Source organism: Henckelia pumila, chromosome 4 (assembly GCF_033568475.1).
Source record: "Henckelia pumila isolate YLH828 chromosome 4, ASM3356847v2, whole genome shotgun sequence".
Classification (NCBI taxonomy): domain Eukaryota; kingdom Viridiplantae; phylum Streptophyta; class Magnoliopsida; order Lamiales; family Gesneriaceae; genus Henckelia; species Henckelia pumila.
In genome coordinates this window covers 78,320,528-78,392,616 of record NC_133123.1, presented here as the reverse complement: position 1 = coordinate 78,392,616, position 72,089 = coordinate 78,320,528, and the positions used below count along the sequence as shown (strand labels likewise).

Sequence of the window (72,089 nt, the reverse complement as noted above, 5' to 3'; positions counted from 1 at the left end):
ATTATGAAATATATAATTAAATCGGTTCAAGTCCTATATAATCTCATTATATATAAATGCCACCATCAAGATGTCTCCACATCGACAGTCCGGATAAGACGGTCACATTCTTAATGTTTATAGGTCACATTAATGATGCTTTAATTAAAGATCCCAACTTTAATTAATTTCATCACATACTTTATTTTTTAAGTTTATTATCCATAATTTTAATCCTATTGTATATATAACTCTTATATATACTAAAATTATGGTTACATCCAATAAACTAGGGATTTTGCTATGATATTCTAGACAACAATTGCAAGCAAAATTGTTTGATAATAAATGTCACTATTAATAATAAAAACATGTACGATTACAATGCTTTAAGGACACAATCCCAACATTGTCACCCTGCAACGGGGATAGAGATTTAAGCCCTGTGTGTTTGGGATTCCTCGATTAGATAGAACGTGTTATAGGGTAGGGTATAACTCTGAGACGGGGATGGTCGACATACTTGTCACCACCTACCATAATGTAATGTATAAATGTCAAAGTAACAACCGACAAAGATTTATCATCCATTGGATGATCGACCAATTATCAGATGGACGATCAATAAAAATTTCCATTGTTACGATGTCATATTAAAGTTTGGTTAGACTTCGACATTGGAGAGAAAACTGATGGTGGCCATTTTCGGCAAGGATCGCATGAAAAGAATCAACAGTGGATCTTTTCAATTGTCTAGCAGAAAAGTGATCGGGTGAAGGTGAATGATTACGGTTTTTTTGTGTTGGGATTTTTTTATTTATTTTGATAATTTGATTGGCCCATTAGATTGTTGGTTTTGGGTTAGTTTTTTTTTTATTTTAATTTGATTGGCTAATTATATTGTTGGGTTTTTTGGGTTGAGATTTTTTATTATATTTTATTGGTCCATTAGATACTTTGAAACTATTTCTTAACAAAATTACATTTATTTTTAATTTTTTCACAAACTATTGGTTGAAAATTTTGATCCAAAGAAATAGACCAATACGCTCGCCTATAGATTGATACAGTTTTTTTTATGAAACCAATGGACTCATTATACGCTTATAATATTTTTTTTATTTTTTTTACGCATGTCCCGTCTGTTACATCCCCTTTTTGCGTGTTCCAAGGAATGAAGTTACGGAATCCCAAAATTCTATAGGTCAATCTTTTCATACTCTATCTTGGTAGATCACCATGAATGGGAGCGGTCAAGCGCCAAATGTCCAGCTTTGCACTAGTAGAATTTCTGCCTATTACTTCGGATATTATCTGAAGTAATAGGCAAATAAGTACCAAAGTAGACGCCCGTGAAGTAAAAGATTATTCTTTACTTCGTATTAAAACCGAAGTAATAAGTCGATAATTACCGAAGTCTTTGTCCGGTCCAAGAAACTCAAACCGGTTCGAAATTGGACCACTACCGAATTAAAAAAATCATGTATTACTTCACCAATTTCGTAAAATAACGAAGTAATAGATCCTCTATTACTTCACACATTATACAATTATCGAAGTAAAATAGATATACGACTTCGCAATTTTTGAATTGTGGTAAAATAAAAGATGTCATTTTACTTCCTCAGTTTTTCGAATATTGAAGTAATTTATCATATAAGACTGCGGCGAAGTTTCAATTATCGAAGTAACTGCTACGAACGACTTCACTAAGTTTGAAATATGATGAAATAAATGTTTTCTTCTACTTCACCACAAATTAAATTTTCCAAAGTATTTTTGTTATATTACTTCACTATTTTATTTATAGTGTAAAAGTAATAGAAAACAACATTACCACAATATATAAATATAAAACTAAAAATGATTAATTAGATTCATAAAATCATCCATACAAAAAATGACGAATATTCACAAATCCAAAAATTCATGAGTAGAACCCAAAAATATATGAGCAAATCCAAAAATGTGTCCACAAATATATTCTATAAATCCATAATGAAAACAAGTTTATCCAAACGTACACGACCCATTTAGGCACCACATAGGAGTAGAAGAATTCACTCCATTTACTTCTGACTTGATCATATTGAGATTGATTGTAATATCGGTTGTTGATTAATCCTGCAAATCCCAATAATAATAGTTTAGAACAATCATAAACCAAAGCATATCATAATTCATAAAGAAGAAACTCATCATAAGAAGAAACATGTCAAATCTTATCAAAAGGTCGGAATAATCTGCCAACTCGATCAAAAAGTCCAGATTTAGAGACTGTTTTGACTCATGCAAATGAAATAGGACTGAACCAAGAACCAACCTAATTGGGACAAATTAGTTATTAATCCCCGAAATGCAAACATAACTTAATAAAAAATATTGGAAAGAATATATTAGCACAGGTAAGATACATTCATGGTGTATATATTTCATTAGTTCAATTAAAAGTTCATTCGAAGAAGAAAGAAAAGGTTTGTACCACAAGGAGGTGTGATTACAGAACATATGATGATAATGCCCAGGGCTTCCACTTGCTAGAATTCAAGTACTTTTAATAAAAATTAAGAAAATTTGCTAAGTAGACACTTTTATCAAGAAAATTAGTACAGAAAAATAAAAAAAATAAGCAGAAAAAATAAGGATAAAAGAAACGTGACGATTAATATCATGATTAACATTTGATTAAATATAATTCTTTATGAATTTATTTTTAAACTTTAATTATATATGATATATAGCTTACAAAATCATGCATATAACAAAAATGAAACCACTACTCCTCCAATCAAACAAATAAATAAAACATATGATTATCAAGAGAAGAGTTATTTAACAAAGAGAATACTACATTATAAGCCGCAAGAAATTTCAACACACATATTAACCATAATTTATCAATCACTAAATAATGCGAAAAATTGGGGCGGAGCAAGAGCAGGGGCAGGAGCATTTAAAACTAGATAACTACATACCAGACCACCATATAAGAGCTCCTAAAATCCTTGTTACTTTACAAATAATAGATTGTGTGTATGCATAATTCCTAGATGTGACAACACCTAGACACTCACTCAAAACTGGTTTAAAGGAAAAAATTTCAGTTTTTCCCAAACAAAATATCTCCAGAGGGTAGTATAACTTCTTTACATAGATCATTTTTAATTAAAACGCACTATTACAAAGAAAAATCTACAAAGAAATACACCAGATTGACAATAATGACAACTATTCCATAAGAATCTCTTGCACATAAAATGGATGCATTATAATAATACGCTGCAATTACATGGAGAAATACTGAAATCATTCAAAAAAAAAAGCCAACTTATTGCATACAAACTCTTGAAATGATATCGTCGTCAAACAAGATCAAAACTATACCTAATTATAGAACCAATTTTGCTATTTCCCATGTTTTAATTTGTTCTTGGGCAGTAACTTTTCCAAATTTGAAAATTCAACCTACTCAGGACTCGGCCATATTAGAAACCTTGTTCTACTCTGTCGTTGGGTATGGAGGTAGAACAATTGGATTACAAGGAAGAAACTAAGAATAAAAAATAACTAGATATTACAAATTTTCAAATTTTGAGTGGATATGATTAAAAACCTTATTCATTAACTAGACTAATACAGAGAATGGAAGCACAATCTTTGTAGTGAAAATATAAGTAGGTAAACCGTATTGGACATGCAAAACTATGCTATAAACTCGCTCAAGAAATTGATTGTTAATTATTATGTTACATTATTAATAATATAGATTAGTATTCATATGCACAACAAATATATTCTTGATTATTTGATTTATACATGACCTTAATTATGTTGTAAATATCTAAACATCGGTGTCTATAAAAAAATTTAAGAATTGAAAAAATAAAATTAACTTGAAAACAAATATTGAAAGCTAGCAGATAGATTTCTTGAACAATATAAAAGACAAACTAATGTATTAGGCAGGGAATAAAATTTTAATCCTCAACTCATGTGTTTATCTATACACGACAATTGATAATATTGTGTTTTTTCCTTAATAATAAATTTATTTTATATATTTAACTTAAATTTTTCAGATTCTTTGGTACCATTTAACTGATAATAAGGAAGGTAACAGTTCTTCCTCGATTGCATATGCCATAGGATTTTGAAGCACTACAGATCATAACACTCTCGAGATAGGCAATACGAATTGAGAATTAAAATTAACACCAGAAAATGCTTGTGTCAAAGAACTTTGTGCTCGGTATAGAAATCGGCATCGACGGAATCATGGGTGTGAATTTCAGAATAAAAAACTTTGATGCCTTCGAAAATTTCAATATCTACAAAGAATCTTGTGCAGAAATACATACATTAATGAAAATTATCCGCGACAAACAAGAACAAACCTTTCTCAGATTAAATTTGTCTTTAGAACATAAATCTTTTGTCAAAGCACTTTGAAATCGGGATAGAGAATGACATTGACAGGATCATGAGTGTGAACCACGAAATCTAGAGCATATTTTTAACTTAAGATATAGACAATTTTACGTATATTTGTGACTCAATCTGCCTATTTCAAGTTACAAGCTAATGCATCCCCTCCACCAAATTTATTAAAGCTTGAACCATAGTGCCATTATTTACAGAAGCAAGACCAATATCTTTCACAATATTAAACCAAAAACAAGCTACAATATAAGGGAAAATCACACGTACAAAAGGGGCCTTTAACAAGCTACCAGACGCATTCAAAGCACACAAAAGAATCAACACAAGCATACTGTACCTGAGATCCGCTGCAAGGATGAACGATGTGCACGACCGAGAGGCGGGATTGAGTTTAAACATCGAATAGATACCATAATAGAAGGCTTCAGATCTTGGGCTTTCGAATCCAAGTGTTAGCGAGCAGTCTTCGGCGGCGGTGGAAGGCCGAAGACTAGACTTCAACGGCCTAGGGTTTTAGAGAAAATGGGGATGGCGGTTGTTTCTTCTTCACTGATGAACCACCGTAAGAATGATAAAGTGATGAGCAATTTTTTTATCCGGCTCTTTTTTTTTTACTTCAGTACATATAAATTTTCAATTTTTATTTATTTATTACTTCATCAAATTAACTATTGCGAAGTAAAGTGTTACCAAAATTTATTAGTGAAGCCCGTGTTTTTTAAAATCTAAAGTAGAAAATTATTTTTTACTTCGCTAGTGTTATTATCGAAGTCTATTGTTATATTTTACTTCGCAATTAATAATCGCCGAAGTAACCAGTGGCGAAGTAAAAACCCAAAATTCTATTAGTGTGTACATTGAAAGAGAATGAAAGATAAAAATCATGGGACAATGTCCTGACAATTTTTGCACCAGAAATAACTATTATTGCGTGGAGGGATAATGGAAGGATATCACATTGTTGGATCTGGAATACGAGGTACTCCTTGTCGAACCAACATAGTTGCAGAAGTGCCGGACTATCACTGCCCTCATTCGTTTTAGCGACAACGGCAATGGGACATCCATCTCTCACATAACTCTTGATCCACATATCGAATTGTAGATGATCGTGGGTTACCGTTGCTCTAACTCTCTTTTCTTCAAATCAGATGAGGTAAATATTGGTTAGACTTCGACAGTGGAGAGCAAATTGATCGTGGCCATTTTCGGCAAGGATCGCGTGAAAAAAGTCAACGGTGGATCTTTTCAATTGTCTAGCAGAAAATTGATCGGGTGAAGGAGAATGCATACGATTTTTCTGGGTTGGGATTTTTTTTATTTATTTTGATAATTTGATTGGTCCATTAGATTGTTGGTTTTTGGGTTAGGATTTTTTTATTTTAATTTGGTTGACTAATTATATTGTTGGGTTTTTTGGGTTGATATTTTTTATTATATTTTATTGGTCCATTAGATATTGAAATTATTTATCAACAAAATTACATTCATTTTTAATTTTTTCCCAAACTATTGGTTGAAAATTTTGATCCAAAGAAATAGACCAATACGCTCGCCTCTAAATTGATACAGTTTTTTTTAATGAAACCAATGGACTCATTATGTGCTTATAATTTTTTTTTTTATTTTTCCGACACATGTCCCGTATGTTACATCCCATTTTTTGTGTGTTCAAAGGAATGGAGTTATGGAATCCCAAAATTCTAGAGGCCAATCTTTTCATTCTCCATCCTGATATATCACCATGAATGGGAACGACCAAGCGCCGAAGGTCCACTTTTGGTACATTGACAGAGAAGGAAAGATGAAAATCATGGGACAATGTCCTGAAAATTTTTGCAACAGAAATAACTATTATGGCGTGGAGGGAAAATGGAAGGATATCACGTTGTTGGATCTGGAATACGAGTCACTCTATGTCAGAGCAACATAGTTCCAAGAGCGCCGGACGATCACTGATCTTGTTCGTTTTAGCGTCATCGACAATGGGACATCCATCTCTCACATAACTCTCGATCTACCTATCGAATTGTAGATGATCGGAGATTACTTTTCCTCTGACCCTTTTTTCTTGAAATCGGATGAGGTAAAATTTGGTTAGATATTGAGAATGGAGAGCGAACTGATGGTGGCCATTTTCGGCACGGATCGGGTGAATGGAGTCGATGGTTGAACTTTTCAATTGTGTGACAGAAAAATGATCGGGTGAAGGTGAATGCTTTCGATTTTCTGGGTTCATCCTTTTCTATTTATTTTAATTATTTGATTGATACATTAGATTGTTGGTTTTTGGGTTAGTTTTTTATTATTATAATTTGATTGGTCAATTAGATTGTTGGGCTTTTTTAGGTTGATGTCTTTTTATTACATTTGATTGGCCCATTAGGGGTTGTGTTACTCCATCCCCGGTCTGCACTGAGAGGATTGAACATAAAGTGCTTGGAGGAAACTTGGGTTCTCTACTTCTCGTTGATCTATCTAAGATAAATTAAAATTATACATATTCACTACTAATATGGTCTCATAAAGTCACGAGTGTTACACCGTCTCATACCCGATTCTACCTTATTGGGGAATCCCCAACCCATGGGATCAAATCATCATCCCCGTCTCCGTCCTCATTGGATTGTACCTTATTGGGGAATTCCAACCCTTGGTGTTACAAAATTTCTTGTTCGAGAATTTATAGCTAACATTGATCCAGTCTTTTTATGAAGCACATCCAAAAAATCCTAACCCCAATAAACACAACCTGAAAAATCGTCCCCTTCATCTTCACCGATCTGTTTTCTTTTGCCCTCAAACCCTTTCATCATATCCATTCTCTGTGCCGAAAATGCAAAACATTCATTTCCTCTCCAGTGTTGATGCGAAGACCGAACCTCATCCGATTTGAAGAAAATCGGATCAGAGCAACTCTAACTTCAAATCACCGAGAATTTGAGAGATGGATTGAACTTAATGTTAGGGATGCATGACCAATTGTTGCAGTGACAAAAATCAACCAAGGCAGTGATAGTCCCAGCCTTCTGCAACTTTGTTGCTTTGCCAAAAATGCTTAGTGTTCCGGATACAACACTCTCAAATCATTCCTTTCTTGTTGCTTTATTTATTCGACGAACACACCATAGTCATTGTTTCTATGGATAGATATTTGATCCTTATGTGTTTGAGATTCTACGATTATGTAGAACTGGTTATAGGGTGGGGGTATAACTTTGAGACGGGTATGAGGTCGACATATTTGTCCCCACCTGCCCTACTGTCAATGTATAAATGTCAAAATAACAACCGAAGAAGAATTATCAACCATTGGATGATCGAACAAATATCAGATGAATACCCAAGAAAAATATCCTTGGCTAAGATGTCATATCATATGAGTATTTTTTCTATTTGAATTAACTAAAAAAACTATTCCACAAACATGCACAATCAACATTTTTATCAGCATTATGGTAAAGCTATCAGGAAATCAAAATTCTCAGTACCAAAAGTAATAATTAATTCCAAATACGCATCAATAACACTAAAACATTGGACATAAAAAACGATATTTCTATTTTACTGTAAACATGATGAAAACTGTACACAAATATGAAATATCGTTGTTAACTAAGTATGTAAATAATTCAATGATTTTAAAAATATTAATAAAATACCTGAATTTATGTTTACAATAGATATTATTGTATTTGTAACCATGGAACCTTTGAAACAAAAATATGTTGTCACAATTTCATCTCTGACTACAATGGTTGTGTAACCAACAGTAGAAAAACCAGATTCAAAATTCATACCTCATCTCATAGAGTTGGAGTGTGGTTTGAAATCCGAGTCTGGCACAAGGGCGGTGTAAAGACGGAAAGTGATGTACTCATGAATACTAGCACAGAAAATCTAACTTTGAAACAAGTTCTGTTCTTTATATCGACTCATATATGTGGACAAATGAATGGAGTAACGGAGTTTGTAGGTGAATTTTTTTTATGCTTCATCTCCTTGAAACAACAAAATGTATGAGAACGGTCAAGTCCCGAATATATATTTTTTGTATTTCGGGTGCGAAGATAAGACCAAAATCATAAAACAATCTCGTGATTATTTTGGTAACAAAAATAGCGATGATCAGGTGTTTTTTAAAATAAATCAAATAGTGAAAATGAAATGATGTCACATTGTTGTATATGGAATACCAGACACTCCTTATCAGAGCAACATAGTTGGAGAAGGGTCAAACGATCATTGCCCTCGTTTGTTTTTACATAAGGTTTTGATGTTCAAATCACACTCAATGTTTATGGTATTTTGATATAAATAAATGTCCAACTTTGTTTCTGTCTCTAGCTCCGATTATGTATGGACATTTCAAGTGGGGATGGAGATGAGGACAGGAATCACTGCAGAATCGAGACTCTTCTATAACCGCCCCATTGTCACTACTACAACGGGGATAGAGATTTGATCCCTATGTGTTTGGGATTCCTCAATTAGGTAGAACTAATTATAGGGTGGGGTATAACTCGGGGATGGGGATGAGGTCGACATCAAAGGCCTCAACCGCCCTATTGTCAATGTATAAATGTTTAAGTAATAGCCAACGAAGAATGATCAGCGATTAGATGATCGATAATTATTAGATGAATGCTCAATCAAAAATTTCATGGCTACGATGTCATGTCATACGTGTAATTTTATTGTAGTCATTCAAATTTGTTGTTTCGATCATTCGTGTTTAGTCTACCAGATCAGTGTTGCTGATTTATTTCGAATTTCCAACCGATTTTTGAAAACCATATCCCGACACCATCATAGTTGGAAGAGAATTTGGGAGAATTGTAGAAGGTATTTCTTATATGTATGGTATTGCCTTGAATCCAAATGATGTAGATATACACCCACTAGCAATTATTTTTTATGGTGACTCGTTAACTGGTGGCCAATAAACGGATTTATTTCAGGAATTCTGGGATTAAATATAGTGATATTCGCTCGTGGAGGTGGAGGTAGAGGTGGTAGCCTGTTTCGACCGGACGTGACTGTTAGTAGTAGGTCTTGATGTCCATGCACGCTAAGTGTTATTGCATTTTGATAAAAAAAAAATTGTCAAATTGAGCTTTGAATATAACTCCGGGTGAGGTATGGAAATTTCAAGATGAGATAGAGATAGGGATGATGATGACCTCGGGTTAATGGCTACTCTATCTCTGCCTCATTGTCACCCTTGCAACGAAGATAGAGATTTGATCGCCATGGGTTGGGGATTTCAAGATTAGGTAGAACTGAGGATGTGGTAGGGTATAACTCGGGGGCGTGGATGAGGACTGCATCCACGTCCCCACCCTACTCTATTGTCAATGTATCAATGTCATAGTAACAGTCGACAAAGAATTATCAACCATTAGATTATCGACAGATTATCAAATGAATGAGAAATCAAAATTTATGTGGTTATGATGACATATCATACGAGTAATGATATTGTAGTCACTAAAAATTTTTGTCCGATCATTCGTGTTTAGTTTTCAGATCTTTTGAGTCGATTCATTTCCAGAATATTTCATACCGGTTTTTCAAAATTCATCCCGACACCATCATAGTTGGGGTGAGAATTTGAAAAAATTGTAGAAGGTCTCTCTTCTATGCTTGGTATCGCTTTGAATCCAAATGATGCGGATACACGCCACTGACGATTGTTTTCTGTGGTGACTTAATAAATTTTTGGAAAATACAATTTAGTTCAAGAATTATTTTCTTTAAATATAGTGATTGTCGCTATCATAGGGGGAGGTAGAGATGGTATGCAGCCTATTTCAATCAGGTGTTGGTGTCACCAGCAGGTATTTATGTCCATGCCACACTCAGCGTTTATGACATTTTTATGGAAATGTCCAACCTTGACCCCGACTCTAGCTATAAATCTAGCTCCAAATGAGGTATGAAAATTTCAAGTACGGATGGAGATGGGGACAAGGATCACCGCGGGTTCGGAACTCCTTCATCTCCACCCCATTGTCACCCTTGCAACAGGGATGAGAATTTGATCCATGTGGATTGAGGATTCTCCGATTAGGTGGATCAGGTGTTGTGATTGGTTGTAACTCGGGGGTAAAAATTCATAAATCAGATTTATTCATCTCCAAAAGTTGAAGCTTCTTCAACTTTGATAGTGGTTTGACCCAAATACTAAAATGAGAAAATTAACTAAAAATCGTTATTATTTTTTGCATATGACTTTTTTAGTTGGAAGCTAAGGATACAACATTTGGTTACTTAGATTTACTTAAATATGTCACTTCAAAATTTCATTTTCTGAGGATAATCTTAAGGGGTCAGTTGCAGCATCTCTGTTGAGTATGTTTCCTACCCATGAACAATGAATTTCTTCTATCAACTCTAACCTTTATATAAAACATTAATTTTCTTTAAAAAAATATACCGCAAGCCTCTAGTAATCAGTAAATAAAATAAGTTACTTCCGAGGACTTGATTTAATATAGGTTTACTAAATTCGATTAACGACATCAGGTTCCGTTTTCATAAAAATATATATATTACTAATGAAAGTGACCCCACTGACTGATTCAGTCTGCGCAAAGCCTTCACTCAATATATTTTTTAACAAAGACTACACATTGCAGGTCAATAACCAGACAAAAAATATTTAACTCAAAAAATAATTTAGTTTCCAACATAAAAATCAGATATCAAACTAAATAAAGCTCACATATGAAACTAATTCTTAGAGAATGAGGAATCCAAACATTATGAAAATTTTAAATGAAGTCAATAGCGAAACCACTAAGTATATTTGTCAATCCCAAATATGTCCTCGAGCAATACCAAATCAAAAATAAAAAAAACATTCACTATAAAAATCAGTAGAATATTCTTACTCATCATTTTAGCAAAACATAACTGAAGCTCAATGCTCATGTAGTAGAAATCATGAATTCTTTAAATCACTTGTTGTTTTCTTCAAAAGGTCAAATCATTTAGCATTAGAGGATAAAATTAAAAAAATAAAATTACAACTGCCAATAAAAAATCTAATGATAAAGCAAACATGACTTGCCAAAAGTGAATGTCTCATCAATTTTGATGACAAATGAAAAAAAAAATTTTACTAATCGCACATCAGTACGCACTCACAGATTGTTAATAACACAAAACTTATCTTCACAAACCCCCCCAATACCCACTAAACATTTGACCACAACTTTAGGAAAAATAATTTGAAAGTTTAAATAATAGAATCAAAAGATATATGATACATGTCCAATACACAGTAAAGATAGGAAAACTAATCTACGAACATGCACAATCAACATTTTACCAAAATTATGGTAAAATCTATCAGGAAATCATAATACACATAACCAAAGTAATAAACAATGTCAAATACACATTAATAACACTAAAATATTGAACATAACCAAACAATATTTTTACTTTACCGTAAAAAAAGATGAAAAATGAACAAAAATATGAACTCTTGCAGTCAACTAATGATGTAAATAATCATATGATATTGAAAATACTAACAAAATATCTAAATTTGTGTTTACAACAGATATTATTATTTGTGTAACCATGGAATCCTTGCAACATAAACATGTTGTCGCAATTTCATCTCTGACTACGATGGTGGTGTAACTAACAGTAGAAAAAACGGATTTAAAAGTCATAACTCAGCTTAAGGAGTCCGATTGTGTTTCGGAGTTTGAGTTTGACGCAAGGCGGTGTAAAGGAAGAAAGCGATATATGTATCAAGACTGAAATAGAAAACCTAACTTTGATGCAAGTTATTTCTATTCCATCGGCTCCTCTGTGTAGACCATGGAATGTAGTAACGGAGTCTAGAGACGAATTTTTTTATGCTCCATTTTCTCGAAGTTACACCATGTATGGGAATGACCAATTTCCGAATACCCAATCAAAATCATCAGAAAATCATGTGATGATTTTTGCAACAAAAATAACAATGATTGGATGCTCCTCAAATAAATCAAGCAGCGAAAAATGGAATGATATCACATTGTTGAATATGGAATACCAGACATTCCTCGTCGGAGCAACATAGTTGGAGAAGCGTCGGATGATCACTATGCTCGTTGGTTTTTGCAGAAGGTCTTGATGTTCATGAAGCCACACTCAGTGTTTATGGTTTTTTTTTATAGAAATGTCTAACTTTGACCCTGTCCCTAGCTCTAAATCTAGCTCTAAATTAGGTATGAAAATTTAAATTAGGGATAAAGATAATGACGAAAATCAGCGTGGGTTTGGGACTCTTCCATCCCCATTGTCACCCCTACAACGGGGATGAGGATTTGATCCCCGTATGTTTGTGATTCCCAATTCGATAGAAATAGTGATGGGGTGGGGTATACCTCGGGGACAGGGATGAGTTAAAAATCCACATCCCCACCCGCCCTATTGTTAATGTATCAATGTCAAAGTAATAACCAACCAAAAATTAACCATTGGATGATTGACCAATTATCAGATGAATTCCCTATCAAAATTTTTGTGGTGGAGATGGCATATCTTACGTGTAATGTTATTGCATCCATTCAAAAATTTTGTTCCAATAATTCGAGTTTAGTGTACTAGATCATTATTGCTGATTCATTTCCAGAATCTTTCCAACCGATTTTTGAAAACTTCATCCCAAAACCATCATAGATGGGTGAGAATTTGAGAAAATTGATGAAGGTATTTCTCATATGTATGGTATCGCCTTGAATCCAAATGATATGGATATACGCTCACTAGCGATTTCTTTCTTTGGTGATCGATAACTGGCTGGCCAATAAAACGATTTAGTTCAAGAATCCTGGGATTAATTATAGTGATTGTCGCTCTTGGAGATAGAAATATAGATGATATGCAACCTTTTTCGACCGGGGGGTTAACGTAGCAGCAGGTTTTGATGTCCCAATGTTTATTTCATTTTGATAGAAATTTCCAACCTTGACCTGACTCTGGCTCTAAATCTAACTCTTAATGAGGCATGAAAATTTCAAGTAGAGATAGAGATGGGGATGAAGATATTCTTGGGTTAGGGGCTCTTTCATCTCCGCCTCATTGTCACCCAGGCAATGAAGATGAGGATTTGATTTTCATGGGTTGAGGATTACCTGCTTAGTTAGAACTGGGGATGGGGTGGGGCATAACTCGGGATGAGGAAGGCATCCATGTCCTCACCCCACTATATTGTCAATGTATCAATGTCATAATAACAGACGGTGAAAAACTGTCAACCGTTGGATGATTGACCGATTATCAAATGAATGCCCAATACAAATATTTAATGTATAAGTTAACAAGAAAAGAAACTGCCAAAATATGTGCTTCAGCATAATTCTTTATCGTATCCCCAATTTTTTTTAAATATATTTTTTTAAAGTAACTTTTAATTAAGCTGAAGCGTTTATGGCCAAACTTGATATAAAAGTTGAATATGCGAATCGTAATTAACATTTGTAAGTGTGATTGATATTAAATTAAATATGTAAAGCAAAAAATATAATATATACCTCATAAAATTAATGACATCTCTGGCATGGATGTCTGAAATTAAGTTAGGGCGGTCTGCCGTTTGTGTCAAAATCTTGAATAAAAATTTTTAATGTAGACTTTTTTTTTGGAGTTGGAGGGAAGGAAGATATCCATCTTCTTCAGTGAATTCTTCTTGATGGTGTTTATTTCTCTTGTGTATCAACAAGTTATAGTAAGCATCAAGGAGTTAACTGAAATATGGTATTTTTATACATATTTTTCTAAATCATTTACCTAAGTTTCCTACATATATATTGATAGATAGAACTGCTATTTATTAATTGCATAGACAGATTATTTGAAAAAATCATTACTAATACTTAACAATAAAATAATTGTAAAGGCCCACATACGGCGAAGATATTTTATTGTTGTCGGAAAAAGGGGGAGGGGGGATTTTTGTAATAATTGGGTTTCAAATCCTAAATCTCGTCCCAAACTTGAGATATTAATGTCAGATAAGCTATACATCATCGTTTTAAATATAGAGCTAAAACAATAATATTTGCTTTATCCTCAATAAATTTATTGCAATAAATATATATGATATATTCTACAAGTTGATGCCCTAATCAACAGGGGAATTACAAAATAAACTTCAATGTGGGCTTAACTTTTTAAATGATATAATTTACCTATTTTTTTTTAATTTTATGTTTAAAGCCTTTTGGAATAACAAAATTGCCAACAAGAAAAATATTATTTTTAGGTGAAAATGATATTTTCACGTTATTAGAAAAAGATGAATGATATTGTTAGTTATTCACAAATTGAAGTATGCATACAACACAAAATGAAAGATAAATGTCTTTCTATTTATAAACTTTGTTTTAATTTCATCCAAACAATTTTAAATCCTAGTGATGTTACTAAAAATTAAGGTTCATGCATGCTATATGTTTACGGAGGGTCACACAATGGAGCACACATTGTACTTAAAATTATATAATTATCTCATGACATGCTTTTTCGAAAGATTATTTTTCAAATAAATCTAGGAACTATTTTGTAACATCAAAACGAACGTGTAATACACTACGTGTACACAGGTAGCAATTTCCAAAAATTAATTAGCCAAGCTACAGTTCACTCTTTAGCATAAAACAAGTATTGCACTGGGTGAAACTAAATATTTCTTGTATAATATAGTAATTGAACAAAGCTTTTGAGACATATATATATATATATATATATATATATATTAAAGCATAAATGACTAGATATAATAATTGAACCAAAACTTTTGAGACATATGTTTTTTTAAGCATAATGAGTGATTTTCATTTAACTTAACTAAAAAAAAACAAAGACATCGTTTTTGAAATTTTTACATTGTTAGAAATATCATATTTTCCTTTTCAAAAGTAAGAAATTAATTATATAGCTGAAAAGGATAGGGTTATATTGTTAGAAATATCATATTTTCCTTTTCAAAAGTAAGAAATTAATATAACTGAAAAGGGTAACCCTAAATTAAAGTAAGTGGACTAGTAGCATACAAAGTGTTAACCTTTTATATGAAAATACCGATTGAGAATGAAGGATCTATTTTGAGGAAGGTGCCAATGTCTTGACATTTAATTTTATTAAAAAAGAATTGGAACCCCATTAATTCCAACAATAACGTAGTCTGTCTTCTAGTATCATGGAATTCCAACAATCAAGATTCCACCACTCTTCGAATCATTGTTATATATAAATATCTAAGTCTATTTATATTCAAAAAATAATATTTAACACTATTTCATATAATTTTTTATTATTTGCATGTATATCTATATATGTTTTCATGCTACAAAAATATGAGAATAGCCAGTCTCTTAAACCCCTTTATTTGATTATTTATTGTCATATTCGAGTACAAAAATATTTCAAAATTTTAGTTCATCTGATAATTTATTAGGAATTATTTTTTGGTCCATTAAATTTCTTCATTTTGAGTTTTGGTTAGTATTTAAAGTTTGGTAAATTTCTATTCGATAACAGTGATTTTTTTTTTTTTTTTACATAACACGAAACATTACTGACTCTTATTCAAACTCACTTCAACAACTAGACTAAGATAGACAAAAACTAAAAGTTAATAAATCAAAATTTGAATGCTTAATTAGTTTATCAAATTAGATTAAATCAGAACAAGTTAATTGGTGAATAAAAAAAAAAGTTATTTTCTCATTTTATGACTTGAAATGGCTATATATACTGCATATGTACACCCCTCCTATATATATGTGTGTGATTTGAACCTCCTATATATCTTTCCTCACACAAGAAAAAAAAAAAGGGCACTCTCTCTAATTTCAAGCCGATCGACCATCTTCTTTCAACTCCTAAAATCAATGGCTTCCCTCGTAATATCTACCATCAAACCACACGATTATTCTATCAAAATTCCAGTTTCAAATAAATCTTATAGTCTGATAAACGATGAATCGTCTTTCAAGAAAACAGTTGATGTTTCTGAGAAAACGATGAAATTAGTTAAAAATCGGAGCTTAACTGTTACGAATGTTGCAACAAAACCCCCGACAGTCGCCGCTCCGACCGATCAAGTTCGGGGAAATGATCAGAAGCTTGTTGCATGGACAAGCGTAAAGCAGGAGAGATGGGAAGGAGAGCTTGATGTTCAAGGAGAAATCCCCTTATGGCTGGTACGTAATATATATAAATTAAATTTTGTTCTTAGTTCTTACACATGTATATTCATTCACTTGTGATCACTTGTTCGGAGCTAGCACAACTTATATTAGAATTATTATTAGTTATTTTTAATTCGAAAATTAAAATTTTATGCATAATTATCGGTAACATATATTTAATTTGAATCAAAAAGAAAAACATGTAAACAAGTGTGTGAATAATATGATATCATATTTATGAATTATTTGGTTGGTGAATCTCTTAAAAAAACAAGGTAGGCGAAGATTACATGGGATGCATGTCTCATTCCAATTTAAACTTTTTATGCATGTAAAGCCAATCTATATATGACCATATAATACCGGTTAACTATTTTATATATATTACAATTATTAAATTAATTGATTATTATTATTATTATCATAACCACTTGGTTCCATGCAGAGTGGAACATACCTAAGGAACGGCCCCGGCCTCTGGCACATCGGAGACTACAACTTCCGCCACCTCTTCGACGGCTATGCCACCCTAGTCCGCCTCCATTTCGACAACGGCCGCCTCGTAATGGGCCACCGCCAGGTCGAGTCCGAAGCCTACAAAGCCGCCAAAAAGAACAACAAACTCTGCTACCGCGAATTCTCCGAAGCCCCCAAAACGGACAGCTTCTTATCCTACATAGGGGACCTCGCCAAACTCTTCTCCGGTGCATCGTTGACCGATAACGCCAACACCGGTGTCGTAAAACTCGGCGATGGGCGGGTCGTTTGCCTGACCGAAACCATTAAAGGGTCCATCGTCATCGATCCGAATACGTTGGATACTATAGGGAAATTCGAATACAGCGATAACTTGGGGGGATTGATTCATTCGGCACATCCGATTGTAACGGATACCGAATTCGTGACGCTGTTGCCGGACTTGATAAATCCGGGATACTCGGTGGCGAGGATGGATCCGGGTACAAACGAGAGGAGGTTCATCGGTCGGGTCAGCTGTCGGGGCGGGCCGTCACCTGGTTGGGTCCATTCTTTCCCCGTGACGGAGCATTACGTGGTGGTGCCGGAGATGCCGCTTAGGTATTGCGCACAAAACTTGCTCAAGGCGGAGCCGACGCCACTCTTCAAGTTCGAGTGGCATCCCGAGTCCAAAGCTTACATGCACGTTATGTGCAAGGCTAGTGGCAAGATTGTAAGTACCTAATTTTAATTATATATATGAAAAAATGGACTATTTTTTTTAATTTTTTGGAATTAACATATATATGAAATGAAATGAAGGTGGCAAGTGTAGAAGTTCCATTATACGTGACATTCCATTTCATAAACGCATACGAAGAGAAAGACGAAGAAGGGAGAGTAACCGCGGTCATCGCCGATTGCTGCGAACACAACGCCGACACCACCATCTTGCAGAAGCTCATCCTACAGAATCTCCGATCCTTTTCCGGCCAAGACGTCTTGCCCGACGCTAGGTAAATTGACAAGTTATTTGACGGAAACCCAATTAAAATTTTTTTTTATATAAAATATATAATGTGTGTGAGATATTTTGAAATTCCAAAGTACGTAATAATACAAAATTGCTTGCGTATAAAACAGAATGGGGTCGTGCTGATCCTCAATGGCCGGCACAGATTCGGCCCTTTGCTTCCATTAATTACAAAAATAATACTAATAATAATAATATTATTATTTGACTAATTATGAAAAATGCTCCCACCACACCACTTTCGATCAATATTCTTCCACGGTGAAAGCGATCGGGCTATTGGATTTGCTGCCCCATACGTAATCTTTGATGCTCTGCATGCATGGCCTTTACTATTATATATATATATATATATATATATATATATATATATATATATATTACATTGTAAGCAATCAAGAAGACGTTACGTGTACGTATATAATTTTATGCCATAACTTAATCAACAATATATATAATTTTAAATCTAATAATTCTGCATTAATCTTTGATCATCGATTGATATTTATATTATTCAAGATCGTTAATTTGAGAGTTGCCCTTTTCATATAACTATATTATAAAATTTCAAAATGAGATTAAGACATCGTTTGGTATGAAAAATAACACATTGATTAATTAATAATCATTGTTATCTTTATATTTTAAATTCATGTATGATGAACCGAACAGTGCTTAACTGGTTAATTTGAATGATTAGGGTTGGAAGATTCAGAATTCCAATGGATGGAAGCCCATATGGGAGTCTAGAGGCAGCTTTAGAACCAAATGAGCATGGGAAAGGGATGGATATGTGCAGTATAAATGCTAATTATTTGGGCAAAAAATATAGATATGCCTATGCTTGTGGTGCTAAAAGGCCTTGCAACTTCCCCAACACTCTTACCAAGGTCATATTCTCTTATTTCACAATACAGATTCCCTATGTGAATATTCATATATATTTTTGCTGATTTTGATATTTGTAATTTGTTCAGATTGACTTGTTGGAGAAAAAGGCGAAGAACTGGTGCGACGAGGGTTCCATACCCTCCGAACCTTTCTTTGTAGCACGCCCCGGTGCCACAGAGGAAGACGATGGTGAGACGAATTAATTCTGTTTTGTATATGCATTCCTTCGAGTTTCTAAATGGCTACCTGTGTTTCGAATAGGAGTCGTAATCTCAATGATCAGCGACAAAAACGGGGAAGGATATGCTTTACTTCTCGATGGGTCAACGTTCGAAGAAATCGCTCGAGCAAAGTTCCCGTATGGTCTTCCATATGGACTACATGGATGTTGGGTTCCTAAGAAATGAAGAACTTGCGAAAAAGCACTCGTGATATAGTACTGTTTCTCGTACGTCCAAGTGTTGGTGATTTCAATCACAATTCGGTACATTTTACCACGTTATTAATATGAAAGTCACCAATAATAAGATGTAAGAAGGGTTGAATGCAGGAGGCACTTGTTACGTATCTTCTCCTTGGAATAGTTTGTTCTATATTGTAAATTTCATTGCAGTATAGGCAGCACTTGTTCTATATCGTCACAATAGTTTGTCATATGTAAATTTCATTGTATGAAAGTTTCGATTAGCAAAAATATATTGCATATCCCAAAGAGACCAGCACATTTATTGACTCGGTAGAAAAAAGCGTATGAAAACAGAGAGATTGTTGCTGGTATGCATAGGTAAATGTGGCACACCTTGGTCCATTGGGGTCTAGAAAAATTTTGCAATGAGAAAACTTTCTTCCCAGATATAGGTCATTCTACCACAAATACAGATCATTTTTTGAGAATAAAAGCAACATATACAGATCATTAAAATACTAGAAAGATATATAGAGCAACCCAAATATCATGGATCTTAGAACAGCTTAATCACGACGTGGACACAATTTTCTATGTCCAAGCATTGGTTCAAGTATGTGCATACCTACTTGTGGAGGGAACTTCTATATATGCATTCATCTACATGTACAGGAAACAACAATTAAGTAAAGCCATTAGTTGCATGATCAAATAGACTAGTTTTGTCCATAAGAAAATATCATATCATATCACCTGTAAAGAGCAAGAACATGCGGTCAGTGATGGAAGGTAAAATTTAAGTATCTGCACCGATCATCCATGTAAACACTCTCACAGTTCAAATCCAGCACAAGGAAATCTATTTTAATTCCCAAAAAAATCAACTCATTAGTACCATTACAAACCATAAAATCTCCAAACTACCCATGGTAATGAATGCTTCGCGTGATAATTGTTACAGAACTTAACCACCGGACTCGAGAAAGCCTCTGGCAGAATATGAGATCAAGCTTCCAGGCGTCAATGTTGCGGTAGATCAGAATGAACCTAATAAGCAAGCCATCCAATAATCACTTCAAAACAGAAACTGCTAACTGCTAACAGTACTATAAACTGAATAAGTAAAGCAGCTCGATGCATTTACATCAGAATGCCACCATCAACTCAGCACATAGACTTGTGTTTACACTATAACAGTGACGGGTGTGGCGCAGCTATAGGAGGATGCAGATTCATACATGATAACATAACCGACCGTAAACAAAAAAATTGATAATAACAGATCGAATTAACATTTGGAAAATAAACAATATATCTTGATACTTCGGGGCACACTTTTTTATTATCGATTTTCCATATTTTCCTAGATATGCGGGAGCACGGTAGGTGTAACACGGAGAAATCACAGGAAACAGGGACGAGGCGAGAGACTTGATATGTCACAGATGGAAATATATTGAATACACAAGTAGGCAAGTAGCGAGGAAAGCTCAGGGAGACACATCACCATCTCTTATGAAAGAGCACAATTTTTTCTCAAGGAGACTCAAATTCAATCATTATCTTCAACCAACTTCTGAGTCGGGCTGGAGGACAACTTAATTATTTGAAATCTTGAAAACATTTCATTTTCCAGGGTTAGTACTTTTTCCATGCCTGAATTTGGTGAATAAATTGCTGCAGACTGCATTGTTCATGTTTTAAATTTTCAACTGTACCAGAGTCCTGTTCCCGGCTTCCCGGAATGAGTCCAAGGACAAGTAACTTGTCAAACTAGAAATAAGAATACAATACTTAAGCAAGATTAAGCAAGCAAATGAAGGTGTCATATTTTGCTAATGTTAACGGAGACATAGGTTGCAACTTAGTGATAGATAGCTGATTTCATATGCAGCCCAAAATGAAGCCATTTTATAAAACTGACAAAAAGTTAAATACCTCCCCAAATACCAATACAAGCGTTAAACATACAAGCAGCATTCTCCAGACATTTGGAAAACCTGACTCACCCAAGGAAATCACTACTACCATCACTGCTGCTGATGCTGCGGGGGAGCATTTGGGGGAGGGGGCATTCCAGGCCTTGGGGGACCAAACATAGGAACCTGTCCGCCAGGAGGAGGAGGCATTCCAGGTCTCGGTGGCCCCGGTGGTGGCGGAGGGCCCCTCATCATCTGAGGGAGTGGCATCATTGGTGGCCTCTGTCCAAACTGTGGAGGTGGAGCAAACTGACCAGGTGGAGCACCAGGCCTAAATTGCGGAGGAAACGGCATGGGTGCGCCTGGCATTCCGGGCATCCCCGGCCTCGCAGGGAACCCACCTGGAGGAGGCACGGAAGGGGGACGCACGACCGGAGGCTGTGGTGGATAAGACATCGGCGGCACAGAAATCTGCGGCGGACGTGAAATCTGGGGTTGCATCATCCCGGGAGCAGGTCCACCAACTCCTCTAACGGGCCCAGCAAGTCCAGGCTGAGCTTGCATCAACGGTCCCGTAGGAACGCCTCTGCCAGCAGCACGACCGATTCCAGGACCAGAAACAGCATTAGCAGCGGCTGACTTGACGCGAGACTCGTCGGGTGGCGGAGGGCCCTCGACTTGGAGTGCAATGACTTCTTCACCACGGAGGAGCACGAGGCCGAGAGTACGGCGGTCTTCGCGTTCTTCCTTGGATCCCTTGGTCGGGGGAAGCTTACGAAACTCTTCGCAATCACCAAGAACGAGATTCATGTGCCGATCAAACGCCATGAATTTGCCCACGAGCTGGCGGCCATCCTGTATGGTAACGCGCATGCGATAATTGATGTACTGAAGCAATTTTGAACTCTTGGACATTGACATTGTGCAAATGAGAAAAAGGGGGTTTAGGGTTTTGGAGGAAAGGTTTTCAAATGTCGCTATGAATGAAACTGTGTTTTCTTTTTATATATATAAATAAATAAATTACCAAAATATAAACAAGATAAAAATTTTAAAACAGAATTTTATAAAAACGAAATTATATTGAAAAAAAATCAATTTATTTGTTTGTTCGACTGGTTTCTTAATAAAATAACTGAAACCAAATTAAATAAACGAAACAAATTGTGGAAGCTTATAATATTATTTTGATGCTATCATATTCAATGACCAAATCAGAATTATCAATCTATCACGATTAAAATTTTAAGTCCTCCATTACTTTAATTTTTTGAATTAAATTACTCGAACTAAAATAAAATTAAACAAAAATTAATCAAAATTAATATATAAAAATTTTCAAAAAAATTTTGAACAATACACTTAGCTCCGCCCTTGATGATATTAAACATTGTATTATTGAAAACCAATTAGTTGATATGCATAGATAAATGATTATCAGGACAATACCATATGAAAAAAATATATTTTTTTTAAAGAAATATGTTTTAAATAATTTATATTCGTGAGATAAATTAGTGAAATCGAAAATTAATATATTTTCATGAGTTGGATCGGAGATCCATATAACAAAATTGACTTCAAATTTATTTAATATAATTTTTTGTATTAAAATGGTATTTTAAAAAAATGACCCTCATTTAATTTTGCATTCACAAGGTTCCATCCCCTTAAAACTTGTAAATCTAAAATTGCAACTTTAAGTGTTTCCTAATCACCGACCAAAACATTAATATTACTTTAACCCTTCGTTACTATATTACGTTAGATTTTCCCACCTACAAAAAAATATCATCAAGTTTTAAGACCAAATAAATCATAATTTTGAAAAAAAATTAAATTCGATTAAACTAATCGTTCTTAAATTAATTTGTTTTCCTTACAATTAACACACACACACACACTGCACACGCTGTAATTTGCTATATATACTTGTTGTACGCATGAGTTATTAATTTATTTTTTTTTCTGGATCTGTTTGCTTTTGATTACCATGCACTTAAAGTTGTTCCGGTTTCCCTGACTGTATATTTTAATTTCTTACCAAATAAAGTTTTTAACATAGATAAATTGGTGATAATAAAAGCTATGTGTGCATATTATATAATTAAACAGCTAATCACATACATAACACGATTCATAGTTGAAGCAATAGGGGTTGACTTGGGCATGCAACTTCAAGGAAAGGCAACGTGAAACCTCAAAATACACAAATGAATTAGCTACATTCACGCTTAAGTAACCTTAACATTATACTGAAAGCCACTTTAATTACTTTAGCAACGTACCTCTATATATACGATTAATACAAATGTTAAAGAACCAATCCAAAGAACTCCAAGATCCGAGTTCAATATGGCGCCGCGACTGTTTCTACTGGCCCTCGTGTTTTCGTTTTCGACGGCGATCGTGGTAGAAGGGGCTCCCAAGGGAAAGAATGTCAAGTGCAAGGAGAACGAGTTATACAAACAATGTGCAGATAGGGACGATCTATTCTGTCCCGATGCATGTCCACAAGATTGTGCAGTCGACTGTCGTCCATGCAAACCAGTGTGTCTCTCAGCACCACCTAAGCCTAGTAAGATCAAGTGTGATGATGGCCCCAAAAAATGCAAGAAGTTGTTTTGCCCCGTTTCTTGCCCCGAGACGTGCGTGGCCAACTGTGATACATGCCAAGCAGTTTGCCCACCAATGCCGCCACCACCAGTTGTGATCACTCCAAGCCCACCTCCACCACCACCACCACCTGTTGTGATCACTCCAAGCCCGCCTCCACCTCCACCACCCGTTGTGATCACTCCAAGCCCGCCTCCACCATCGGTTGCGACTCCTAGCCCACCACCATCAGTTGTGACTCCTAGCCCACCACCACCACCTGTTGTGATTACTCCAAGCCCACCACCACCACCGGTTGTGCTCACTCCAAGCCCACCTCCACCACCACCTGTTGTGATTACTCCAAGCCCACCTCCACCACCATCAGTTGCGACTCCTAGCCCACCGCCACCACCGGTTGTGATCATTCCAAGCTCGCCTCCTCCACCGCCGCCGGTGATTTCCACCCCATGGCCACCTACTCCTTACATCCCTCCTCCTCCTCCAGATAGCTCGGAGGCTGCAGGAGGGAAAAGGGTTCGTTGCAAAAGCCCGTTATTCCCAAACTGCAAAGAAGAACACCGTTGTCCAGTACCCGCGTGTCCGGATCGTTGTGTGGTTAATTGTGTCACTTGCAGCCCCGTGTGTGGTAAGTGTTGAAATATTGTCTCGCTCGCATCGGTAGGATAGAGTTTCTGAGAGTCCTTAATATAGACAAGGATAAGCCTCACCTCTTGAGCGGGATTTTGAGACGAGTTATGTCCAAATTTAATTTGTAATAGTAAGTTACTTCTAAAAATGTAAAAATCATACACCAGACCAAATGGTTAATTAATTCTCAGAACTATATATGATAACCCCTCATTTTGTTTTGTTTTTTTTTTTTTTTGTAATGTAACAGAGTGCGACATGCCTGGAGCCGTGTGTCAAGACCCGAGATTTATCGGTGCCGATGGGCTAACATTCTACTTCCATGGAAAAAAGGACAAAGACTTCTGCATAATTTCTGACACCAACCTACACATCAACGCACATTTCATCGGCAGAAGGAACATCAAAATGGGAAGGGACTTCACATGGGTCCAGTCCCTCGGAATTATGTTCCAAAACCATCGAATCTACGTTGGTGCCAAAAAGACAGCCACATGGGACAACAGCAAAGACCGGTTAGACCTCTCATTCGATGGACAACCAGTTTATATACCCCAAGGAGAAAGCCAGAAGTGGCAACCAAACTCAGCACCTGTCGTAAAAATCACGCGAACCCGAATCAGAAATGCGGTTGAAATCGAAGTGGAAGGCAACTTCCGGATCAAAGCCACGGTGGTGCCTATCACTAAGCAAGAATCGCAGATTCACAACTACAACATCACAGACGACGATTGCTTCGCTCATCTCGACATGGGATTCAAATTTTACGCGTTGAGCGGAGACGTGACCGGTGTTTTGGGCCAAACATACGCCAGGAACTATGTAAGCAGAGTTAAGATGGGAATCGACATGCCGGTTCTTGGCGGAGACAGGGAATTTGGCTCTTCGAGTTTGTTCTCCACAGACTGTGCTGCTGCAAGATTCAATGGGGCACACAAGAGTAGTAGTACTCCTCGGAAAGATTACAAGTATGCCAAGTACTAGAATATCTTTTTTCCCTTTGATGTTGATCAAGCTAGTATACTGATATATGATTCCTATGTACAAGTATGTTTTCGGTCTGTTTGTGTCTTTTGTGTGTTTGATTGATAATGAAATAAGCTTCTTCTTTGGGATTATTTCAATGTAATAAGTAAATTATTCAAGCATTGCAGGTTCCCTTTAATATTTCATTGTTAATTAATTCAAAAAGTATATAACATGAAATCAACCTTATTCTGCTTTTATGGGATAATTGATTTTTTTCCCGGTGATCATGCACTTGAAATCCACTTGGAAGATATATAAAAGCATGCATATATATATATATATATATATATATATATTCAATATTTGATCATGACATTAGTGTTGTTAATAACACGCATGGCTTCGGAATACTGCAAATTATAATATGGTTTATGGAAACGACGTATGGTACTTCTAAATACAAGCACTTCAAATTTTAAAGTTACACGAACCGGAAATTTTTAGAATGCTATAACTTAGCTTGATGGACAAACTCTCAAGTTTCAAATTGTACGTGTAATTATATATATTTTAAATAAAAACTCGAGATTTTATTTCTTGGAAATGGAAATTTGGATTTAAGTATGGTAACAAAAATTTTTTTATATTTGAATAAAAATTTTCAAATTTGATTCAAATTCGAATTTTAAGGCTTAGAAAATGTTATAAAGGTGTACTTCGAATTCTGAAAACGTGTACAACAACAGCAGCAACGGCAACAACAACTAGTCGAGGCGAGAGAATCTCTCTATCCGCAAGAAGAAATTGCCCGTTAATAGTGCTCAACGTTGGCGTCAATCGTCTCTAAGATACAACGACTAACGATCGTGATATAGCAGCACTACAAATATCACGAACTTCAGCGAACGAAAATAAGTTTCAACTTTTCTTTGAGAAAGTGAGGGAGAGATTTTTCAGAAATCAGAAATCTGATATATACGTTATCAGATGTTTCTGTGTAATTTTTCTGTGTTATAACCAACGTATATATAGTCTTATACACGAAACAACACGTTTGAAGGCGTAAGGATGCAACCCATGATAGAAAAAGCCCAGAAAGAGTCGTGACTTTTCAGAACACAAAAGGTGCGCTCGGGCGGTAATTTTCTACCGCTCGAGTGCCAATCTTCTGTCTCGCACCTAATAGGTGTCGCGCGCGGGCGGTAATATTTTACCGCTCGGGCGCACACCTACTTTGAAATGTGCGCTCGAGCGGTCATTTGTTACCGCTCGGGCGCCCAACTTCTGTCCCGCAAACGAGGTGATGCGCTCGAGCGGTAATTATTTACCGCCCGGGCGCACTCAATAAAATAATAAAATATTATTTTAAATAACTTTTATCCAAAAAGAATAATTTATCATAAGACCTCGCCTCGCCGCGCCGGCCGCGCGCGTGTGTGTTTGTTGCATCGATTAGCGTCTTGCCCCTTTACAAAACATTCGGTGCCCTAAGGGCCCAATCCCATAAACCAAACATGGGTTATTTAAGGTGAACAACAAATTGGAGTTGTTCCAATGTGGGACAACCAATTCCCCATTTTCCTCCAGTTTATTTCACCAAATTTTTGAATTTTTCAATACTTGGGACAAGTGTCTCAAGCCATTTGGGTCAATCATTTCAAACTCTTTCAAGCCCATTTCTTCCAACAATCATAATTCATTCAATATTTTCAACAATCCCCCACATGAATGAATTTCACGTAAATTAGCATTCTCACTATAAAGTCATTTTGAGTTATTGTTACATCAGGATAGGTAGCTTGTGGCTTTGAACCTACCGTAGTAAAATACTATCGGATTTACTAGTTGCATAGTGACGCGATGTCTTGAACTAGTCAACCGTTTGTGTAAACCAAGACAATAGTACTTACATAACAATACTCTAACATATTTTGTTCTCACGTTGTGTCCATTTCGGCCCTGGACCGTATCTTAGATTCATAAGTGTTGCAATCAAAGCGGCCAATACTTCGCACTTATATAGGTGATCTCCTATCAAGAGTATCCTGCGTTACTCCACCTCATAGGTATAGGAATCATTAAAAGAAAACTTAACCTCACCACATTTTGCAGGTCATTTATACTTGGATATTTCAGGAATGAGCAAGTAACAATTCCAAGCACTCAGACTAATATTTATAACTTAGTTGTCCCATTAAACCAAGGTTTTGGGATCTCCAATTCTCAAGGTTGGGTTACCGCTATAAATATTTTTAATTTGTAGATTTTAAACCCATTCCTCCAAGTAGTTTGTACATTTGATCTCTATTTATACTTTTTGTAAGTGGATCCGCAAGGTTTTCCTTTGACTTCACATAGTCAACCGAAATAACCCCATTCGAGATCAATTGTCTTATGGTATTGTGTCTCCGACGAATATGTCGAGATTTACCATTGTACACACTACTTTGTGCTCTTCCTATTGCTGACTGACTGTCACAATAATCGTAATGGAAGACACCGGTTTATTCCAACATGGAATATCTTCTAGAAAGTTTCGAAGCCACTCGGCTTCTTCTGTAGCTTTATCTAGAGCAATGAACTCGGACTCCATAGTCGACCGAGCTATACAAGTTTGTTTAGAGGATCTCCATGACACCGCTCCTCCACCGATTGTGAACACATATCCACTCGTAGACTTGGAGTCTTTCGTGTCAGAAATCCAATTTGCACCACAATATCCTTTTAGGACTGCAGGATATTTTGTATACACTATTCCATAGCTAGAAGTGTATTTCAAATATTCAAGCACTCTCATTAGTGCTTTCCAATGATCCTCACTTGGATTACTTGTGAACCGACTAAGTTTGTTTACAGTATATGCAAGATCAGGACGGGTACAGTTAGTTAAGTACATTAAACTTCCTATCACCCTTGCATATTCCACTTGTGAAATAGGTTCTCCTCTATTTTTGGCTAAATGTGTACCCAATTCCATAGGTGTTCTAGCCGGAGGACGATTTGTGGCATTAAATCGTTCAAGAACTTTTTCTACATAATGAGTTTGGGATAACATAATTCCAGTAGAAAGTCTAGAGACTTTAATCCCTAGAATAATATCACACAATCCCAAATCCTTCATGTCAAAATGTTGTCTCAACATTTTCTTTGTTTTCACAATCAATTCACGGTTGCTGCCCATGATTAACATGTCATCTACATAAAGACAAACAATTACATATGCATTTGTAGTACCTTTGATGTAGACACATTTGTCACATTCATTTATTGTGAAACCATTTGATAACATTGCAGTGTCAAACTTTTGATGCCACTGTTTAGGTGCTTGTTTGAGTCCATACAATGACTTGACAAGTTTACACACCTTTCCTTCTTTTCCGGGTACAATAAACCCTTCTGGTTGTTTTATATATATTTCTTCGTCCAACTCTCCATTCAAAAACGCTGTTTTAACATCCATTTGATGTATCTCTAGATCATGCAATGCTGCAATAGCTATGAGAACACGAATGGATGTTATTCTAGAAACAGGAGAGTAGGTATCGAAGAAATCATATCCCTCCTTTTGTCTAAAACCTTGAACCACTAATCGAGCTTTATATTTATCTATAGATCCATCTTCTTTCTATTTTCTTTTAAGAATCCACTTGGATCCTAAAGATTTACATCCCGGAGGGAGATCAACCAACTCCCACGCATGATTGTGCATGATGGAATCTATTTCATTTTGTATGGCTTCCTTTCAAAAAGGAGCCTCAGGATTTGATAAAGCCTCTTAAAGAGTTCTTAGTTCATTATCTAACATGTATGTTAGAAAATCAGGACCAAACGACTTTTCAACTCTTACACGCTTGCTGCGTCGTGGTTCCTCGTTGTTTTGTGGAGTTTCAGTTGTGTTTTCATGAGTTCGCTTGTTCGAACTAATTTCTTTCCTTTCTTTACATGGAAAGATATTTTCAAAGAATACAGCATTCCTTAACTCCATAATTGTGCCTTCATGTACATCAGGAATCATTGACTTATGTACTAAAAATCGATATGCACTACTATTGTATGTATAACCAATAAATATACAGTCAACCGTTTTAGGCCCAATTTTTATTTGTTTTGGCTTAGGTACTTCTACTTTAGTCAAACACCCCCACACTTTGAGGTATTGGTAAGAAGGTTTACGACCTTTCCACTGTTCATATGGTGTTTCGTCTTTTCCTTTGATTGGAATCCGGTTTAGAATGCGAGTTGCTGAGAGAATCGCTTCACCCCACATATTTTGAGGTAAGCCTGAATTTATTAACAACGCGTTCATCATTTCCTTTAATGTTTGATTTTTGCGTTCTGCAATGCCATTGGATTGAGGTGAGTAAGGGGCTGTCGTTTGATGAATGATGTCTGAAATTGAGAAAAATTCTTCAAAAGGAGCCACATACTCTCCACCTCGATCACTTCGAATCATTTTAATTTTCGAACTTCGTTGATTTTCAATCTCAGTCTTATAGTTCTTGAAAGCTTCAATTGCTTCAACTTTGTTTTTCAATAAATATACGTAACAAAATCTGGTGCAATCATCAATGAATGTTATAAAGTACTTATTTTCACCTCGTGTTTGTACCATTTTTAAATCACATACATCAGTATGTATTAATTCAAGTGACGTAGTACTTCTCGTGACATTATGAAATGGAGTTTTAACCATTTTTGCTTCAACACAAATCTCACACTTATGTTGTGGGTTTCTTTTAAACATAGGTATTACATTTAAATTTGCAAGTCTTTGCAACGTGTTGAAGTTAACATGTCCTAATCGTTCATGCCATATATCATAACTTTCAGTCAAGTAAGCAGAACCAATAACTTTATTCTTCGCCTCAAGGCGGGAAACATTCATTACATTCAACTTAAAGAGACCACTATCTTGGTACCCTTTCCCAACAAATACACCAGATTTAGTTAACACAAATTTATCAAATTCAAATACCATTCTAAATCCAGCCTTGCTCAAGAGTGAACCAAAAACTAAGTTCTTCCGAATGTCTGGCACATGCAGCACATTCTTGAGCGTCACCTCTTTACCTGAGGTCATCTTCAACACCACATTTCCTACTCCCACAACTTCAGACGTTGCGGAGTTTTCCATGAACAACTTTCGATCCCCAACGGTGGCATAGGTGGAATACATATCTTTATCGGCACAAATGTGACTCGTAGAGTCGGTATCAATCCACCATCCTCTCGGATCATCCACCATGTTGGTCTCACAAATAACGGCACTTAAATCAATATCAAAAATTGCTAAAGGTACATACCTTTGTTCAACCAAGTTTGATTGATTTCGTTTCTGATTTGTGTTCTTTTTCTTTGGAATTCGGCAATCTCTTGCCATATGATTCGGTTTGCCACAGTTGTAGAAACTTCCTTGGAATTTCTTCGCTTTCCCCTTTTGCTTTCCATCATGGGGGCACTTCCTCTTGTGACTCGTACTAGATTCCGCCAGATTTGCTTTGGCCTCGGTTTCCATCTTTTTATGTGACTTGGCCTCGGTATTTCTGTTGTCCTCCTCAATGCGAAGTCGCACTATAAGATCTTCAAGTTTCAACTATTTACGTTTGTGCTTAAGGTAGTTTTTGAAGTCTTTCCACATAGGAGGCAACTTCTCAATGATAGACGCGACTTGGAATGGTTCATTGATTTCCATCCCTTCGGTCAATAAGTCATGCAAGATGATTTGTATCTCTTACACTTGACTCATTACAGTTTTTGAGTCTATCATCTTGAAGTCCAGAAATTTGCCAACCACGAACTTCTTTATACCTGCGTCTTCCGTTTTGTATTTCTTCTCCAAGAAATCCCAGAGTTCCTTGGCCGTCTTGACTGATGAATAAACACTATAGAGAGTTTCATCAAGGCCATTCAGAATATAGTTTCTGCACAGAAAATCGTTGTGGTTCCATGCATCAACAGCGGTCCTCCTTTGGGTGTCAGAATCGCCATCAACGACGATAGGGGGATCCTCCTTCAGAAATCTAGACAGATTGAGCGTTGTCAGATAGAACAGCATCTTCGGCTGCCAACGTTTGAAGTCGGCACCATAAAACTTTGGCGGCTTTTCTTCATGTGCAGGGGCGGAAGCGAGCGGAGTGAATGAAACGGTAGACATCTTCAGAATCCGAGAAATACAAAAATGTCGTCTTGCGATTGTTATAAAGGTGTACTTCGAATTCTGAAAACGTGTACAACAACAGCAGAAACGGCAACAACAACTAGTCGAGGCGAGAGAATCTCTCTATCCGCAAGACGAAATTGCCCGTTAACAGTGCTCAACGTTGGCGGCAATCGTCTTTAAGATACAACGACTAACGATCGTGATATAGCGGCACTACAAATATCACGAACTTCAACGAACAAAAATAAGTTTCAACTTTTCTTTGAGAAAGTGAGGGAGAGATTTTTCAGAAATCAGAAATCTGATATATACGTTATCAGATGTTTCTGTGTAACTTTTCTGTGTTATAACCAACGTATATATAGTCTTATACACGAAACAATACGTTTGAAGGCGTAAGGATGCAACCCATGACAGAAAAAGCGCAGAAAGAGTCGTGACTTTTCAGAAAACAGAAGGTGCGCTCGGGCGATAATTTTCTACCGCTCGAGCGCCAATCTTCTGTCTCGCACCTAATAGGTGTCGCGCGTGGGCGGTAATATTTTACCGCTCGGGCGCACACCTACTTTGAACGGTGTGCTCGAGCGGTCATTTATTACCGCTCGGGCGCCCAACTTCTGTCCCGCAAACGAGGTGATGCGCTCGAGCGGTAATTATTTACTGCCCGGACGCACTCAATAAAATAATAAAATATTATTTTAAATAAATTTTATCCAGAAAAAATAATTTATCATAAGACCTCGCCTCGCCACGTCGGCCGCGCGCGCGCGTGTGTTTGTTGCATCGATTAGCGTCTTGCCCCTTTACAAAACATCCGATGCCCTAAGAGCCCAATCCCATAAACCAAACATGGGTTATTTAAGGTGAACAACAAATTGGAGTTGTTCCAATGTGGGACAACCAATTCCCCATTTCCCTCCAATTTATTTCACCAAATTTTTGAATTTTTCAATACTTGGGACAAGTGTTTCAAGCCATTTGGGTCAATCATTTCAAACCCTTTCAAGCCCATTTCTTCCAACAATCATAATTCATTCAATATTTCCAACAGAAAATTCACAATCAAGATATAATTAATTATGCTTTAGATTTTCCAACATCAGTCTTTTAGAATTAAATTATAAATAAATGAGATTCTTTTTTATTGTTATTTAAATTAAATATTACTATTAATATTGTGTGTTTTAAATTTTTATTAATATTTTATTAAAAAATAAAAACCAAATCAGGTTGATCGAGTTTATGTTAAAACAATTTTAAATAATATTTTGAGTCAATCCAATCCGACCTTAATCCATCCAACAAATTGACACCCCTAATTATTCAATCTCGAGTTTCAACTTTCAAGGGAGTGATTCTATGCTACACCGGGTGAGATACACTCATTTTGTGTTTTTTATTAAGATGTTTGCGCGAACATCTTGCTGAAAAAAATCATGTGGACCCTTTTTTTGTCATTTAGCATGATATTTTTTGTCATTTAGAGAGATGTTCGCGCGAACATTTCAAAAAAATTAGAAAGTATTTCACTCGGTGTAGCATAGAATCACCCCTTCCATGGGCCTATTTTATACTAAAATGGATTTAAAATATATTTGAACCTTCAAATGCAAATCGTGAAGGGACCTCAATACCAACACGGGCCTAGCTCAAGTGAATTAAAACAATATTGTGCCTTTTCGTATCGAGGCCCAATGTTTCTAAGCCCAGAAAAGTGTCTGGTCTGGAGACTGAAAGAGGCTTAGCAGAGATCCTGTTCGATTTCCCACCGGGCGGCAGCATTCTTCTCCTAGATTCCTGTTCGCCGCTCCGCTCATCGCTTCTCCAGAGGTACATTCTGAACTCTGTAGCGGATATTTTTCAATTATAATGATGTTGCTTTCTAGTTAGATTGTCAAAAACTAGAAGGACTTTGGATTTTTTCGGTTTTTGATAATTGACGATGACATTGATTGACAAAAATTGATGCTGAAAATCGAAACTTGTAGACAATATGGCTGAGTTTACGCTGCTAGGGTGGATTCTAGTTCATTTGAATTGTTGAAGAACAATTCAACCATTAAGAATAGATCCATTGATGACTGCAATGCCATACCAAAAAAAGAAAAAAAAAAACTATATATACACACTTACAAGGATCAGTTTCAGTTCAGAATAATCAAATAGATTTCATAAATATTGGTGCTTATTCAATTTTAGTAATCTTAACCTCAGCTGTATCTCTTCCATCTCCCAAATCCATCAAAACTCAAGAAGTGCATAAATATATTTTCGAAACACATATATGCACGTGGTTCATACCTTTTCTTTTCTTTTCTTTTCTTTTTTCCAAGTTTCTATTGAGTCGTTTCTGTAATGATTAAAATATTTTATATCTCAATCCATTTTAAAACATGATTTGCTCCCTATATCATTAAAAGTACAAAGTAACAAGTCAATTATAATAATGGTTCTACCATTCTTCTCCCACAGGAATTCCTGTTCGCTGCTTTTTCTCCCGTGAAGGTACGATACGTGCATCACATGAATGTTTGAGCTCAAATAATTTATCCAGGTTTAGTTTTTAGGTGCATTATTTTCGTTAGGACTTTGATTTCGGAGAATTCATTGGTGCGGTTATCGATGTGCTCCAATCTGGTTCAATTTTCTCCCCACGTTTCAGGTCTGTTCGGCACGGGAAGATGAAATGTTTTCTATTGAAGATGAGTTCGGTGATAGTATTCGGACTGATTTTTCTTATCCTCATCGAGTCTTCCCGGCATTTTTCAACTTCTGTAAGTTAAAGGCTCTGACAATATGTTCGGTGATAGGATTAGGATTGATAGCTCCAAATGGAAGTAGTTGTCTTATTGCAATTTTTAGTTCATTTCAAGTCTGGGTAATGAGAAATATTGTTAGTATTATGATCGTTTCATCAAGCTGAGTCTCTTTGTCTGAAATTACGAGTGATCTTGATCAAACTTTTTGTTTCATCTCTATTTCTCTATTACCGTTTATTGGGATTGATTTCATTGGTTGATTCAATTTTCCTACTCATACTTCAGTTTTGTTCGTACAATGACGATTCATTGTCATTCAATCCTACCTCTTACTTTTCCAGGAGCAGATATACAGTCTTGAGGAATTTATATCAAAGAAGTATTTCGAGAAATATGATAATTTGATAGATTCCAAGTTCAATAGCTTTGTTGAAAATGAAATTCCGCTTGACTTGAGCAAAGTTCTTCAAGAGAATAACCATGCCACACCTGCATCATCAGTTCTACGGCAAAATGTTGTTGGTGAAGGTTCTCACCGCCATCTGTATTCACATTTAAGATTCAGAGTGCGGCCTGAGTTCGAATCCGATCTAACTAGGCAGTCCTGTGTGGTAGTACTTATCGAAAGACTGCCGTCTGGTGTCTTTGCTGATCCTTTTGAGCTGCAGCATCTTGTCCAGCGTGGTGGTAGGCATCTATGATCTATCTGAACCCGTCATATAAATAATAAATGTGTCATTGTCTCTGACATTAAGGTTTTTTCAGAGCAATGATTGAGAGGTTGTGTGTATCTCGTGAGGTTTAATGAGTTCATATAATTTGTTGCAGTATTCACTGGTGCAGCCGTCTTTGGTGATACAAATTTGGAGCTGCCATCTTTTCAGTCAAACAGATCTGTTGTTGAAATCCATATGGATGTTGCTTCCAAAGTGTTTTCAAGGAACAGTAATGAATTCGAGGTTGACCTTGAGGTTCCATTGCATGCACGCTATCAAGTAAGGCATTTAATTTTAATGAATAAAGTTATTTTTTCAGAACTATCTAGTGTACAAAATAATCCTTGGATAAGTATCTTTGGCAATAGGCAGCACCATTGTATCTGAATGGATAAATCGCATAAAACCCCTTCCCCATTTGAACTGTGACGTGAAATAGATAAATCTACCTTTGAAAAATAAAATCTCATGTTTTCTGGTTGCTACTCAATTAGGCTTAGTTTGGAAGTGAGGGAAGAAAAGAAAGGGAAAGAAGAGAGGAGAAAAGAAATGAAAAGAAGAGAAGAGAAGAGAAAATAGGAGGAAAATTTTCCTCTTCATTTTAAAACATTTTTCTTTCTTTTCCCTCCCTTAAAATATCCCAAACAACCCACTTTTTAAATTTTCCTTTCCTTTTTTTCTCTTTTCCATCCAAATTTAAACTCCGAAATGAAGATACATTTTGGACTAAATGTCTTTAAAAAATATTAATGCATCAGTTTTCAGTGCATGTCCCTCGTTTCACATTAAAATATTTCCTTTCCTTTTTTCTCTTTTCCATCCAAATTTAAACTCCAAAATGAAGATACATTTTGGACTAAATTAAGTAAAAATAAATATTAATACATCAGTTTTCAGTGCATGTCCCTCGTTTCGCATTAAAAAGAACATTGATATTTGAGGGAAGACTCCATTTCCAAGTTAGCATTTTTTATATTTGAGTTTTGACAAATTGGGGGGTTATGCAATTCTCCATATGGAAATCCGTTAACTTTGCTAAATTTTTGGATATATGGATCCACGTAAGGTCTATTTTTATGCTCGTTTAATATTCAAAACTCAAACTTCTAATCTTCTATATCAATTTGTTTGTGTGCATGTTCTTTTTTTTCTGAATTATTAATTATTAATTTTGACTGGCTTTTCTGGGTTTTACAGCCTTTAGGACTTGGTTTTTCAAGGATCGAATTTGGAAAACCTGATGTATTCATGTGCTGCAGCACACAAAGAAATGCGTGGAATAGGAACTGCTCAATCATGCAAACAGACCGTAGTTTCGATTGTAACAGTAGCTCTCTCGTGTGGAATATACCCTGTGGAATCAGGGAACATGCTGGGTTTGTATCAATGGTTACATTTCTCTCTGCTGCCGTGGCTGTTCTATTTATAGTATTGGCATCTGTATGCCACTCATAAATTGATTGCTTATAAGAAGAACTGAACATGTAAATCTGTCATGCTCATGGTACATGGCACTGAATGTAGAGAGTTTTTCATCTTTTTCCTGAGGTTTGATGATAGTATCTCTGATATAGTGATATTCCAGTTGCCTTTCAGCCTTATAAATTATGATATACCTTTTGGACAAGGTTTGAAAAGATGTCTGCCTGCATTTGGAATCTAATTATTCATGTTTTGTTTTGAAATAAACACCCACCAGTGTAACGGGGGGTTTGACAGACCCTTATTTGTAAATATAATCATAAACAGAGCGGTATAAAAGAAAACCAAGACCTCCTCAACAGACTGAACAAGTAAAACATACCAACTGTACAACTAGGGTCTCATAAGCCGATGTCCTCTCGCCGCTCCGCTTATCGCTTCTCCTTCACAGAGTATATTTTTCCTTGCAAAGGTATTCTCTGAACGCTGCTACTTGTAGTGGATATTTATCAATTATAAGGATGTTGCTTTCTAGTAGGATCGTCAAAAACTAAAAGGACTTTGGATTTTTTTGGTTTTTGATAGTTGAAGATGGCATGATTGACAAACATTGCTGAAAGTTGAAACTTCTAGACAATATGGCTGAGTTGTACTCTGCTAGGATGGATTCTAGTTTATCTGAATTGTTGCAGAACAATTCAACCATAATAGCTCCATTGATGACTGCAATGCCATACCCAAAAAAAAAAAAAAAAACTGTCGCATCGTGCTCTTAGCATGGATACTTGCAGGCCTGTGTTACAATTGATCAAATTTGGGCTAGGCTTGCATAATTTTCCTCTTCGTTTTGATTTAGGGTTTATTTAACAAAATAAGCCATAAAAGCATCTTTATGATCAAAGTGTCTGGCTCTGTCAATTTTTATTAGAATAATGTAACTAAGTATACTATAAACTACCCAGCTTTAATTTATTTTTTTATATCAATAAATATGGATCCAGCACTGTGTGTGAGTGAGTGAAATGCAATGACCTTACAATACACTACTCAGCTTAATTTTTTTTTTTACCTCCTCTTGTTGATTCGTGAAGCGGTTAATCTTTTCAACTGTTGGTTCTTTTTCCAGGTTTCCCTTGTTGCTATGTCTATGATCATGGATTAGCACTTGGCCCTTTGTTGTACATTGGCATTTTTTGGTAGGCCTTGCTCAATTGTGGTTATTTGTCTCATTCCTGTCCCAAGATGTTGCATTTTTGAATTAATTAATATTAATATAATTGTTCTTGAACTTATGAATGTTATTGTGTTCAGAGCAATATATCATGCAATCTAATCCATAATTTGAAACAAACATGAATTCATACTTTCAGAAGATAACAGTTGATCATTATATATGGATCAACTTGTGGAATGACACAAATGGAGGCAATTGTTGACTAGAAAAGTGGCGTGTGCAATATTTTGCTTCAATATGTGACTGCCAATTTGGGTATGATTTGGCCCTTTAGTTACTGGATGTGGGTCTTGATATGCTTAAGTTACTAGTTACTACCCTTCATATGAAATGAAATGTAATGGCTCAGTAGCCTGCATTTGTTTATTTGGTTTCACACGATGCTTTTCAGATGACTATTTGTTTTCCAAACTAAAGTGACATCGCAATGCCGGTTCTTTGCTGACGTTTTCCAAACCCAAGAAAACATATTTCATCTTCATCGCTAAATCGTCTGTCATTGTCGATTGTGATTTCTCAGTTTCTCTTCACTGTTGCCATAGCCCTACTTTCGAACATCTGATTAGAAATCGATACTTGTTCAACTGATGAGAAACCGATACTTGTAAGAGGTAAATTCTTATTTATTTATTTTGATTCTCTTTTTTTCCTCATGTTTATTTGCGTAAATGCATTCATAATTTCTCTATTTACTTGGAGATTTTATTCATTTTTCTATTAATTTGCATGAGTATCTATTGTATCTTTGAGTAATTAAGGGTGGTTGTGGTGTAGCTCCTCCCAGCATAGAGCACCAGTTCATACCGAGTTCTTTATGTAAACCTTTGGCATATCCAAATCTTGGAAGAGAAAACGTGGTTGGACTGGGGAACGGTTCTGTGTTAAAAAAACAAATCTGAAGGTAAAATTTCTGTTTGTTTTGAAGTTAGATGAACCAGAACCAAAGAGAAGGAAACAATCAAATTATGTAGTCGAACATGTTATGCATTTGTTATTCGTTTTGGTCTATCTAAATATTTCTATAATCAGTTCTATTATTTTATCTGTTTCAGTATAAAAATAGCCCTTTTTTAAATAAAAAATTCGTCCTGATTTTTAATCAGTTCGGTTTAGTAGGTTTTGATAGGGTCGGTTCATTTGGTTGGAAAAAAATTCACTTTGTTCGGTTTCACTAATTTCTGGTTCTGGCCGGTTGCTCACCCCTGCCTATTTGTTTGGAAGATCACCAATTTGGCCTATTTATGGATGATGGACCCATTACTTTTGATCAACTATTAATTAATTAAATGATAGAGATAGATTTTAAATTGAATTAATAATTAATTAGGTCAAAAGGAGAGTTTCGATTGATTTTAAATTGTGATGAAGCACTTTGATCAGCATAGTTAAAGCTTTATTTAGTTAAATTCAGGGTAGATTAAATGCATATTAGTCTATCTTCAAACTGTGTTGACTTTTTAAATGAAGATACCGGCCTCTAAGAAACTATAAACTATATCATGTGAAATGGGGGAAATTTTTTCCTCATCAATATGAAACTTAATATAATTCTGAGTATGCAAAACTTAACTTCAGAGTAGTAGTATCTTTGAGATATACTTGGACATCATTTCATGTGAATAATGAAATTCAACATCCTTGCATCATCCCACGTTTGACTTAAGTTTTACAATGATTGGAGTTAAAAATAGCTATATAATTCTTATCTTTCAATTCATCATCACATTGTCAATTGTCAATTTATCACATAAGTCAATCGGTGATTTTTTTCCTAAAGCGAACATATAAGATTTTTGACTATACAAATATTTTAAAATATTTATTTTCGAAATATTTTAGAATCATCATATAATGTGACTTAATAAATATTTTGTGTGTATATTTGCCAAAGCTATTTTTTTTTATCTGACCCTGCCCTCACCTGTTTGTTTTTTGATTTTTTGGGGTAAAGCAAGCCATCATAATAGATGGGGCAGCCATCCATAATAAATTTGAAAGAATTTTAAAAACCAACAAGAAAAATATGTGGCATAGCTGGGAAGAAGCAGTGGATTGTGATTCCCTACGAGCTACCCCCCAAGAACATTAATCCATATTGATATATCTTAATTTCCACTTTGAAATTTTTATGCATAAGTAGTGACTTTCTATTCAGTTTTTGCCTTTTTCTATGATGCGTATCAATTTGACAAGCAATTTTTATGGTTTAATTGTCAAATTCTATCTACATTGATGATCATTAAAGTGCTTTCGACATGCTTCAAAACTGTGTAAAAGAAGTGTAAATGTAAGCAAATTTGTTGGTAGCAACTTCCATTTCCCATCGAATGGCTTCAATTAAAAATTTGTGAATCTGGGAATTTTAATGCCTGTCGATTACAATACATTCATGGAATGATAGTAAAGAAATAAACTTTTGGGGGGGGTGTAAATATGGTGCCTTTCTTGAACGGTTCGTTTTGGCCATACTATTCTACAGCTAAAAAATGATTTTTTTCCTTGTGCAGTTATTGAATCTATGCCGACGAACATACCATGCTTGATTCCACTTTCAGAAATCTTTTCTGGTTCTATTCAAGGCAGGAATACCAAATACTCAATTTTTTCGTGACAGTTCTAAACGAACAACACTTCCCAGCATCTTTACATGTCTAAAAGCCCTGACGACTGGGCATAATTTTGTCCAAGATATTAGAGACAGTGGCCTTGATAGGGGCTTACCGAATGACGATTACTTTGCCGCTATTCACCACATATCAAACATCGTGCTAAGAGATGTATACATGGAGCGAACCCTCAACAAGATGAAGTTTTCAGTCATAGTAAATTCTGAGCTAGTTTATCGGGTCCTCCGTAGCTGTTGTAATTGTGGAATTGAATCGTTCTGTTTCTTCAATTGGGCTCGAACTCATCACCAGAATTATGATCCAACCACCCTTGAATTTGAAGAGCTCTTAAAACCCTTGCTCGAACCCGCCATTGGGAAACCATGTGGAAGATTGTTCATAACATGAAAAGTCAACAATTGCAATTTCCCCATCTGTTGTTTCTTTTATAATTGAACATTATGGTAAACAGGGTCTCATTGATCAATGCATCAAGCCGTTGAACTATTTATTAATTGCCTTAAAATTTTCGATTGTCTACAAACGACAGAAGTTTACAATTCCTTGCTTTGCACGCACTGTGAATGCAAGAATTTCCAGGGGGGGTTATGCATTGATTAGGAGAATGATTTACAGAGGTGTTGTCCCTGATAAAAGGACCTACTCCATTCTTGTTAACTCGTGGTGCTCTGCTGGGAAGACGAGGGACAAAACTTTTTGGAGGAGACGAGTCGAAAGGGATTTAATCCTCCAGTGCATGGTCGTGATATATTGATTGATGGTTTATTAAATGCAGGATACCTCGAATCGGCTAAAGGGTTGGTAAGGAATATGACAAAGGAAGGTTCTGTGCCAGATGTACACACACTCAATTGTTTATCTGAGAATCTATGCAAGTCTGGCGAGGTTGACTTCTGCATTGATCTTTTTCATAATGTTTGTTGATTGGGGTATTGTCTCGAGATAGATGCATATAAAATTATGGTAACCGCAACATCCAAAACCGGAAGACTTGATGAGGCTTTTACAATCCTTCACAAGTCTATAGAGGATGGACACTGCCCTTTTCCCAGTTTATTGCTCCAATCTTGAAAGCTCTCTGTCGAGGAGGACAGTTTGATGATGCATTTAGTTTTTTTGCTGACATGAAAATGAAGAGGCACCCACCTAACAGACCTGTGTATACCATGCTGATAAGTATGTGTGGGCGCGGATGAAGGTTTACCGAGGCTGCCAATTATTTGGTGGAGATGACCAAGTCGAGTTTGTGGCCCATGTCACAAAGCTTTGATATGGTGACTGATGGCCTGAAGAACATCGGGAAGCATGCCTTAGCTAAAAGAATGGAACAATTAGAAATATCTTTGAGGGGTACTTGGATCTATCACTATCTCTGTTCCTTCCTTATTACAAAGATGAATGGTGGAGCAGTGAGCAATAGAAATTTTGAGGTTTGCGTTGCATTTTAATTCTGCACTATATTAAAGGGATGGGAATTTTCTATTTAGATTACAATGCTTAGCTTAACATAAAAATGGTGTTGTCGGCGTTGTTAAAGTGTTACTCGATCATTCTTGTTTGCGATGCACTTGAAATTCATCTCTCAACTCAAATCCTCTTCCAAATGAAATGTATCAATCCAAACACAACCATATGGTTATCTGGGTGGGTTCAGTATTGTGAGATAGGAGCTACCATAATGTTACTTAGATACTGATAGCAGTTTAGGGATCCCAGCCTAGCCACACTATTCTGTTATAAAGATTACGCACTGCATGTTGAATTGAATTGCAAGGAAAACTCGTACCTCATTTCATATTAGCTGAGAATCGGAAACGGAGATTGAATTCTATAGGTGCGGGTTTAATTAAGGGAAGACCAAATTTAATAAGAACACACTCAAAACAAATTTTTTAAGGAACTGGGTTTCATTTGTTGGCCTCCACTGAATAATTTGCTCTCATCTTTTTCTACTTCATGGATGAAGTCACAATCTAATTTCATGTCAATTTTAGGATTAATTACACTGAACGTTTTTGCTGTTGAATCCAGATTCATTGTCGTGAAGTGGCAGAATCACGCAAAGAAGTTCAATGTCCAATATGTTAAGGTATGTGCTTTGTAATTTGTCAGATTCAACATCATTGTTCTGCTTAGTTTTCATGCTTTTGTGTTGTTGAACCATGACGAGTGAATAGCTTAAAAATAGAGCTGGTTTGGGAATCTAGTTGTTGCTGCAGCACCTCCCTGGAACTCTTTGAAATTGTGATATGAGATTAATGTTTTCTTCTTGTGATTCAATCTTTTGGCTGGAGCTGTCTGAACTTGTGAAGTACTCATATTGAACATCACTGGGGCAGTGTGAATTGAGCTTTCATTTGAAGCTGTGTATTTAATTATTTTTTCTGTAATTAGCTATATGGCTTAATTTCCTCCAGCGTACATATGGGAAAATAGTCTGAAAAAGCTGAATATTGCATGAACTCAGAATGGTGATCTACATCTACTTGTATTGCTTTCTTACGTGAAATGGGGCTGTGTTAATGTTAAACCTACTTGCAAACAACTTGTCTTTATCTTTGTTCAAGTCAGTTCTGTATACTACATTTTCAAATTTTTGGCGGTCAGATATCATCAGGAAGACGAGAACAGTCATGGAGTGCTTACATTGCTGCTGCACAGAGTGCATTGAAAAATCCATGCGACTTAGGTAATTTGTTTTCCTTATCAACTATTTGATTAGTCATTGAAATGTTCTTAGTTTTATCTTTTGTCTGCCTTGATGCAGGAACAATGAATGTCCTGCTTGCGGCACACATTGTGCTAGTCGTCTTTCTCTGAGGGATGGTCCAAATTCTGATGCCCTTATTGTTGCTCTTTTTCCAGACATTGATGAATATGAAGAAGAGGTACTAATGGAAAAGTTTCTTACCTTGTCTTCTGGGAAATATTAAATTTCATTGCATTGTGCGGAACATCGTTCTAATTTTCATTACAGGAACTGGCTTTCCATGAAGAGCAAAAGGCCCGAAATAAGTAGAGCTGACCTTAATTATTTTGAGTTTAATTCCTCGAGAATCATCTAGCTTAGAATGGTCTTTAATTTTGAGAGTAGATTGTTCTCACAATTTGATGCAAAAATTGTGAAAAAAAGTATACTTTATGGACCATGACAAAACTAACATTTTCCATGTTTCATTTCTTTATCTAACAGGATTTATGTTGGCGTGCATTTAACGAAACTGCTTACATTCAAAATCCTTGTACTTGATCCTCTTTGGCTACAGATGCAAGCTTCAATTCCCAAACTCTTTGTCAACAAGCAGAAGTGCTGGGGAAGAAACAGACATCAGCCAGAGCTACCACCACAGCTGCATTTGTTAGGAGGCAATTAGGAAATTATCCAAACTTAAGAAACTCGGAGAAATCAACGAGCTATTGAAAATCAAGGATCTGATGAAGAGGAGGCTCATTGTAGCAAGGGCTAATCTTCTGCTGATGAGACTTCGACGAAGTCAAATCAAAATGATACAAAAGATGGGGAAGTGCTCGAACTTCACACCCATCTTCAGGAGGAGCCAATGTCAACGGAGACTGTATAAGAATGATTCAGAATCATACTGAGAAGTCCTGCTGGACTTGTTTTTTCTTTTTTTTTTCGTTTCCTTTTTTTTTTTTTGAAGAGGTCCTGCTGGACTTGTTGGCAGTACAGAAATTTAGAATCCCTGGGAATTTGAGTTTCTAACATATGTGCTATCTATTATCAGATTTTGTCAATCGAGAGCTTGATGTAATACTTATAATTTAGCACATCTATTTATTTAGTTTCATAGATAGATAGATGCCTAAAGCTGAAAAATTGAACAAACAATATGTCAAAATTCGAAGTCAAATAGATTTCATAAATATTGGCGCTTATTCGATTTTACTAATCTTAACCTCATCTGTATCTCTTCAATCTCCCAAATTCATCAAAACTCAACAAGTGCATAAATATATTTAAAGATTACATCTCAATCCATTTAATCTAGAGCTGGCAAAATTCTGAAAATTCCAGACCCTACCTGATTTTCAACCCGTTTTCGTCTTGAACTTTTCTCGACCCGATCAATTTCGGGATCGGGATATGCAACTCTACCCGACGGGATTTCCATCCGATCTAAATGTATTAATAATATTTTTTAATTAAAAAATAGAATTTTTTTATAATTTTCTGTTTTAACATTAATTAAAAAAAATTTAATTTATTTGTAATGTACTAAGAAATTCTTTGAGTTTCTTCATAAATTTTTTTTTTTAAAAATATTGTTCGGAATTACACTCTCTCAACCCGTTTGAGATCCCGAACATTCAGGTCCCAACACTTCTCGGGTGCGGGATCGAGAGAAAAAAAAATTTCAATTCTTATCGGTACGGGAATGTGGTAAGAGGGTTACGAGACAGGTCCCGAACCGATCACACCCCTAATTTAAACATGATTTTCTCCCTAAATCATTAAAATTACAAAGTAACAAGTCAATTATAATCATGTTGAAGTATCGTTTGGTTCTAGTGAAGAGATAAATAATACTTAGATAATTCATGTAATGTAATAAAAAAATAAATAAGAAATGATTGTTAACATAGTATTTGATTTGATTGATAGATTATAGTTTATAGATGGATAAATAATATGACAAGAAAAAAGCGAAATTAAACAAAATAAATTATATATAGATTAATAGTACTCGTATCAAACGGTATCAGAAATAATTCTCGAGACAGATTTCTTAAATGATTAGATTAGCTTATATGTTGGATCTGTCCATTTTATTTGACCTTCAAATCTCAAGATCTTCCAGTTTCTGGATCCCCATTGAACATACATTTTGTTGGTGCGAGAAGACCTCCAAAATAATGTGCATAAGTCTATGGCCCAAATAAAATAAAAGCCCAATGAACAAAAAAAACCCCTATGGCCCAATTGTCTACAACAAACACAAAACAAAACACAAAACACACGGAACGCAGACAATGAGCCTGTTTGGATTTTGTAGAGATTTTTTAAAATAAGTGCTTTTAAAAGCTGCAATTTTTAGCTTTTGAAAAAGCTCTAATTTCGACTCAAAAAAGTTGGTAACCAAACACTTTTTAGCCTGGCTTTTGAAACCAAACAGGGCCAATATATCAAATCAAGATCAAAATCTCGCAGCCGGCTGGCTACTTCGGTCATTATCCTCCCAAAAATGCACAATGGTAAGTTTGTTCACTTCGTTTCGTTTCTTTTCATGCAAATTAGATTTTCAACGAATTTTTTCTTGTGTTTTCAGTTTGTGGGAACGCTGGTTTGCGAATACTTCTTGTAGGAGTTGCATGGTTTGCGTCCGTATACGCGGGAATTTACGTTTTAGATTCTCTAACGATACGTAATCCCCCCAAGGTACAAGATTTTTATTCCTTAGTTGTTTTTCAGTCTAATCAATGTTTTCTTCATATAAGCAGCAGCCTTTTTTGATTTTGATGTTGCAAAAAAAACAAAAAAAAAAAAGAAGAAGAAAAAGGAAGATAGGATCAGCCAATTACCAGACCACATAATCTCTTGGATTCTCTCGCAATTATCCACTAGAGATGCTGTTAGGACAAGCTCCTTGTCGAGGAGATGGAGGCATATTTACACCTACATCGACCGAGTCAGATTTTGTTGCGCTGATTTGAACCATGATAATGCTTGGTGGAACCCTTTTCGCGAGGGGCCGGATTGGAGCCGCTTGCAAAGGAAGTTTGTGGGAGGAGTGGATACCTTTTTACGACATCATTCTGGCTCTAAAGTAGTGTCCTTTGAATTGGATTGTTGTTTTCGTAAACGAATCCGGGGCAGCTTTAGGGAATGGATGAACTCTGTTGGCCAGTTGGGAGTGGAGCAGCTCACCATTGGATTCTGCTCCTTTGACTATCTGTATCAGAATCCCGTCACTTTTTTCTCCACTGATTTTCTACCTGAAGATTCGTGCGTGACGCATCTACTGTTGCGAGGAGGTTCTTTTCTAACACCAAACAAAAATGCTCTGAGAGTTGTTGAATTGGATCGGATGATGTTAAATTCACTTCTGAGACTGTACAGAGCACGTCCTGCCTCCAATCGTTGAAATTAATAGCTTGTAAGCTTCCTGCCGAATTATTGATTCATGGTCCTCATCTCGAGTTAAAGAGTTTGATGATATATAAGTGTGCAAATCTCAAAGAGATAGACTTGTCTGCCAACAATCTAATTAATTTTGAAATACATAACCGGAGTGCACTGAAATTGTCCTTTTCTCGAGTACCCTCGCTGCAAACTTTAGCTATCCGGTTCTATGGCACGCAAGAAGTCCCTTATGTGTTAGGGAAAGTTGCTCAGGATCTACCTCATCTTGAATCCATGGTTTTTAATACTCGTACCAGCTTCTTTGAGGTGTGGATAAATCTCTTTCCACTATTGATGTTTACTTGCTTGCGAAAATGTTTTGTATAGTTGTTGCATCTGTCTCAGGAATGCAAACTGGATCAAGTGGTTAGCAAGCTTAGCAACCTCAGACATTTAGTTTTGGTATTAGAAGCTGGCTACAATAACATTGATCTGCTAGAACTTGCTGTATTCCTGGATTCATGCCCCCATCTACACAAGTTCCAATTGTCAATGGTATTCATTCATCACATTGCACCTACACCTTGCTTCTTGACTTTGTGAATTTTCATGGCTTATGTTTCTATGGGTTCTTGCGCATGTAGGCAAAAACGGGGACATTTGATCAAGAACGAGCACGGGAAAGAGTGGTCAGGCGTGAGACTCGATTGAAAGAAGTGGAATTTAATGGATTTAAACGAACCGAGTGTCAGTGTAATTTTATTTTGTATATCCTTAAATCTGTTGTCTCCCTCGAACGGGTGGTACTTACAGAGGAAATGCTTGTCTACGACATATATTTTAGACGTTGGATGGTGGGGAATGCCAAGAGGAGAAGTCAAATTATTCGCGACCGATTTTATGGGCAGTCTATTTCTGAGAATGTTGAGATCATTATCTCATGAAGTAAGCAATTTGAATCTACGGATGTTGTAAGAGTCAGTTTCTAGCTACCTTCATTTAAATGAGATATGATCATTTGATTCAGAAGTTTTTGACGTCTGATTTAAAGGGGTAGGACCTATTGCGCTGGCTTATCTATTGCGCTGGCTTATCTTTATCTTGCACTTCGTGTTATGCTAATGCAGATAGATTTTCGTGATAAATATTCAATCATCCCTCAGATGTTTTCTCGTGGTTAAATCTGCTACCGAGTTCGGATTCAAGCAAAAATTGGTGAATTTGCCTAAATATATGGTTTATTACAGTGAATGAGTAGTAGTTTACATATTTGATATTCATTATCACTTGATTGTTATTTCCTAGACTAGATACATTATATCCATGTTCGTATTACTTGTATATATACTTGTTCTGACGAACTATATGGATGCTGGTTACACTGATTGAGTAGTAGTTAGAGGACTCACTGTAGTATTTATTTATTAATCTGGAAGTATAAAATTAAATATGAGCAATGTGTTTTTTTATAAAGTCACCTGAAAGATATATAATTATCTATCTTATCAGTTAAGCCTCTAAAAGGTGAAATAACAACAGTACACGTCAACGCACACGAGAATTTTCGTAATAAAATTTGGGCTCCAATATTATTTAAACAGGGCACCCACTCATGTGCGTTGTTAATATTATTTATAGTGTCCCGTTCCGTGATCATTTACTAATCAGAAACTTAGACATACAATTAAATTAATTAAACATAATCAAAGTAAACCAGCGGAAACTTAAATAATTTAAACAATCCAAGAGAAAAAAATCTGAAATTATTATACAATCATATCGAATAACTATATCCACAACTCGAATCAAATATTAACAACCCACAGTGGAACCTATCTCCACCTTTACTGCTAACCCGCAACTACGGTCTCCCTGAGCCTCCTGCTCCATCAAGTTTGAGACATGTCCCGTGGAATAGGATGTCCAAACCAAAAACACGGACGTGTGCATAAAACGCTCAGTACGAGAGTATCAGTACCCAATATTATATGAACATGAATGCAAGTGTACGGGTACCAAGACACTAGGTCAAGAATTCTGCTCACTGACTCTGGCTCCAAGTATATAGCATTCTACGTCGTCACACCAGGAGGTGACTCATATATCCAATGTGGATATAGGTGACCTGATCACGAGTCCACGTGTCCAACCATCCACTACATATAGGGTGAGCGCTCTACTATAGACTATCTCAAGGATATAAGCTCAATATGCTAATGCATGAAGCATAATATCGTGACAAGTAATATGCAGATAAAAATCATGACATATGAACAATGCAACACATTATTGCATACTTAGTCCGGATATCTCGAACAGTACTTTCGTACCTTAATTCTACTAGGCAAGCTACACCAGCTCTATTGTCCAAGCATATAATCAACATATCATTATATCACTAAAAAATATCTAAAAGTCTTAACTAAGCTAATAGATACTCCTAAACTATTTATAGGATCTCGAGTATACCTCCGTTCATCGTCAGCCCTTTTATAAAAATAGTTCCAGAACATGGGCATCACTCCACTATGACTCCGGAGCACCTCGCCCATGCCCGGACTATGCCAAATAAGGCTGGAAACGTCCTAAAAACTCATAACAGAGAGGAAAGATATGATTTTGGTGTGAAAATGTGAATCTCGAACCCCCAATTTATAGGCAGAGATAGGACGATCCGATCTCGTCTGCAAGCCACTTTGCAACATGCATGGTTCAAACAATCTGATCTCACCTTCGGACGATCCGAACTCCTGCATGTCCCAACAGTGATGACACCTCGAAAATTGCATGGACTAACTTAGGTCGGACGCTCCGATCCCTGGTTCGGATGATCCGATCTCTTCAAAGCTTTCGAACTCCTTCGCCTCTTCTGAACACTTCGGACTATCCGATCTTCCTAGGGCTTGAGTTCGGACCATCTGAACTACCCGAGCCCAAGTTAGCCAAACTAATTGGACATTCTGGATCCAATTTATTTGGTCCGATTACTCATATAAAAATCTTTTAATCGTGTTTTATTAATTCTAAACATGTTTATTCAAACTAATCTTGTAAAATAAGATGAGGTTACTAAATTATTATAGTTTGTACAAACAACAACTTGCAAAAAATGCATGTTGTAAATACTTATTTCAACGACGAACTACATGTAAGTTGATAAAATTTTATATTTTCAGCGGTATCCATACACCTTAAATAGCCTTACAATAAAATATTTTATTTATAATAATATTTATTATTTAAATTACCCAAATTACTCTCTTATTTATAATAATATTTATTATTTAAAATTGCATTTTTCCAACATACACAAAATAACATCATCACCATCAATTCTATAAGTTCAAATAGATCATATCTGAAGATATGATGACATATTACTTAAGTTCAAATAGATCATGTCTGCATATATGATGACATATTACTGGACAGCTTTCCGTACATCTTTCAACCCTTTTCCATTGTATGTAATCCTTTTAAATACATCTTTCATTTTGCCTATGGATTCAGATTCGATAGGCTTCATCGTCATTGATCTTAGTGCATAGAAGGAGACACCGAATATGAAAATACACAGTGTAGTCACTTGAGATTGAAAAGAAAGTTGCCCACTGTTGTCTTGGGTGGGTAGGCATCACAACATGTGTCAACTACTCATCCTGACATGATGAGGGTGTTTGAAACCACCACTCTCTTGATGAGAATGATGTAACGGAGCCCAACTGGAGAATTTTGGTTTACTACCTGTAAAAACTGAAATAAAATCAATAACCAATCAAATAAATCATGGAGCTTATTGAAATGATAATATAACCATTCAAACAATAACTTTATTATCATCATAATACGATCAACTTTCAAAAGTAAGTATCTTAGTAATTAAAAATCATCATTCCAATACTATTTTGATTTTACAAGTAATTTTGAATTAGATATAAATAATAAAACAAGCTAGGAAAAATAAATTATACTATTAAAATGCATAGAAAATGTAATAAACTCAACATATTAAATTTCATAGCTGAAATAGGGATAGAAAGGGGGCACCAGATATGTTTTTCCTTTTCCCATCACCAAATACAAAATCTGTGGGGACGAGTATGGGAAATTATCGGTTAAAAATAAAAGAGAATGGGGAAAGGATAAAGGCGGGTTTTGTATTTGAAGATGTGGATGGGAAAAACATTCTCGTCCTTCCCCATTGTCAACCCTATTTTAGCTAAAGAATTTCAATTACGTTTATGTTTTTACATTCTCTATGCATTTTAATAGCTGAAATGATTTTATACAGCTAATTTTCATTTTATTTTTGATATTTAATTCAAACTACTAATATTATGTTTAAAAAATTATTTACACTAAATATAAAATAAAGTATATTTTTCACACATAACATTCAATCAACCACCTTAAATAAGTACATCTAAAGTTGTAGCAACTTCAAATGTTACATAATCACCCATCATTTCATTTCATAGTATCATAATATTTCGTGACTATACTACTTGAATTTTCCAACATACTCAAAGAACATCATCATCAAATTCTATAAATTCAAATAGATCATATCATCAGATATGATGACAAATTACTGAACAGCTTTCCGTACATCTTTCTACCCTTTGGCAATGTATACGATCCCCTCAAATACATCTTTCAACCATTTGGCAATGTATGTGATCCCCTTAAATACATCTTTCATTTTGCCTATGGATTTTAGGAGGGTGTATTCGTTGTAGAGATTTACTGACTTTTTTTAAATGACAGACTTTTGTGGAGTTGATTGATTTCTACTGACTTTTATAAAATCTCATAGACTTTTAAAAATTTTCACAGAATCTTGCAGATTTGTTTTTTCATGAATTTTATTGAAATTTGTAAAATTTTTCTAAAACCCATGAATTTTGTAATTCATAATTTTGATTTTGATTTATTTTTTAGAATTATAAATCGAGTGTCAATAAATTATATTTATATTTTTTTTTAAAATTAAAATAATTATATTTCTTTAAAATATTTTTATCTATCAATGTAAATAATTTTTAATTATCCGAATATTAACATTCACAGTTTAGTCACTTGAGCTTGAAGAGAAAGTTTCCCACTATTGTCTTAGGAGGGTCGGGTGGCTACCAGATTATAAATTGATGTCTGGTGCATAGATCAGCCATCTTGTCTCTGTTATCCTCCCAGCTAGCTGAGGCAGTGCAACATATGTCAACTATTGTTCCTGACATGATGAGGGTGTCAGATATGATGGCAATTTCCTCCGAATCCGATGAGAATCCAAAAACCGATTCGAATGGAGAAATCGACAGGGCACGACGAAAATGCGAGGTTATTATATTCTCTATGCAATTTAATAGCTAAAATGATTTTGCCAAACTAATTTTATAATTGATATCTAATTCAAAAAAGTAATATCCTTTTTAAATAATTATTTGCAATAATTATAAATAAAAATTATTTTTCCTATATAACATTCATTCAACCACCTTAAACATATACATCCAAAGTCGTTGCAACTTCAAATGTTACATAATTACCCACTATTTCATTTTATAGTACCTTAATATTTCATTAATATACTACTTTATTTTCCAACATACTCAAAATAACATCATCATCCTCAAATTTTATAAGTTCAAATAGATCATATCAGCAGATATGATGACATATTACTGCACAGTTTCCAATACATTTTTCAAACCTTTGGCAATGTATATGATCCTCTCAAATACATCTTTCATTTTGTCTATGGATTTAGATTTAATAGGATTTATCGTCATTGCTCACCGAATATGAACATTCACAATAATCACTTGAGATTGAAGTGAAATTTTCCCACTAATGGATTAGGTGGGTCGGGTAGCTACCAGATTCAGAAATTGATATCAAGTGCAGACCACCTTGTCCCTATTCTTCCGGCAGCTGAGGCAGCATAACGTACGTCAACTACAAATCCTGGAATGATGAGTGTGTAAGAAACCACCACTCGCTTTATGAGAAGGATGCAACGGAGCCCAGCTTGACTATATTGATTTGCAATATGAAGAAACTGAAATAAAAAATCAAAAACCAATCAAATAATCATGGAGCTTATAGAAATGATGATATAATCATTTAAACAATAACCCATATGATCATTATAATACGATCAACTTTCATAACTAAGTGTCTTAGTAATTAAAATCAAAATTCCAATATCATTTTGATTTTACAAGTAATTTTGAATTAGATATAAATAATAAACAAGATGGTCAAGATAATTTCAGCTATTAAAATGCATTGAAAATGTAATAAACTCAATATATTGAAATTATATAACTGAAATTGGTGCATTGATGTGAACATATTGAAATTCTATAACTAAATATGAACATATATGGGGCACAGCGGGGATGCTTTCCCTATCCCCATTACCAAATACAAAAACCAAGGAGACGTGGATGAGAAATTATCGACTAAAAATAAAAAGAAATAAGGTGGGGATATAGATGAGTTTTGTATTATGGGATGTTTATGGGAAAAAAAATTATTTTCCTTCCTCATTGTCATCACTATTTCAGCGATATAATTCCAATATCTTTGAGGTTATTACATTCTTTATGAAATTCTATAGCTGAAATAGGGACATCGATAGGGCATGATGAGAATATTTTTCTCATCTCATTACCAAATACAAAATCAACGGTGAAGAGGATGGAGAATTCTCGATTAAAAATAAAAGAAAATTAGGTTGGAATAGAGACGAGTTTTGTATTTGTGGATGTGGATGGGAAAAACATTCTCGTCCTTCCCCATTGTCATACCTATATCAACAATAAAATTTCAATATCGTTGAGGTTATTACATTCTCTAAGCAATTTAATAGCTGAAATGATTTTGCCCAATTAATTTTATAATTGATATCTAATTAAAAAAAAATTAATATCACAACGGGAACATCAAGGGGGCACAGCGGGGATGCTTTTCATATCATCATTACCATATAAAAAATTCAAAGGGACAGTGATGGGAAATTATCGATAAAAAAAAAATGGCGTAGGTATAGAGATGAATTTTGCATTCGGGGATTGGATGGGGAAAACAATTTGTCCTTCCCCATTGTCTTCTCTATTTCAGCTTTAGAATTTCAATATCGTTGAGTTAGTATATTCTTTATGGATTTTACTAGCTGAAATAATTTTTTCATGCTAATTTTATCATTGATATGTAATTCAAAACAGTAATATCACGTTTAAAAATTTATTTAAACTAATTATAAATAAAATTTGTTTTTTCCATATAACATTCAATCATCCACCTTAAACATGTAATTCTAAAGTCGTTGCAAATTCAAATTTTACATGATCAACCACCATTTTATTTTATACTACCTTGATATCTCATTACTATACTACTTGAATTTTGAAACATACTCAAAAAATAACATTATCATCATTAAATTTTTTAAGTTCAAATAGATCATATCAGTAGATATGATGCAATATTACTGGACAACTTCCTATACATCTATCTCTCAACCCTTTGGCAATGTATATGATTCCCTCGAACACATCTTTCATTTTGTCTTTGGATTCAGGTTCGATAGGCTTTATCGCTATTGCTGCTAGTACATAGAACTAGACATCAAATATGAACATTCATAGTGTAGTCACTTGAGCATGAGGAAAAAGTTCCCACTGTTGGCTTAGGTGTGTCTGGTTGCTACCTGATTCAGAAATTGATGTCAGGTGCAGAGAACCTTGCCCCTATTCTCTTGGCTAGATGATATAGAGTAACATATGTCAGCTACAGATTTTGGCATGGTCAAGGTGTTAGAAACTAATACTCGCTCGATAATAAGGATATAACGGAGTTTAGCTAGAGCATTTTGTTTGGCCACATGTAGAAAGTGAAATAAAATAAAGAACCAATTAAATAATCATGCAACTGATTAAAATGATGATACAACCATTCAAACAATAATCCCTAAGATCATTATAATACTATCAATTTTTATAATTAAGTGTCTTAGTAATTAAAATCATCATTCCAATACCATTTTGATTTTACAAATAATTTTGAATTATATATAAATAATAAACAAGCTGAAAGGGATAATTTCAGCTATTAAAATGCATAAAAAATTTAATAAACTCATCATATTAAAATTCTATAGCTGAAATAAGGACATCGATGGGGCATGACGAGAGTGTTTTTCTCATCCCTATTAACAAATACAAAATCAACGGTGAAGAGGATGGAGAATTCTTGATTAAAAATAAAAGGAAATAAGGTTGGAATAGAGACGAGTTTTGTATTTGGAGATGTGGATGGGAAAAAACATTCTCGTCCTTCCCCATTGTCATACCTATATCAACTATATAATTTCGACATCGTTGAGTTTATTAAATTTTCTATGCAATTTAATAGCTGAAATGATTTTGCTCAGATAATTTTATAAATTAATATCTAATTCCAAAATTAATATCACGATGGGGATATCGATGGGGCATGAAGAGAATATTTTTCCCATCCCATTACCAAATACAAAATCAACGGTGAAGGATAGAGAATTCTCGATTAAAAATAAAAAAAAATAAGGTTGGAATAGAGACGAGTTTTGTATTTGGGGATGTGGATGGGAAAAATATTTTTGTCCTTCCCCATTGTCATCCCTATTTTAACTATATAGTTTCAATATCATTGAGGTTATTACATTCTCTATGCAATTTAATAGCTGAAATGATTTTGCCCAGCTAATTTTATAATTGATATCTAATTTAAAAAATTAATATCACGATGGAGACATTGATAGGGCAAGCGAATATACTTTCCATATCCCCATTACCCAATACAAAAACCAAGAGTATAGAGATGGAAAATTAACGATTAAAATTTTAAAAAATGGGTTAGGGATAGAGATGAGTTTTGCATTCCGGGATTTGGATGGGAAAAAGAATTTTTTTTCTTCCCCATTGTCATCCCTATTTCAGCTTTAGAATTTCAATACTGTTGATGTTATTAGATTCTTTATGAATTTTACTAGCTAAAATGATACCAACCTAATTTTATCATTGATATGTAATTCAAAACAATAATATCACGTTTAAAAAATTATTTACACTAATTATAAAAAAAAATTTGTTTATCCAATCATTCAAACAATAACTCATATGATCATTAATATACGATCAACTTTCATAATTATAATACGATCAACGTTCATAACTTAGTGTCTTAGTAATTAAAAGTCATCATTCCAATATCATTTTGATTTTATAATTAATTTTGAATTAGATATAAATAATAAAACAAGCTAGGCAGGATAATTTTAGCTATTAAATGCATAAAATATGTAATAAACACAACATATTAAAATTATATAACTGAAATAGGTACATCGATGTGAACATATTGAAATTCTATAACTCAAATAGGAATATCTATGGGGCACAGCGGGATGCTTTACCTATTCGCATTACCAAATACAAAAACCAAGGGGGCGTGGATGAGAAATTATCGATTAAAAATAAAAATAAATGAGGTAGGGATAGAGACGAGTTTTGTATTTTGGGATGTGGATGGGAAAAAAAAATTCGTCCTTCCCCATTGTCATCCCTATTTCAGCGATATAATTTTAATACCGTTGAGGTTATTACATTCTTTATGAAATTCTATAGCTAAAACAGGGACATCGATGGGGCATGACGAGAATGTTTTTCCCATCCCATTACCAAATACAAAATCAACGGTGAAGAGTGTAACACCCGGTATTTTTAATACGTAAATTTGCATGCACAATTAGGAATTTTATTTTATTTAGAATTTTAGATTATGGGTTAAATAATTATGTGAAATTATTTATGCATGTTTTAAGTTATTTTTTTAAGCATTTAACCCATAATTATTGATTTTCATGATTTATGGAAATTAATTGTTTTGATCGCGTAGACGGGACCGTGGACGGACGAGATACCAAAATATTTAGCCAAAAATATTTTATGAGGTTTATGAGCCTTAAAATAATATTTTAAGGTATTTTGTCAAGAAAAATTTAGTACATAGTTATATATTTATTTAAGGGTTTATTTTTAGCCAAAATAAGTTATTTTAATGACTTTTATTAAATTTTAAAAATTCCCTATTTTAATATTTCGGGATTTAGCTATTCCCATCAGATTATTATTATTATTAGGGGTTTTTAAACATTTGTTTTATGGTATATTATCTTCCTAAATAAGTTATTATACTAATTAATTTCTAATTAACCAAAAATCTATCCTATCTACCCTAAACTCACGTCTCCCTCTCCCTTAGCCGCCTCCAACCTTCTTCATCAGCCTCCCTCATGCTTTGACAGAAAACCACAAGCCCTTAGCCGATCAAGCTCTAGATTTGAAGGTTTTTGGTCCGTTCGTCGTCCCGGAGCCCGTAAACGCATCTATCTTCGTCGATTTAATTATCAAGGCATGATTCTTTCTCTATTTTTCGTGCCATATCAGTTATTATGCGTGTGTGTGTGTAGTCATCAAACTTTTCATTGAAATTTTCAGTAAAACAAATCGGATTTCTGGAGGTATGCACATGGTTCTTTGATTTCATTAACATACTTACGTTTTTATGGTTATGGGCGTGCATGGCTGCTGGTCCACGGTTCAGAGGGGGGTCTTAGGGTCCTCATGGTCGAGTGATGTGGTTGGAAAGGGGCTGGATGGGTCAAAGTCAAAGCAATCACTTCTGGTGCATGGTTCGCGCAGGTTTAGGTTTCTGTGGAAAAGAGGTTCGTTCTCCTTTCTCAGGCCACCATTTTGGGTCAGGTTTGTTAGGTTTGAAAGATTTAGATGTTGGCTAAGATTGAGAAGTGGTTTCGTGGACTTTGATGGTCTGAGTCGTCGGCACGAAGCAAAACTTTGGGACTGCTCGCGTCTGCGCGCGAGCTGAGGATGGGCCGACTTGCAGGGCTTCGTTCTCCTTCGTTAGGACTCCGTTTTGGCTGGTTTTTGGCTTTCTGGAAACGTCTTGAAGTCATCTAGGTTTATATGATGGAGCTCCGGCCGGTAGATGGCAAGAGCTGTCCAGCAGCAGGCCACAAAGCCTGCTGCTCGCGGCCGAGAGCTGCAGGGAAGGGGGGGTGATCGGGTTAACTGTTAGGGCTGGTTCCGGGTCGGGTAAAGGGCCTGGGTCGGGTCTGGATGGTAGTGGGTCAAGTAGGGTTGGTCCGGGTCCGGGTTAAGTTAGTCGGACTCGGGTATTTTATTTTTAGGTTTTAAGTTTAATTAAGTGTTTAATGAGCCTAATTAAATCTCAAAATTTATTTGGGCTCCATTAATTATTTTGGGTTGAGTTTAAATATTTTTGGGCTTAATTAAATTAATTAAGTGAGTCCACTAAATTTTTATGGGCCTTGGGGCCCATGGAAGTTATTGGGCTAGTCTTTGGACTTTTGGGCCCATTGGGCCAGAATAGGTTGTTATTGGGCCAGCAATGTTTTAATGGGCTTTAATTAATTAATTGAGCTTAGAAATGTAATGTCGGGCTTAAGTATGTTAATGGATCAGTCTCAATGTTAATGGGCCAGAATTTAAGAAAATGGGCTTGAGTGTTAGGGCCAGCAGTTCAGTACAACCCATGAAAAATTGCATGTGTCCTGAATATATATTTAATTATTTTTATGCATGGAAGTTATTTTTATATTTATATGATAGTATGAAATTAAATTAAATATATATAAAGGACACACATTTTATTTAAGTACATGCATTCATGAAATAATTTTTATGCATGATTTAATGTTTAAGGTTGAGCAAAAGAAAATATTTTATGTTGGAAGTTGAAGTAGTGTGATAATTTAAGGGGGATTCGTCCCCACATGTGAACTATTGAAGGGCAGTTTACTGCCAATTTAAGAGGTGATTCGTCACCGCCACGTACGTTGGTTTCCACGCTGATCAGTATTTAATGTATGATTTAAGATTACACTATGGATACAACCATGCGATGTTAGAAAATACTTTGCTCAACAATGTTTATGTATTATTATGATATTCAAGTTTAATTTAAGTTATGTTATGTTCATGATATTTTAAGCATGCTCATTCATGTATATGTTATGTATTAGTATTAAAGTGATTTAAATTATTTTAAACCCTTGTTATGTTAGCATGTTGGGCCTCTAGGCTCACTACACTGGTATGGTGCAGGTGAGTACGTAGAGGACGTAGTACCCACCGGAGGCGAGGACCTATGAGCGGACATGCAGTGATTCCCCGCGGCCGTCGTCTGAGTCTTTATGATTAAGTTTTTATGAAATATTAAACATGTTGTTCTTTTATTCGTTTTCAGTGGTTGGTACTAGTACTTCTTTTTATTTAAATATTTTCAGTGCATGCAAAATTTTATTTAATTGTTTAGGACAACATTTTTATTTAATGCATGACTCAGACTTTTAATTTGTTAAAGGTTGCATTTTTATTTAAGTTATTTATTTTTAAATCTATTTATTCTGTGCATATATGTATGGGCATGTGTGTACATATATTTTAATTAGTATAAAATTTTTTTTTTCCGCATTTATTATTAGTAGTAGATGTTTCAATTGGTATCAGAAACGCGTTCTTGGTGGGGTCATCACTGCTATGCGAGCTCAGAAATCCACGCTACCGGTCTGTAAGTTTTAATTGCTTTTAGTATGATCTAGTAGTATCATGTTTAAGACTTAAGCATTTATGTTAGCAGAAAATTTTTAAGTACTTAGTTATGCATGTTGATTTACGTAAAGAAACATGTGGTGGATTACATTACCCAGTTCGAGAGAGGGTGTCGCTTCGTGCCTCTTATTGCTGAGTGTACCATACAAGTTGAGACAGTTGTGGATGGATTGCGGGCTGACATCAAGCATGACGTTCGCATGTTGGATGTCACTACTTACGAGGCGGCAGTTATCAAAGAATTGCGTTCTGAGGAAGGGAGACGAGAGATGCAGAGGTAACAGCAAGGCAAGAAGCAGTTCCAGCAAGGAGCTAGGGAATGGGGCATACAACTGCCCAAGGAAGAAGAACACCACTGGGCGGGTGTTTGTCATGCAGGTTGAGGAGGCAGACCCAGATACCTCCTTGATCACCGGGAGAATTCTAGTTGGAGGCAACTCCACGTTTGCGTTGCTAGATTCAGGGGCTACGCATTCGTTTATCTCCCTAGAGTTTATCATACGGATAGACATCACACTTGAGATTGCTGATAGTGGTTATGATGTCACTATGCCTTCAGGACAGATTATTACTACCACCACTGTCATCCGAGAGCTGGAGTTAGAGCTACAGGGGCACTCCATTCGCGCAGATGTAGTAGTTTTGCGGTTGAGCGGGTTTGATTTGATATTGGGTATGGACTGGTTGACAGTCAATGGAGCTTCGATTGATTTTCGTCGAAGGACAGTGTCAGTAAAACCATCAGAAGGTGACCCGTTTACTTTCTATGCATCTCAGAGCAGTAGTACTCCTCAGGTGATATCTCTTATTCAGGCGAGAAAGCTGTTGAAATGGGGTTGCCAAGGTTTTCTAGCAAGTATTGTCACGGCCTCAGAACCATCTAGCAGATCACTATCAGAGATAGAAGTGGTTCGTGATTTTCCGGACGTCTTTCCGGAGGATGTTGCAGGAATTCCACCAGTGAGAGATGTGGAGTTCAGTATCGACTTAGTGCCAGACACCGTGCCTATCTCTAAGGCACCGTACCGACTTGCTCCTACCGAGATGAAAGAGTTGAAGGAGCAGATTCAGGAGTTATTAGAGAAAGGCTTTGTTTGTCCTAGCTTTTCTCCATGGGGAGCTCCAGTGTTATTTGTTAAGAAAAAGGATGGTAGCATGAGACTTTGCATCGATTACCGAGAGCTCAACAGGGTCACTGTGAAGAACAAATATCCACTACCGAGGATTGAAGATTTGTTTGATCAGTTACAAGGAGCTTCGGTGTTCTCTAAGATCGACCTGCGATCTGGTTATCATCAGTTACGAGTTAGAGATGCAGATGTGTCCAAGACTGCTTTTCGGACACGTTATGGGTATTACGAATTCTTAGTGATGCCATTTGGGATGACCAATGCTCAAGCGGTTTTCATGGATCTCATGAACCGGGTATTTCAGCCGTATCTTGATCAGTTCATCATAGTCTTCATTGATGATATTTTGATCTACTTTAGGAGCATTGAGGAGCATAGGAAGCATCTACAGACAGCCTTGCGGACTTTGAGGGAGCATCGTTTGTATGCCAAGTTCAGCATGTGCGAGTTTTGGCTTGAGTAGGTGACATTTCTTGGCCACATTATTTCGAGAAATGGGATTGCAGTGGATCAGTCGAAGGTTGAGGCGGTTCAGAATTGGGGGATTCCAAAGAATGCTTCAGAGATTCGCAGTTTCTTGGGTTTGGCAGGATACTATAGGAAGTTCATCAAGGGTTTTTCTTCTATTGCAGTACCCTTGACTTCCTTAACCAAGAAGAATGCGAAGTTTATTTGGAGTCCAGACTATCAGAGGAGCTTCAATCAGCTGAAGGAAGCACTCACTACCGCACCGGTTTTGGCAATGATAGTACCACACGAGGAGTTAGTGGTGTACACCAACGCGTCTAAGCTAGGTTTAGGCGCAGTACTTATGCAGTGTGGTAAAGTTATTGCTTATGCGTCGAGGCAGTTGAAGATTCACGAGCAGAACTACCCGACACATGATTTGGAGTTAGCAGCAGTGGTCTTCGCTTTGAAAATCTGGAGGCACTTTCTGTATGGTGAGAAGTGCAAGATTTTCACAGACCACAAGAGTCTCAAGTACTTCTTCACTCAGAAGGAATTGAACATGAGACAGTGCCGATGGTTGGAGTTAGTGAAGGACTATGACTGTGACATTAGCTACCATCCAGGTAAAGCTAATGTAGTGGCCGATGCTTTGAGTCGGAAGTCGTCAGTGGTATCGGGTTTGACAGTGCAGTTACCACTGCAGAGCGAGATTCAGAGGTTTGATTTGGAGTTGTACTCGAGTGGTCATGCACCGAGCTTGTCAATGTTGACGGTGCAGCCGATTATGCGAGATCGGATCAGAGTTGGACAGAATACTGATGAGGAGTTATAGCGTTGGAGGCAGAGAGATGAGGCCAAGGGTGGTCGTCTTTATACAGTTGTAGATGGTATTATTCAGTACCGTGGTAGGATGTGGGTACCGAACGTCGATCAGTTGAGAGCTGAGATTCTAGTAGAGGCTCACACATCTCCGTACTCCATTCACCCCGGAAGTACGAAGATGTACAGAGATTTACAGCTATTGTATTGGTGGCCCGGGATGAAGAGAGACATCGGGAGAGTGGTGTCAGAGTGTTTGACTTGTCAGCGAGTCAAGGCAGAGCATCAGCGTCCAGCAGGACTTCTTAGACCTCTTCCTATTCCGAAATGGAAATGGGAGAACATTACGATGGATTTTGTAGTTGGCCTTCCGAGGAGTAACAGAGGTTGCACAACTATTTGGGTGATTGTGGATAGACTCACCAAGTCAGCTCATTTCTTGCCGGTGAGGACTACCTACTCCTTGACACAGTATGCAGAGCTTTACATCAAGGAGATTGTTAGATTGCATGGCATACCTGTGTCCATTGTATCCGATAGAGATCCGAGATTCACATCCGCATTTTGGAAGAGTTTGCACACAGCATTGGGGACTAGACTTCTGTTCAGCACATCTTTTCATCCCCAGACAGATGGTCAGTCAGAGAGGGTGATACAGATTCTTGAGGACTTGCTGAGAGCCTGTGTCATCGATTTTCAGGGCTCGTGGGAGACTAGACTGCCATTAGTGGAGTTTACCTATAACAACAGTTTTTAGTCGTCTATAGGTATGGCTCCTTATGCAGCGTTGTATGGGAGGAGATGCAGATCTCCTGTGCATTGGGATGAGGTTGGTGAGAGGATTTTACTGGGTCCTGAGATTGTGCAGCAGACAACTGACATTGTGACTCAGATTCGGGATCGCATGAGGACTGCTCAGAGTCGTCAGAAGAGTTATGCAGATACTCGACGACGAGATTTGGAGTTCGCAGTAGGTGATCACGTGTTTCTGAGAGTGTCACCTATGAAGGGAGTGGTACGATTTGGCCGGAGAGGAAAGCTTAATCCGAGGTATATAGGGCCATTCGAGATCTTAGAGAGAGTTGACACGTTGGCCTACCGTTTAGCTCTACCGCCAGGGCTTGCAGCAGTGCACAACGTTTTCCATGTATCCATGCTTCGGAGATATGTCTCTAACCCGTCGCATCTGTTGGATTTTGAGCCTCTTCAGTTGACACCGGAGTTAGCATTTGAGGAGAGGCCTATACGGGTCTTGTCTAGAGAGGAGCGCAGTTTGAGGACGCGAGTCATACCAATGGTCAGAGTCCAGTGGCTGAATCACTCAGAGGAGGAAGCAACTTGGGAGACCGAGGCAGACATGAGGACTCGCTACCCGGAGTTGTTCGGGTAAGTACTTTAATTTCAAGGACGAAATCCAATTTAAGGGGGGGAGAATTGTAACACCCGGTATTTTTAATACGTAAATTCGCATGCACAATTAAGAATTTTATTTTATTTAGAATTTTAGATTATGGGTTAAATAATTATGTGAAATTATTTATGCATGTTTTAAGTTATTTTTTTTAAGCATTTAACCCATAATTATTGATTTTCATGATTTATGGAAATTAATTGTTTTGATCGCGTAGACGGGACCGTGGACGGACGAGATACCAAAATATTTAGCCAAAAATATTTTATGAGGTTTACGAGCCTTAAAATAATATTTTAAGGTATTTTGTCAAGAAAAATTTAGTACATAGTTATATATTTATTTAAGGGTTTATTTTTAGTCAAAATAAGTCATTTTAATGACTTTTATTAAATTTTAAAAATTCCCTATTTTAATATTTCGGGATTTAGCTATTCCCATCAGATTATTATTATTATTAGGGGTTTTTAAACATTTGTTTTATGGTATATTATTTTCCTAAATAAGTTATTATCCTAATTAATTTCTAATTAACCAAAAATCTATCCTATCTACCCTAAACTCACGTCTCCCTCTCCCTTAGCCGCCTCCAACCTTCTTCATCAGTCTCCCTCATGCTTTGACAGAAAACCACAAGCCCTTAGCCGATCAAGCTCTAGATTTGAAGGTTTTTGGTTCGTTCGTCGTCCTGGAGCCCGTAAACGCATCTATCTTCGTCGATTTAATTATCAAGGCATGATTCTTTCTCTATTTTTCGTGCCATATCAGTTATTATGCGCGTGTGTGTGTAGGCATCAAACTTTTCATTGAAATTTTCAGTAAAACAAATCGGATTTCTGGAGGTATGCACATGGTTCTTTGATTTCATTAACATACTCACGTTTTTATGGTTATGGGCGTGCATGGCTGCTGGTCAACGGTTCAGAGGGGGGTCTTAGGGTCCTCATGGTCAAGTGATGTGGTTGGAAAGGGGCTGGATGGGTCAAAGTTGAAACAATCACTTCTGGTGCATGGTTCGCGCAGGTTTAGGTTTCTGTGGAAAAGAGGTTCGTTCTCCTTCCTCAGGCCACCATTTTGGGTCAGGTTTGTTAGGTTTGAAAGCTTTAGATGTTGGCTAAGATTGAGAAGTGGTTTTGTGGACTTTTATGGTCTGATTCGTCTGCACGAAGCAAAACTCTGGGACTGCTCGCGTCTGCGCGCTAGCTGAGGATGGGCCGACTTGCAGGGCTTCGTTCTCCTTCGTTAGGACTCCGTTTTGGCTGGTTTTTGGCTTTCTGGAAACGTCTTGAAGTCCTCTAGGTTTATATGATGGATCTCCGTCCGGTAGATGGCCAGAGCTGTCCGGCAGCAGGCCACAAAGCCTGCTGCTCGCGGCCGAGAGCTGCAGGGAAGGGGTGTGATCGGGTTAAGTGTTAGGGCTGGTTCCGGGTCGGGTCAAGGTACTGGGTCGGGTCTGGATGGTAGTGGGTCAAGTCGGGTTGGTCCGGGTCTGGGTTAAGCTAGTCGGGCTCGGGTATTTTTATTTTTAGGTTTTAAGTTTAATTAAGTGTTTAATGGGCCTAATTAAATCTCAAAATTTATTTGGGCTCCATTAATTATTTTGGGTTGAGTTTAAATATTTTTGGGCTTAATTAAATTAATTAAGTGAGTTCACTAAATTTTTATGGGCCTTGGGGCCCATGGAAGTTATTGGGCTAGTTTTTGGACTTTTGGGCCCATTGGGCCAGAATAGGTTGTTATTGGGCCAGGAATGTTTTAATGGGCTTTAATTAATTAATTGAGCTTAGAAATATAATGTCGGGCTTAAGTATGTTAATGGGCCAGTCTCAATGTTAATGGGCCAGAATTTAAGAAAATGGGCTTGAGTGTTAGGGCCAGCAGTTCAGTACAACCCATGAGAAATTGCATGTGTTCTGAATATATATTTAATTATTTTTATGCATGGAAGTTATTTTTATATTTATATGATAGTATGAAATTAAATTAAATATATATGAAGGACACACATTTTATTTAAGTACATGCATTCATGAAATAATTTTTATGCATGATTTAATGTTTAAGGTTGAGCAAAAGAAAATATTTTATGTTGGAAGTTGAAGTAGTGTGACAATTTAAGGGGGATTCGTCCCCATATGTGAACTATTGAAGGGCAGTTTACTGCCAATTTAAGAGGTGATTCGTCACCGCCACGTACGTTGGTTTCCACGCTGATCAGTATTTAATGTATGATTTAAGGTTACACTATGGATACAACCATGCGATGTTAGAAAATACTTTGCTCAACAATGTTTATGTATTATTATGATATTCAAGTTTAATTTAAGTTATGTTATGTTCATGATATTTTAAGCATGCTCATTCATGTATATGTTATGTATTAGTATTAAAGTGATTTAAATTATTTTAAACCCTTGTTATGTTAGCATGTTGGGCCTCTAGGCTCACTACACTGGTATGGTGCAGGTGAGTACGTAGAGGACATAGTATCCACCGGAGGCGAGGACCTATGAGCGGACATGCAGTGATCCCCCGCGGCCATCGTCTGAGTCTTTATGATTAAGTTTTTATGAAATATTAAACATGTTGTTCTTTTATTCGTTTTCAGTGGTTGGTACTAGTACTTATTTTTATTTAAATATTTTCAGTGCATGCAAAATTTTATTTAATTGTTTAGGACAACATTTTTATTTAATGCATGACTCAGACTTTTAATTTGTTAAAGGTTGCATTTTTATTTAAGTTATTTATTTTTAAATCTATTTATTCTGTGCATATATGTATGGGCATGTGTGTATATATATTTTAATTAGTATAAATTTTTTTTTTCCGCATTTATTATTAGTAGTAGATGTTTCAAAGAGGATGGAGAATTATCGATTAAAAATAAAAAAAATGAGATTGGAATAGAGACAAGTTTTTTATTTGGGGATTTGGATGTAAAAAAAATTCTCGTCCTTCTCCATTGTCATCCAAATTTAAACTATAAAATTTCAATATCATAAAGGTTATTACATTCTCTATGAAATTTAATAACTGAAATGATTTTGCCCAGCTAATTTTATAATTTATATCTAATTCAAAAAATTAATATCACGATGGGAACGTCGATGGATCACAACGGGGATGCTTTCCATATCCCTATTACCATATACAAAAATCAAGGGGACAATGATGGGAAATTATTGATTAAAAATAAAAAGGAATTGGGTAACTGATAGAGATGAGGTTTGCATTCGGAGATTGGATGGGAAAAATAATTTGTCCTTCCCCATTGTCTTCCCTATTTCAGCTTTATAATTTCAATATTGTTGAGGTGATTAAATTCTTTATGGATTTTACTAGCTGAAATGATTTTACATGCAGATTCGATGAAGGTGTCTACAGTTTCAGTTGGCTTCATCTTCAATGCCCCTAGGGAGAAGCTATACACACCAAAAATCAACACCCCAGTGTAGTCATGTAGTAGCCCGTGCCCTAATTGAGTAATTAAAGGATTAATGCTAATTAATTGAATTGGGTATTGGACGGATCGGAAGCTCCGAAGGCACGATCGGAAGCTCCGAACAGGATCGGAAGCTCCGATGAGCGATCGGAGGCACCGATCGATATTACGTCAGGCATGACGTGTGGTTGGATCGGAAGCTCCGATCAGGACCGGAGGCTCCGATCACCCCTATCCGGAGTCATCGAGTGATATTTTGACACGTGGCAGATCAGGATCTTCGGAAGCTCCGATGGCAGGATCGGACATTCCGATCGAGGTTCGGACGTTCCGATCAAGGATCGGAAGTTCCGATCGTTGTCTATAAATAGAAGGCCGAGACTTCACTTTCAATTGCCAATTCCGAGTTCTCCTTTCCTTTCTAGTCCTTTTGGAGCTGTTCTAGTCTTCTCAGGCTTGGTCCGGAGGTCGGAGAGGCGTTCGGTAGTCGTAGCAGAGTTGTGCCCAAGTTCTGGAGGTATCGACATCAAAGGGCTAACGACGGACGAAGGTATAGTTTTTGCTTCCTATAAATATTTAGGAGTATGCAATAGCTTAGTTAAGGCTTTTAGAGCACTTTAATGATAGTAGTATCATTTGGCAGTGTAGAGCAGACTATAGGCGTGGACCTAGAGTTGGTAGAGCTTTCACTGTATTGAGGTACGAAAGTACTGTTCGAGATATCCTGACTGAGTATGCATGTATTATATGACTGCATGATTTATATGCCATGATATTATGCTGCATTCATTTGCATCTTGCTGTATCTCCTTCGAGATGTCTGTAGTAGGGTTGTACCCTATCCTGTCAGTGGATGGACTTCCATCGATTTGGGTCCGGCGTATCCACGGTTATCTCGGTATGGGAGCCACCTCCTGAAGCGACGGCACAGCGTGCTACATACCAGGGCCCGGTCTGTCTCTGTTATCTGATCCTTGACCTCGAGTCTATAGGGAGTTCACTTTGCATGCATGTATACTCATACTCTCGCACTGAGCGTTTTATGCTCACGTCTCGTACTCTGTATTTTCTGGACACCCTATTCCATGGGGCAGGTTTGCGATTGGACGAGGAGGGTGGATCCAGGAGGGGCTAGTCAGTGGTTGGCCAGCTGGAGCTTCGTCTAGGTTTTATTACTGTTGGTTGGGTTTATACAGCTATTCGTTTTGGTTGTATATTATTGGATAATTACAGATTCCTTTACTTGGGATTGTATAATGTTATTGGATTCCGCAGTTTTATTCTGATATCTGTTTAATTAAGTTAATTGCATGCATAAGTTCTGTTTAGTAGGTGATCCGGGTAAGGGTCACTACAAGTCACTTCAAAGTGCCTGAAGAGAAAATGAACCCTTGGCTCCGGTTGAGGACCTACCAGATTCAAAAATGGATTTTCGGCACAGATCTCAGCTACCTGGTTCCTCATCTCCTGGCTAAGCGACGCACCACACTATATGTCCACTACTGATATTCCTGGTCCGACAAGGACATCAGAGTACTCCAGTCGCTCAACGACGAGTATGTTACACATCCCAAGTGCATCATTTACGTTTGCCATCTGCAGAAAGGAAATTCAAGAGACAGTAGTCAAATAAATTATGGAGCTCATTGAAATGATCATCATTCGAGACACGATTAACTTTTCATAAGTGCCATTGTAAGTAAAAATCATCATTCTATCGATAATAAGGCAAGATGAGCAGAATCATTTCCTGAATGTCTGTCTAACCTCACTAGCATTTAAATTCTAAAGCTGAAAAATTAGAATTTAGCAAAAAATGATCATACAAGTCATTTTAAATTAGATATCAATCGTAAATTAATACACAAGCTGGGCAGAATCATTTTTCAACAGTATAGAAATTATAAAGCTGAAAAAGTAGCAAAATATGATCATACAAGTAAATTTGAATTAGATATCAATATTAAAAAAAGCTGGGTATAATAATTTTCATCTGTTAAATGTCTATATTGAAATTATAAAAATGAAAAAGTATAATTTAGCAAAAAATATTAACTGAAAGCAGAAAATTTAACCTCTGAGTAGAAATCCAGATTAAGTGATTGGAAATATGCGGTAATGTAAGGTTTTTTAAGTATTACATCCGTATTTATCTATGGGCCTAATATTTTATCAGGTTAAAAGCCCAATGACCTTCTTGCCAACTAAAATAAATGTTACCAGAACCCAAGAACTGGGATTTGATGGGGTAGATGATCACAGCAAACGGAATGGAATTTTTACTTAACTAAAATATTAATTTTTAAATCATAATTACTATTTATTTAAAAAAAACACATAATTCAAAATTAAATATTTTAATTAAATAACCAAAAAATGATAAACATAGAAAGCAAATTATTACTTAATACTTTCAACTATAGAATTTCAATACCATTGAGGTTATTACATTATCTATGTAATTTAATAGCTGAAATGATTTTTCCCATCTAATTTTATAATTGATATCAAACTTAAAAAAGTAACAAAATAAAAATAATATAAAAAATAAAATAAAAAAATAAATATATATGATTTATCTCAACATCATTATTCTTCAAAATATTATTAGTTTTGTACTAATAATTTTCTATGTTCCATCCAACTACTATCATTAAAAAAATTGAATTAATATTTCTTTAATATAATTAATACATGAATAAATATATACACATATATTTATATATTTATATGCTTTTTTACCATTTATTTAATATAATAAATATTAGAGAAATTTCTTTAATATAATAAATACATGAATAAAATTATACATATATATTTATATAATGTGTGTGTGTGTGTGTATTATTTGATATTCGGGGTAGGGAATGAGTAGGATGTTACTACATCCTCCTCCATCCCCAAATCTGAAATCTCAATACTGATTTACTCATTTATTTAATAGAGTCCAAAAGCTGCATTCATGCCCTCCTTCATTCGGGTCGGTTTACCCATTTATTTAATAGGGTCCAACAACTGCATCTATACCCTCCTCCATTCGGGTCGGGTATTGAATTTTCCATTGAGTTCGGAGGAAATTGACATCCCTATCTGACTCCCTCATCATGCCAGGATCACTAGTTGACATATGTTGTGCTGCCTCAACTAGCCGGGAGAATAGGGACAAGGTGGCTGAGCTCTGCACCAAACATCAATCTCTGAATCTGGTAGCTACCCGACCCTTCTAAGACAACAATGGTCGACTTTCTCTTCAAACTCAAGTGACTACACTGTGAATGTTCATATTCGGTCTCCTATGTACTAGGATCAATGACGATGAAGCCTATCGGATCAAAAATTCATAGACAAAATGAAAGATGTATTTGAGGGGATCACATACATTGACAAAGGGTTGAAAAATGTACGAGAAGCTGTCCAATAACCTGTCATCATATTTTATGATATGATATATTTGAACTTATAGAATCTGATGATTATGTTGTTTGAGTATGTTTGAAAATTCAAGGAGTATAATAATGAAATATTAAGTTACTATAAAATAAAATGGTAGGTGATTATGTAACACTTGAAGTTGCAACAACTTTAGATGTGCATTTTTAAGGTAGTTGATTGAATGTTATGTGTGAAAAATAAAATTTATTTTATAATTAATGTAAATAATTTTTTAAACGTGATATTAATATTTTGAATTAAAAATCAATGATAAAATTAGCTGAGCAAAATCGTTTCAGCTATTAAAATGCATAAAAAAATGTAATAACCTCAACGTAATTGAAATTTTATGGCTGAAATAAGGATGAGAATGAGAAATGATGAGAATGTTTTTCTCATCCACATCCCCGAATACAAAACCCTTATGTATCCCTGTCTCATTCCATTTTATTTTTAATCGAGAATTTCTCATCCTCGTCCTCACGGATTTTGTATTTGGTAATGGGGACGGGGAAAACATACCCGGTGTACCCCATTGTTGTCTCTATTTCAGCTATGAAATTTAATATGTTGAGTATATTATATTATCTATGCATTTTAATAGTTGAAACTATTCTGCGCAGCTTGTTTTATTATTTATATCTAATTCAAAATTACTTGTAAAATCAAAATGGTATTGGAATGATGATTTTTTTATTACTAAGACACTTAATTTTGAAATTTGATCGTATTATGATGTGATGATTTTTTTTATTACTAAGACACTTACTTTTGAAATTTGATCATATTATGATGATCATCGGGGTTATTGTTTGAATGGTTATATTATCATTTCAATAAACTCCATGATTTATTGACTGGTTCTTGATTTTTTATTTCAATTTCTACATGTAGCAAACCAAAATGCTCCAATTGTGCTCTGTTACATCCTTCTCATCAAGCGACTGGTGGTTTCTGACACCCTCATCATGACAGGATCAGTAACTGACATATGTTGTGCTGCTTAAGCTAGCCTGGAGAATATGAACAATGTGGCTGAGCTCTGCAACAGACATCAATTTCTGAATCTGGTAGCTAACCGACCCACCTAAGACAATAGTGTACAAATTTCTTTTCAAGCTCAAGTGACTACACTGTGGATTTTCATATGCAGTGTCTCCTTCTATGCACTAGAAGCAATGAAGATGAAGCCTATAGAATCTAAATCCATAGGCAAAATGAAAGATCTATTTGCGGGAATCACATACATTGACAAAGGGTTGAAAGATGTTCTGGAAGCTGTCCAGTAATCTGTTATCATATATGATGATATGATATATTTCATCTTATAGAAATTGATGATGATAATGATGTTATTTTAGTACGTTGCAAAAAGCAAGTATTATAGTGATAAAATATTAAGGTGATATAAAATAAAATGGTGGATGATTATTTAACACTTGATGTTGCAATGACTTTATATGTATATGTTAAAAGTGGTTGATTGAATTAAATCCATAATTAATTGTTATATGGGTTGAAACCCAATAGTATTTAGCTAAAACTATTAATAAAATATATTATACTATTATTTCGAGATGGGTCAATAATCCCGTCGGGAATCCATCAAGATATGGTTTTATTCTTAATCTCTATCCCGATATTAATCGGGATAAGAAAAATTCCAAAAATTGTTGAAAAACTGTGTTCAGATCAATTAGAATTGATACCCGGTGCAGCGAAAGTTTAAAAAATTTATTTTATTAATATGGAACGATTCCATATCTGGGTATCAAAACTTTACGATTAAATTTGTGTAAGTAAAACAAATAATCACTATTAAATATTTTACCTTGAAATCTCGAAGCGAGATTATGGACACCAACAGAATTTAATCTGCTCTTGTTGTATATCCCATGAACTGATGAATGAAAGTTTCTTCAATCAGGTCCACGAATAGAAAACAAAACCCTCTGATTGACTGCACTAGAAATCAATCAGAAGTTTGCATAGAGAATAAACAGATATGATCTGTTAATTCAGATTGTAATTTTTCACAAAAATCACAACCCGAATTTTCTCCAAAAGGGACAGAGGATTTCGAAAACCCCCTTGAATAATATAGGCTGAAATTCGAAAATTGCAAGACTGAAAATCTTATGGAATTTTCGAACACTGCAGTATATTTA

General features: G+C 35.8%; 4 protein-coding genes and 2 pseudogenes across 27 annotated transcripts; 5 read left to right on the top strand and 1 right to left on the bottom strand.

The window, feature by feature from the left end:
• Nucleotides 1-16,258: 16,258 nt before the first annotated feature.
• On the top strand, nt 16,259-19,634 carry LOC140866371 (carotenoid cleavage dioxygenase 8 homolog B, chloroplastic). Its single transcript, XM_073271348.1, has 6 exons — nt 16,259-16,631; nt 17,065-17,808; nt 17,898-18,091; nt 18,809-18,998; nt 19,086-19,188; nt 19,261-19,634. Exons 1-6 carry the CDS (start codon nt 16,320-16,322, stop codon nt 19,404-19,406), a joined length of 1,689 nt encoding a protein of 562 aa, XP_073127449.1. The 5' UTR covers nt 16,259-16,319; the 3' UTR covers nt 19,407-19,634.
• A 180-nt stretch (nt 19,635-19,814) lies between these two features.
• On the bottom strand, nt 19,815-22,295 carry LOC140864915 (uncharacterized). 3 transcript variants are annotated; one of them, XR_012144412.1, is made up of 4 exons: nt 21,415-22,295; nt 20,370-20,452; nt 20,159-20,264; nt 19,815-20,065 (listed from the first exon to the last, which is right to left on the bottom strand). XR_012144412.1 is itself a non-coding variant. In XM_073269326.1 (2 exons), the coding sequence occupies exon 1, from the start codon at nt 22,243-22,245 to the stop codon at nt 21,436-21,438; it is 810 nt and encodes a 269-aa protein (XP_073125427.1). In that variant the 5' UTR covers nt 22,246-22,295; the 3' UTR covers nt 20,117-20,452; nt 21,415-21,435. The 3 variants fall into 3 exon arrangements, 1 of the variants encoding a protein (XP_073125427.1); XR_012144411.1 differs by having other exon boundaries at nt 19,818-20,065; nt 20,159-20,452; XM_073269326.1 differs by lacking the exon at nt 19,815-20,065 and having other exon boundaries at nt 20,117-20,452.
• A 1,384-nt stretch (nt 22,296-23,679) lies between these two features.
• LOC140861303 (uncharacterized) lies at nt 23,680-25,554 on the top strand. The gene is made up of 2 exons (XM_073264308.1): nt 23,680-24,568; nt 24,821-25,554. The coding sequence occupies exons 1-2, from the start codon at nt 23,680-23,682 to the stop codon at nt 25,552-25,554; spliced, it is 1,623 nt and encodes a 540-aa protein (XP_073120409.1).
• A 7,844-nt stretch (nt 25,555-33,398) lies between these two features.
• Nucleotides 33,399-44,243, top strand: LOC140867770 (uncharacterized). Of its 22 annotated transcripts, none has more exons than XM_073272828.1 (15): nt 33,399-33,529; nt 34,172-34,204; nt 34,362-34,473; nt 34,800-35,145; nt 35,287-35,453; nt 36,372-36,550; nt 37,723-37,792; nt 37,967-38,085; nt 38,222-38,441; nt 38,605-38,731; nt 40,338-41,887; nt 42,489-42,546; nt 43,065-43,146; nt 43,225-43,345; nt 43,651-44,243. In XM_073272828.1, exons 3-7 carry the CDS (start codon nt 34,381-34,383, stop codon nt 37,745-37,747), a joined length of 810 nt encoding a protein of 269 aa, XP_073128929.1. In that variant the 5' UTR covers nt 33,399-33,529; nt 34,172-34,204; nt 34,362-34,380; the 3' UTR covers nt 37,748-37,792; nt 37,967-38,085; nt 38,222-38,441; nt 38,605-38,731; nt 40,338-41,887; nt 42,489-42,546; nt 43,065-43,146; nt 43,225-43,345; nt 43,651-44,243. The 22 variants fall into 22 exon arrangements, with proteins under 22 accessions (XP_073128929.1, XP_073128915.1, XP_073128931.1 ...); XM_073272814.1 differs by having other exon boundaries at nt 36,372-37,068; XM_073272830.1 differs by lacking the exon at nt 37,967-38,085 and having other exon boundaries at nt 38,351-38,441.
• Nucleotides 40,377-42,482, top strand: LOC140867769 (uncharacterized; annotated as a pseudogene).
• Nucleotides 44,244-45,651: 1,408 nt separating the features above from the next.
• LOC140867219 (F-box/LRR-repeat protein At3g03360-like) lies at nt 45,652-47,587 on the top strand (annotated as a pseudogene).
• The last annotated feature ends 24,502 nt before the right edge of the window (nt 47,588-72,089 follow it).

Coding starts and splice junctions, on each gene's coding strand:
- LOC140866371 (XM_073271348.1), top strand. CDS start 16,320: ATGGCTTCCCTCGTAATATCTACCATCAAACCACACGATTATTCTATC. Junction 16,632..17,064: donor GAGAAATCCCCTTATGGCTG/GTACGTAATATA, acceptor GGTTCCATGCAG/AGTGGAACATACCTAAGGAA. Junction 17,809..17,897: donor GCAAGGCTAGTGGCAAGATT/GTAAGTACCTAA, acceptor AATGAAATGAAG/GTGGCAAGTGTAGAAGTTCC.
- LOC140864915 (XM_073269326.1), bottom strand. CDS start 22,245: ATGTCAATGTCCAAGAGTTCAAAATTGCTTCAGTACATCAATTATCGC.
- LOC140861303 (XM_073264308.1), top strand. CDS start 23,680: ATGGCGCCGCGACTGTTTCTACTGGCCCTCGTGTTTTCGTTTTCGACG. Junction 24,569..24,820: donor CACTTGCAGCCCCGTGTGTG/GTAAGTGTTGAA, acceptor GTAATGTAACAG/AGTGCGACATGCCTGGAGCC.
- LOC140867770 (XM_073272823.1), top strand. CDS start 34,381: ATGAAATGTTTTCTATTGAAGATGAGTTCGGTGATAGTATTCGGACTG. Junction 34,474..34,799: donor CCCGGCATTTTTCAACTTCT/GTAAGTTAAAGG, acceptor TTACTTTTCCAG/GAGCAGATATACAGTCTTGA. Junction 35,146..35,286: donor GCATCTTGTCCAGCGTGGTG/GTAGGCATCTAT, acceptor AATTTGTTGCAG/TATTCACTGGTGCAGCCGTC.